Below are 70,355 nucleotides of genomic sequence, written 5' to 3' on the forward strand. Positions count from 1 at the left end.
TATGAGACTCGAGACGATGAGATGATAAGGTACCTGGAAAAGGGTAAAAGCTGACACCTCAAAATTGAAATCTTTCCAAATACAGTGCATTCCCAGGTCTGAGAATAACCGAGCCGACGCTCTCTCAAAACTTGCCAGTTCAAGCATCAAGAATGTCAGTCGAACCGTGCTGGTTGATATCAGGAATGCTAAAAGCATCACTAAGACCGTCGGCATGGTGGGCGACATCGAAGCCGAGACGACGTGGATGACTCCGATAACGAAATACAAACTGACAAAAGAGTTACCGGAGGACCGCAGTCTCTCGCAGAAGATAAGAAGGATCGCCGCAAGGTACTTGGTATTCGAAGGAGAATTATACAGAAGGTCTGTAATAAGACCACTCTTGAAATGTGTCGGCCCAGCTGACGCGGAGCTAATTCTGACAGAGATTCACGAAGGCATCTGTGGACACCACATGGGGGCGAGAACGTTAGCCCACAAAGCTCTCCGAGCCGGCTACTTCTGGCCTACCATGCTTGAAGATTCCAGAGCAAAAACCAAGAGGTGCAAGAATTGTCAGATGTATGCTCCGGTGATACATGCACCTTCCCGAGACCTGCAACCGGTGCTTAGTCCTCTTCCATTTGCACAGTGGGGGATGGATCTACTAGGACCATTTCCGACGGCCTCCGGAGGAAGAAAGTACCTGATTGTCGCCGTTGACTACTTCACCAAATGGGTCGAGAAATTTGTCATGAGCACTGCCAAGACCACGGCGGCCGTAAGAAAGGTGATTTGGGAGAACATCATAACTCGTTTTGGGCTACCCCAAGTCATTGTATTCGACCACGGCCGAGAGTTTTGGAGTGACATGGTGATGAATTGGTTGGAAGAGCTCGGTGTCAAATTCGCATACTCCTCTGTCTCCCACCCTCAGAGCAACGGGCAGGCGGAGGCCGCAAATAAAACAATACTGAACGGTTTGAAGAAAAAGGTTGAAGATCTAAAGGGAAGATGGGCTGATGAACTACCCGGCGTCCTGTGGTCCCTTCGAACCACGGAGAAAGAAGCATTGGGGTACAGTCCATTCCACCTTGTCTATGGATCTGAGGCCGTCCTGCCCATTGAAGCAGCAGTGCCGACATTCAGAACGCAAACCTTTGACCCAGCCGAAAATGAGGAAGGCCTGAGAGCCTCCCTAGATCTGGTCGAAGAAAGTCGAGACACGGCACGGCTCAACTTGACAGTTTATCAAAACCGAATGAGAAGAGCATACAACCGTAGGGTCCACAAAAGGGACTTAAGAGTGGGAGACCTAGTCCTAAGAAAGTCGGCCGCCACCAACAAAGGAAACATCCATGTAAAGATGACGGCCAACTGGGAAGGACCCTACAAGGTAGTTGAAGAAATGAGGCCGGGGACGTACCGGCTGACAGACATGGAGGGTGTTCCTCTAATGAGCCATTGGAACATGGACAGCCTTAGGAAATACTTTGTATAGCGGCAGAGGTGTCCGAGACCGTTGTGGGCACCCCAACGCATGATTATACCTTATGAAGAATGATCCAAATTTTCCATCAAGATGCTTGTCCCCTCCGTAGTCGTACCAAGGTAGACGCCACGGCCAAAGCCGGGCAGTCACCGCAATGGCAGTTGATACTCGCGAAAGCGACCAACATGCTTAGTAGACGCCACGGCAGTCACTACAAATGCAGTTGATACTCGCGAAAGCGACCAACATGTTTAGGAACGTATAAGTACAGTTGAGACGCAATTCTAGTCGCCTCGGCCAATCCGAGGGGGCAGAGGAAGCGATCAATATGTCTACAGATACGAACGCTGTCGAGCCGTAACCTCGATTACCTCGGCCAAAGCCGGGAGCGACGGGGACACAACGACCGATATGCTAACATGTTCATAACAGCAGTTGGGAAGCGCAAATCTGACCGCCTCGGCTAAGACCGGGAGTGGAGGAGGAAGCGACCGACATGCCAACATGTTAAAAAATGTTTAAGTACAATTGAGATGCGCCTTCTAACTGCCTCGGCCAAGCCGAAAGTAAAAACGAAAAAGCACTCAATATGTTGAAACGTAAGAAGACAACTGAATGGAGACAAAATAAACAAACTTTATTGAAAAATGTTTACAGGTGAGGCAAAACAAAGTCGACGGCCGCCCCCATAGGGATAGCCTAAACACAACCTACCAAAGTTTAACAAAAACAAAAGGTACAAAAAAAGGTTACAGACATAAGACTTGAAGCGCCAAAAGGATGGCAGGGAGGAAAGGCTCAATAGTTGGCCCCCGAACAACTGAAGCTGTCCGAAGGGCCAGGTGAATCCGGTGACGACCGCCCGTCTCCCTATGCCTGTTTCTGCTCGCCACCGGCAGCAATAGCAGCATCACCAGCAGTGGGCGGCCCAGAAGCCGACTTAGCAGCTTCACCTGCCTTTGCCCTCTCAGCTTCCTCCCTGGCCTCCTTCACTTTAGCATCCCGGGCCGCCTTGGCCTCAGCTTCCTGAGCAGCCTTCACCGCCTTTGCCTCATCTGCGGCCTTCGCCTCCGCAGCAGCCGCCTTCTCATCCAGACGCCTGTCAAAATCCTCCAACGAAAAGGTCCCCTCAGGAAGGAGCTCCTTGATCACATCCCTTGTGGCATCTTCGGCCTGGTCCCGGTACTGGGCACACATGTTAGGGATGATGACGGTCTTCAGCGTCTCAATGTCCTTCTCCCTCTGAGCAAGTACAGCCTTTGTGCTCTTGTGCTCCTTTGCCTCAGTCGAATGCAGGGACTTCCATCTATCCCTCTGCTTAGCCATGGTATTATAACCGCCCTGAAACCTGGTCTTCTCCTCCCGCTGCTTAGCGGCATCAGCCAACGCAGCCTCAACCTTGGCCCTCTCAGCCAGGACCAGCTTCTCAGCTTCCTCCTTAAGCTTTCGCTCAGCGAGGAAGTCTTTCATGGCGGCCTGGAAGTCCTTTTTTGTCTTCTCGGCCTCTTTCTTGGCAGCGGCAAGCTCAAGCCTAAGCCGTTCGAGTGTAAGAGCCGCTTGAGCCATGAGCTTTTCTTGCTCTATCATATGAGTGCCGGCTAGTTCAGCCCACTTCCCCAGCCTCTTGGACAACCTTATGCCTTCCGCCCTAAGCTCAGCGGGGGAAACCTTCTGGGATGAGGAGTCGACGGTAACATTTGGCTCGGCCATCTGCATAGGCCGCTTCTCCAATTGTCGTTCAGTTGAAACGACAGCCGGCGAAGGTTGATCTACAAAAAATCCAGACAAAGCATCCATGTCAACATTCATTGACATGTTAGAGAGCCTGTCATCAGGAATGCCTAAAGAACCTGCTAAATCCGAGCCATGGGTAAGATCCGTACCGGTCCTGGCCTTCTTAGACAGAGGGCCGACTGGCCCCTTTTCTTTCCCGAGCTCGGTAACAGCAGCAGCGGCAGGCGTTGCCTCTTTTCTCCTATTTGAAGGAGGAGGAGCCTCTGCAACGGTGACCTCCTCTTCAACATCGACGACCACCGTCTCCTTTTGGACTGCGGGATTGAAGATTGAGCAGGGGTTGACGTCGTAGTCGCCGAAGACATTGCTTTCGGTTTTCGGCGCGGCACGAAACCGCCAATCTCTGCCTGGGTCGCCGCCATATCCATTGCCTTTATCGCCTGCTCCATAAGCTCGTGCGGGGCCGGTCTGCGATCACGTGGCGTGGCCTTAGGGTGCAGCTCAATAACTCTCCCGTCCTGATCAAGTCCCAACTTGTTTAAAATGGAGACGGAGAGATCCCGGCCAAATCGATCTGCAAAAGAAACAAAGCAACAGTTAAGCAAAAGAAGCGAAACAAAGCTCAAATACAGAAGCATAAAAGCAAAGGTGGGCCTCATACCGACCCCACTCACCCTGGCCGAGGGCCGGTATGAGGCCGACATGGCAAAGCGGCTCGTCCTGAAAAACGATCTGCGTCGGGGGCATCCATCCCTTCGGCGTCCCATCCTTCTCAGCCAAACAGCCTCATTGCCCGCGTTTCGTCCTCTTTAAGATAGACCTTCTTGGCGTCCATCTTAAGTTTATTACGGGAGATATATCTATCATGCTCCCCCTGACTCTCACACCGCAAATTGACACGGCTCTGGAAGGACCGGGGCAGTGGATAATCCTCCGGAACCTCGACGTATACCCACCGCTCCTTCCAGTCCTTGCAAGATGTCAGCTTGGAAACGGTAACATAACCCGGCTCCGTCTGTATGCTGTACCACCCCGTGCCGCCTAGGGTGGTCTGCCGGAGATGGTGGAGCCGGCGAAAAAGGTTCACCGTTGGGGCCTCCCCTTTGAAGAGACATAGCCAGACGAAGCCAATGATCGTCCTGATGGCCAACGGATGCAGTTGTGCCACGGCGACGTTCATGGCTTTAATTATAGCAGCAATGTGTGCATTAAGAGGAAACCGGAGCCCATACTCCAGGTGTCTGATGTACACGCCGATATAGCCTTCGGGAGGGCAACACACTGCCTAATCACCCTTAGGGACAACAATTCTATACCCCTTGCCGAAGGCGTAATGGTCTTCAAAAAGATCAGGACCGGAACAACTAGCGAACTTGTTCGTCCAAACACGATCGGGATTGATCGAACAGGCTTCACCATGCCACAAGAGCTGCGGTCTCTCTACATCAGAATGGGTCGCCTCATCATCATCATCATCAAAACCCTCCAAAAATTGCTCATCAATTTCAGGAGAAGGTGACTTGGGACCCCCGAACCCCACCGGGGTGACAACCAGTGGCTCCTCTTCAACAGGATGCGACGGTTCGCCCCCCGGGTTAGAGGTACTAGGTTGAGCATCGGCAGAAGACATGGTGACAATAAATGCTTAACAAATAAAAGTTGAAAAAAATTTGTTTGTTTACCTTGGAAGAAAACGTTACGCCGAGTAACACTTCGAGAATTAGAGAGAAAACTCTTGAAAAAACTTGAGAGAAGAAATTTTTTGAGAAAATGAAGTTTGGTGGTCAAAATGAGGGGCAAACTGCTCTATTTATAGAGCAAAGCCCACTCAATTGACCAATCAGAGCAAAGCCCATGAAGCGTCAACCAATCAGCACCAGGCCACGTGTCAAGCATGCAGCCACGGAATGTCAATCGACACACAGTAACCACTCTTCTTTGACACGCTTCCTGGTATCTACTTGCCGACGGCCAGCTGATCAACCAAGCTTGTCAGCACCGGCCGGAGCAATCAAAAGCACACGGCACTCTCAACCTTGGTCTCGGCCAGCGCCATTTCCTTTTCCACATTTGATGTCCGTTACACAACCATGTGGAGGGGGGATATGGTACGGCCTGAACAGAACCAAGCCGAGGATGAAGAAGCCGGGGAAGAAGTTCAACATGTGCAGAATACGCTCGACACTCATCGAAGGTCCATACCACGACATAGACTACGCTGGGGCAAATTGATGGGGCATATTCTGCACCCGCTGACCGAGTCAACATATTGAGGAAGGTCAAAGCTAAAAGACAGCAAGTCAACATATTAACAGTCTAACCGACACAGCCTGTCGGCCTGTCACCTTGGGTCTCGGCACGACAACTAGCCGGCCGAGAGGCATATCCGCGTACTCACATCCAGTCCCCTCGGCATGAAGTCAACCAGGCCTGCCGGCCTGCCATGGGTCTCTCGGCCGAGGGTAGAACGGTCTTTCCACCTGCTCTGCCACTTGGCCACTTGGTCACTACGTGACAAAAGGTGAAAGTGTATAAATACTCCACTTCTCTCATTGAGAAAAGGATCGAAAATATCATCTAAACACCTCTAAATCTGGTATAAACTCCCTTATCTCTCTACAATACATTTTGCCAAGTTAACACACAACTTATCTCTTTAGGTTTACTGACTTGAGCGTCGGAGTGAGTTCGTTCGGCCCCAAGCCGAGCCCTCAGTTTGTTCGTCTTAAACAGGAAAGAGTGAAAGGAAGAGACGATCAACGACATCATTCTACAAGCTTACGTGGTCACAACACTGCTCCGAAATTACACTCGGAACAAAGCTAATTGCCAAACACTTGCAAAAAAATCAAGTAGCTGAAATTTTAGTCAAATAAGCTACTTTGGTCAAATAAGCTACCTGAAGTGTCGTGCCAAACGGAGCCTTAGTTTAGATTAAACGTAACTATGCCAAACTTTCTATCTTTTGACCAAGTAAAAGCATGTTGATACATTAGTCAACAAAAATTAGGATATTTTGTAAACTTTAAATTACTTTAATGTAGAAATGGAAATTTACCAAACCTCAATTCACAATAATAGAGCTACAATCATATACTCCATCTGTCCTGGTCAATTATTATCTTTTAGTTTTGGCACAAAACCAAGTAAAGTGAAGGACCCCAATTACTAAATAAGAAGTGGACTAAATTGAGTGTGAATGATGAGATTGCTCATTAAATTCATTCTTAAAATAAAAAAGATAACAATTAACTAAAACACCTCAAAATAAAATAGTACAACAAATGACCGTGACAAATAGAGTAATTTCTTGCCAACCTCCATTATAAATTCACTAAACACACACAACAAACAACCACCAAAATAACTCAAAATTCGGGATGACAATGAATCAGGTTAGACCGATTTTCAAAACATTACTCATAATACTCACATTCCTCACAACACAAGCCCTAGCAGAGCAATGTGGAAGGCAAGCAGGAGGAGCCCTATGCCCAGGCGGACTATGCTGCAGTCAATACGGCTATTGTGGCTCGACCGACCCGTACTGCGGTGAAGGTTGCCAAAGCCAATGCGGAGGATCATCACCTACACTCGGACCTCCAACATCCCTTTCACAAATAATTACGTCCGACTTGTTTAACCAATTTCTTAAGCATCGTAACGATAACGCTTGTCCTGCTAAAGGGTTTTATACTTATAACGCTTTTATTACTGCTGCTCGTAGTTTTCCTTCGTTTGGTAGTACGGGAGATAATACTGTTCGTAAGAGGGAAATTGCTGCTTTTTTTGGTCAAACTTCTCATGAAACCACAGGTTATACCTTCGTTGACTTTTTATGTGCTTATAAATCGTATAAATTCATTATGTATTTATTTATGTTATTATTTAATGATGACGGATTGAACAAAAATTGCACTCTAAATCGGATTTACTTCTTTTAATAAATAGGATAGGTAATTATTCGAATTTTTTTTATCGTTTTGCATTATTTAAAACTATTTCTCATCAGTGGGTCTACCGTTTATGTCTTCATTTTCAAGTAAAGTCGCGTCTGTTTAAAATTTTCTAGTGGAAATTTTGTCGTATACAATTGTTGATAAAGATCTTTCTAGTAGAGGTGTTCTCGGGTCGGGCTTTGGCCGTGGGAGATATAACCCGGGCTAGGCCCATGTTTTGTTTTAGACGGGCCAAGGGTGGGCCGGGCTGGCGGACTTTACCCTTCTTATATTTTTTGCTAAAATGACGGGGCGAACTGGAAATTTAGGACCCGGGCCAAGAGCGGGTCAGACCAGACCTGCAAAGTTGCCTAAAATAACGGACCAAGGGCCGGCCGGGTCAGCCCGTGCTGATGGCCTAACTCTATGTAGAAGTCTTTTAACATCATTCAACAATTTATGCACTTCATATAACATATCTTTGTTTAGTATACAGTATATAAAATGATGAAATGGTGAGAATTTTAGATTAGGAAGCAGTGACGGAACCAACAACCAAGTCTAGACGTCTAGCAAGGTTGATCACTCCCTAGACAATGAAACTTCTAAAGCTTAAATAAAATTTCGTTTTTTTAATTTATTTTTATCACCTGTGAACTATAAGAGGTGGACCTAGTCACCCCTCGACAGAACATTTTTAAACAATTGAATATATTTTCGAATTTTTTTCTAGTTTATCTTATCGACTTGCAAACTATATGAATTATATAGGAGGATGGGCAACTGCACCAGATGGACCGTATGCATGGGGATACTGCTTCAAGAAAGAGAAAACTGATGCATCATACTGTGATCCAAGTGCTCAATTTCCTTGTGCTCCTGGAAAGAAGTACTATGGGCGTGGACCCATTCAACTTTCACAGTCAAGTTTCCTAACTCTTCACCTTTTTTATTAAAAAATATTCTCATATTCGGAATAACTGTCCTATTTAGACAATGACACGAAAATTAAGGAATAGAATTAAAATAATGAAAAGTATTGTATAAGGGTAAGAATATAAGAGTTAAATAATGAAAAATATTGAATATGATTGTTTAGGGGTGGTTGGGATGATAAATAAAGAAAAGAGTCAAGGGTAGGAAAGTCAAAAAAATGTCCAAATATGGCAAATGGGACAGTTTTGTGAATAGACGGAAATGACAAATGGGACAATTATTCTGAATAGGAGGGAGTATTATGATATCTGTTTCAGTCAATACTTTATGTTTATCTTATTACTCCCTCCGTCCCGATCAATTGTTGTCCTTTTGGTTTTGGCACAAAGACCTAGGAAAGATAAATGAGCCAATTACTAAATGACAAGTGAAACAAATTGAGTGTGAGTGATCAAATTGCTTATTAAGTTCATCCTTAAAATAGAAAGGACAACAAATAATTGAGACACCCCAATATGAAAAAGGACAACAAATGACCGGGACAGAGGGAGTATTTGTTATTATTCCCTCCGTTCCAGTCATATGTTTACACTTCTTTTATTTCACCTTCACAAAATAAAAAAAGTGTAAACATATCAGTGGAACAGAGAGAGTACAAGAAAGAATAAACGTAAACTATTGACTTTCATAGAAAAAGACTATCTCCATTCTCCATTTAATCTGGTTTTATTTACACTTTCTATGAGTTCTTTCTTATTATTCGGAAGTTTATAAGATAGCATGATACGTAAAAGATGTGTGCAAATATCAGCTAGCTTAGATGGGAAATTGTTATGGGTGGTAGTAATAACCTGAGTTCAAACCACGTCATTATCATTATTTAGTCAACTGTGAGATTTCACAAAACTTATAACGCGTCACAATGGAAAATTTGGGATTTTATTAGTCAATATCCACGTACACTTGATTATCAAAGTCTTGCAAGCAACAAGGACACTTGGGGAAAACAATAAGAAAATTGAAAAAAATAATGTAAAAACAATAGGCAGGCCAATAGACTAGAATAGAATAATTAGTCAATACAAGCAACTAAGCATTAGTAAAAGGATAATGCCATTATTCGAAGTGGATAACCATTAAGGACTAATTATTTCCACATAAGTGGTTAACCTACCCCTAAAGACTAGTTTTTTGTTAGGTAAATTCTCGAAACTGAACTGAATTAAACCGAAATTATCAGAGAAATAGCATTAAAATAATATAAATTCTTGTGTGGCGGCCTTACACAAGAAATTTGGAGTACGGATCTTCTAATAATTACCTAAACACTTAAATGGTTGTGGTATTTGTATTAATAAATCCGTTTTAGATAACATCTGTATAAGACAGTCTTACAGAATATCCATTTAAAATCAAACTTGAGTTTTTAAATCTGCTGTAAATGTCGTACACTAATTCATACAAGAGACCGGTCTCACGATAAATTTATGCGAGACATCTCCTATAAATGCTATACTGGACCGTCTTTCTAGAATTGTATCTTCTTTTTTTAGCTTTTAGTTCAGTTTGGGACTAAGGCTCTGATGTTATTGCTGTATTCTGCTAACATGAGACGGATTTTTGTCACTGCAGTAATGTGAATTATGGGCAAGCAGGGAGAGCAATAGGAGTGGACCTACTAAAGAACCCAGATTTGGTAGAAACTGATCCTGTTATTTCATTCAAAACTGCAATCTGGTTCTGGATGACTAAACAACCACCAAAGCCATCATGCCACGACGTCATCACCGGCCGATGGACCCCATCTGGTGCAGATAAATCGGCTGGGCGGCTGCCTGGATACGGAGTGATTACCAACATTATTAATGGTGGTCTAGAATGTGGCCGAGGACAAGATGGAAGAGTTGCTGATCGTATTGGATTCTATAAGCGATACTGTGACATTCTCAGGGTTGGCTATGGAAACAACCTTGATTGCTACCGTCAAAGGCCCTTTGGCAATTCTCTTCTCATGAGCGTTATCTAATATCGTCAAGAGGGTACTCCAGCAGGCGTTTCAGACTGCTCGCCTGCCCCCGCTATCTAAGGAATAATACTGATCAAGTACTTGCCAATATATATAAGCTTATGTCTGCAACCTTATGTAAAAATTTCTCAGACTGCAATAAACAGTACTTTCAGCTTGTCTTCTTTTCGACATAAGATCGTTGACGAAGGAATTGAATTCGCATAAAATAACTGTGTGCCATTTCCGAATATCGAACAACCAAAGTAGCTGTTAATACAAATAACAGAAACTCTGTCTGTCTGTCTGAGACACCTTAAAATGAAATAATCTAACAAATGACTAGGACAGATAGAGTAATTTCTTGCCAACCTCCATTATAAATTCACTAAAAACCACACACAAGAAACAACAACCAAAATAACTCAAAATTCGGGATGACAATGAATCAGGTCAGACCAGTTTTTAAAACACTCCTCCTCATACTAACAATCCTCACAACACAAGCCATAGCAGAGCAATGTGGAAGGCAAGCAGGAGGAGCCCTATGCCCAGGCGGGTTATGCTGCAGTCAATTCGGGTTTTGTGGCTCTAACGACCCGGCGTACTGCGGTCAAGGTTGCCAAAGCCAATGCGGAGGATCATCACCTACACCCGGACCTCCAACACCCCTTTCACAATTAATTACGTCCGATTTGTTTAACCAATTTCTTAAGCATCGTAACGATAACGCTTGTCCAGCTAAAGGGTTTTATACTTATAACGCTTTTATTACTGCTGCTCGTAGTTTTCCTTCGTTTGGTAGTACGGGAGATAATACTGTTCGTAAGAGGGAAATTGCTGCTTTTTTTGGTCAAACTTCTCATGAAACCACAGGTTACCTTCGATCGTTGACTTTTTATGTGCTTATAAATCGTATAAATTCATTATGTATTTATGTTTATAATTTAATGATGACGGATTCAACAAAAAATGCACTCTAAATGGGATTTACTTCTTTTTATTGTCGATAGATAATTATTTGGATTTTTTTTGTCGTTTTGCATTATTTAAAACAATTTCTCATTAGTGGAAATTTTGGCGTATACAATTGTTGATACAATTGGTCTCCCTTGTGACGGGTTACCATTTGTGACGGATATTTTGTGAGATAAAATGGTAACAAAATGGGTTAGTGGAGAAAGGGGACCACGTGAATAGTGTTGCAGAAAGAGAAAAAGTGGGTACATTGTGAGGTAAAATGGTATCCGTCTTCAGCTTGTGACGGATATGTCATGTCTTCAATGAGAATTTGGGTTGTTGATAAAGATCTTTCTAGTAGAGGTGTTCTCGGGCCGGGCTCTACTGGTCAGGGCCTAAGACCCGTGAGTGAGGCGGGTCGGGCTGTGCCGTGGGAGATATAACTCGGGCTAGGCCCGTGTTCTGTTTTAGACGAGCCAAGGGCAAGCTTTACCAATTTTTTTTATTTTTTTGCTAAAATGGCGGGCTAGGCTGGAAATTTAGGATCCGGGCCAAGAGCGGGCCAAACCGGGCCTATCAAGTCGCCAAAAATAACGGAGCAAGGGCGGGCCGGTTCGGCCCGTGCTAATGGCCAACTCTTTGTAGAAGTCTTTTAACAACATTCAACAATTTATGTACTTCATGTAACATATCTTTGTTTTGTATATATAAAATGAAATGGTGAGAATTTTAAATTAGGAAGCCGTGACGACGGAACCAAATCTAGACGTCTAGCAAAGGTGATCACTCCCTAGACAACGAAACTTCTAAAACTTAAATAAATTTTTTTTTTTTAATTTATCTTGGCACCCGCGAACTATAAGGGGTGTACCTGGTCACCCCTCGACAGAACATTTTTAAACATTTGAATATATTTTTCGAATTTTTTTCTAGTTTATCTTATCGACTGCAAACTATATGAATTATATAGGAGGATGGGCAACTGCACCAGATGGACCATATGCATGGGGATACTGCTTCAAGAAAGAGAGCACTGATGCATCATACTGTGATCAAAGTGCTCAATTTCCTTGTGCACCTGGGAAGAAGTACTATGGCCGTGGACCTATTCAACTTTCACAGTCAAGTTTCCTAACTCTTCACCTTTTTCATAAAAAAATATTACGATATCTGTTTCAGTTAATATTTTACGTTTATCTTATTATTCCCTCCATCTTGGTCAATTATTGTCTTTTGGTTTTGGCACAAAGACCCAGGAAAGAGAAATGAGCCAATTACTAAATGACAAGTGAAACAAATTGAGTGAATTGCTTATTACGTTCATCCTTAAAATAGAAAGGACAGAAAATAATTGAGACACCCAATATGAAAAAGGACAACAAATGACCGGAACAGAGGGAGTATTTGTTATTATTCCCTCCGTTCCAGTCATATGTTTACACTTTCTTTATTTCCCTTACACAAAATAAAAGAAGGGGCCTCATAACTCCACGACTAAAGTCAAGTGCCACGAAAATCTGTAAGGCAGATTGTCACATCAGTGTATTCCCACTACACTGAATATTCGTGGGATTAGTAAAAGTTGGTGTGGCATTATCATTGTACAGAGAGAGTACAAGAAAGAATAAACGTAAACTATTGACTTTCATAGAAGAAGACTTTCTCCAATCTCCATTTAATCTGGTTTTATTTACGCTTTCTATGAGTTCTTTCGTATTATTCGAAAGTTTATTAAGATAGCGTGATACGTAAAAGATGTGTGCAGATGTCAGCTAGCTTAGATGTGAAATTGTGAGGGGTGGTAGTAATAACCTGAGTTTAAACTACGTCATTATCATTATCAACAAGTCTTGCTGAAGACGGGTCGGAACAAGTGACGGGTAATGTCACTCACAAAACGGATAGGGGGGACAAGGTGGGGGCACCCCCATGTGCTTCCCTCTCTCCTCTATTTGGGTCATTTGTGAGAGAAAATGGTATCCGTCACTCCAAAGTGACGGATACGTGTCGTCTTCAATGAGATTTTGTGTATCATTAATTAGTCGACTCTGAGATTTCCCAAAACTTATGACGCGTCACATTGAAAATTTGGGATTTTATTAGTCAATATCCACGTACACTCGATTATCAAAGTCTTGCAAGCAACAAGGACACTTGGGGAAAACAATAAGAAAAATGAAAAAAATAATGTAAAAACAATAGGCAGGCCAATAAACTAGAATAGAATAATTAGTCAATACAAGCAACTAAGCAATAGTAAAAGGATAATGCCATTATTCGAAGCACAAAATCTCATTGAAGACGGCACGTATTCGTCACTTTGGAGTGACGGATACCATTTCCTCTCACAAATGACCCAAATAGAGGAGAGAGGGAAGCACATGGGGGTGCCCCTACCTTGTCCCCTCTATCCGTTTTGTGAGTGGCATTACCCGTCATTTGCTCCAACCCATCTTCAGCAAGACTAATTGTATTCGAAGTGGATAACCATTAAGGACTAATTATTTCCACATAAGTGGTTAACCTACCCCTAAAGACTAATTTTTTGTTAGGGAAATTCTCAAAACTGAACTGAATTAAATCGAAATTATCAGTAAAATAGTGTTAAAATAATATAAATTCTTGTATGAAATGCCTTAAACAAGTAATTTGGAGTTCAGATCTTCTAATAATTACCTATTCACTTAAATGGCTGTGGTATTTGTATTAATAAATCCGCAACATCTGTATAAGACAATCTTACGGAATATCCATTTAGAATCAAACTTTAGTTTTTAAATCTACTATAATGGGCAGTCTTTCTAGAATTTTATCTTCTGAGACTAAGGCTCTGATGTTATTGTCGTATTCTGCTAACATTAGACGGTTTCTGAGTCGTAAATCTCACAACTTTATTGTTTTTGGATGTTGATCTTTCATCACTGCAGTAATGTGAATTATGGGCAAGCAGGGAAAGCAATAGGAGTGGACCTACTAAACAACCCAGATTTAGTAGAAACTGATCCTGTTATTTCATTCAAAACTGCAATCTGGTTCTGGATGACTAAACAACCACCAAAGCCATCATGCCACGACGTCATCACCGGCCGATGGACCCCATCTGGTGCAGATACATCGGCTGGGCGGCTGCCTGGATACGGAGTGATCACTAACATCATCAATGGTGGTCTAGAATGTGGCCGAGGACCAGATGGAAGAGTTGCTGATCGTATTGGATTCTATAAGCGATACTGTGATATTCTCAAGGTTGGCTATGGAAACAACCTTGATTGCTACAATCAAAGGTCCTTTGCCAATGCTCTTCTCATGAGCGTTATCTAAAATCGTCAAGAGGGTACTCCAGCAGGCGTTTCAGCCTGCTCGCCTATCCCCGCTATCTAAGGCATTATACTGATCAAGTACTTGCCAATATATATAAGCTTATGTCTGCAACCTTATGTAAAAATTTCTCAGACTGCAATAAACATTACTTTCAGCTTGTCTTCTTTTCAACAAAAGATCGTTGACAAAGGAATTGAATTCGCATATAAATAACTGTGCGCCATTTCTGAATGTCGAACAACCAGAGTAGCTGCTAATACAAATAACAGAAACTTTGTGAGAGCCATTTCTGTACATTCGATGTACTCTACGAATAGAGGAATACATAGATAATTACGTATTTACAAAATAGCATCTCAATTCATCCTGGATCTGGTGAAACATGATCTTGAACAAAAATTCATTTTTTTTACTTATTTAATCTATTCCAGGATCGAAACAGTGGGGGTTAGGGGATACACATTACACCACGATTTTGAATCTGAAGAGAGATTTCAAGAAATGGCAAGGGAAATATCGAACACAATTCAAAAAACCGACAAATTACACACACGAATCTACATTATATATACAAGTCAAAGCACCATAGCCAAAAATTGATGGTAGCTACACACACATTTACAATCTAGCAAAAGCCTACTGCATGTACATAGTATGTCGAACCTGGTCTAGTGAGTTAGTCGTCTGATGAACTAGTTCTTGATTAACCCTGACTAAAGTCTAATGCTGATGAGCTTCTAGGACTACCCGTTCCGCTACAAAATGTACAAAAGATCTATTTACATACAAGCAAGGTTAATTACAAATATAAAGGCTTCCCTTTTCGAGACATGAAGAATTCGTAGTCTGGTTGTCTATTTGTGACCATAACACGATCTTTGAAGACCGATCCTCGAGCGAAAAAGTTTGCATTCTCTTCAAGTGTCCTGAGTCTTTCTTTTAGGACTGCAGAACTCATTTGTCCTAAAGATGACTCGGTCTCCATATTAAGCGAAAACCATAGCTCGGCCTGCAAAATGTGATAATGTAATGAAAATAGCTGTACATCATTACTACAGCAAACAACATGAATCGTCCTCTTTTACATTCCTCTTGTGATATTAATCGTATAATAAGATCATTGAATTCATGAAACGGGGTTCGCCCTCAACAACAAAGTGAAGAGAGAGTTCACTTAGGAAGAACGACTTTTGACGCTTGATTTTAGATTAAAATATGAACAAAAAGTGTCGGAGACATAACCAAGTCCGACAGTTACAGCCAAGTCAAAGTGTGACATAAATCGACCGCAACCATATTAAAATTTTTGATCTGCCAGTAGTATTCATTCATATGGGAAACTTTTAGTTTGCTTCTGTCCATTAAGATATCATGACGTCTTTTAGAAACAAGTAAATCTGTGTTAAAATGCTTTACCTGTGCACTGTAGCTTTGGAGACCTATTACAGGTAGGGCTAAGGAAAACGGGCTCAAATTAGAAAAATCGTTTGTTGTGCATCTTTGAACAAAATACCCCAGTGAATGGTATGTCAGAAATGCTGCCCGCATCTTTCCTTCCGGAATCCGGTATATGGGATACCATGCAACTGAAAACCTGAAATTCAAGAAAAGTTTTGTTATAAAACAAAAAACGAATTTGAAAAATGTAAAACATGCAAAGAGATAAACAAGAGATAGCTTTCTAACCAGGATGCAGGATGCAGATCAACAAGACTTGTGCAGTCAAGTTTTGATGGGTCACCGTATACTTGATTGTTGGATGTTCCTTCACTGGCAAGTTCCACTATTCTGCATGTGTAAGAAACCCGCACTAGTCAGTACAATGAAATGTTGACAAGTCAAATGTGCTATCATCAATCATCATATATTAAAGAAAAGAGGGAGAATTGAAATTTTTCAGTTTTCCTATAATAGTATCAGGAAATGTAAGCATTTCAAAAGCTACACACCCAACATCAACTAATCTTATTCAGTTGTATATTTGAGAGTCATTACAGACGACGTCGAGTCTTGTTACGCATCCAGGTAGTTGAGGAGTACAAAGAAGAATTTAAACAAGTTAAATGGGAAAGCACAAATATCAGTAAGAATGCCACAACTATTGAGTATACGACCTCCACAAAAACATGGCAACAATCTTACATAGATTTTTTATTTTGTACCAGACACTTATTGGGCTGATTAACCTTTAAGGGTTTAACTACCGATTATGTATCTGTGTTTATGATATCAATAAAATCCCACACCAATACATGGTATGGCAGAAGAATCAATACACATCATATTGGCTTGATAAGTAGAGGTTTTTCATCCTACCATGCTAATATTTTTCAATACGTACCGGCCCTTTGAAAATATCCCATATATCATCATTACCACTGAAGTTCACCAATATGGCGGATACTTGCCATTATGGGACCGTTGAGGCCAACCCTAGTCCAATATATTACCAATACAAATGATACTAGACCGTAAGACTGGGATGGTTGACACGAACAGGTTGCTATAAACCACACCATGATCTAGGCAACCACATCATAGTTTGCCAATGGTATTTGCGACTAATTCCGTGATTTGATTACAGGCCATGATCAAGCACCTCAAATAACCATCAAATCGCAAAACCTTTAATAAGAGAAGTCTTACTTGTTATGGAGAGGTTTTCGCCGCTGTGGTTGCTCTGATTCAAAAAATTCAAAAAGTAGCTCTGCATTGCTGAGAACCGATGGTCCAGAAGCATTGAAGGGTTTAGTTATATCATGTACATCAATGGCAGGGTTTCCACACAGAGGAGTATGTAAACTAGCTTCTACGCCATGAGCTTCCAGGCTCTGATCCTGCCTCTTCCCAAAAGAAGATGATGGATAATTGTGACCAAATAGCTGAATCGCAGAAAGAAGAGGAACAAAATGTGCATGAAATGATTCAGTATCAGCAACACATCCTTCTTGAATGTGAGACCGGTTAACATCGACTTTCAACCCATAGTTTCCTGGCTCCTCATACCAATCTAAAACAGAGTGAAGAGATATGTTCGGTGTCTGCTCTCTACAGAGAATAAGGTTACTCAGCACATCACTGAAACTACCATCACATGGTTTCGATAGAACTGAAGAATCAATAGTTGGGGTGGCAGAAAACAGTAATCTTTCAAACTCTGCAAGTGGATATCCTGTTGTCCGATGAACGCCTTCAGATGCTAACTGCATTCTATATGAGGAAATAAAAGCTTGTTCCACAAACTGGGAATCATCAGGATGATGTAGGAAACCGTCAGACACATGGATTGACTGAGTATAGTTCTTAACACTTTGAACGCCGTGGCATTCAACCTTGTCCGAGGCTTGTTCCATTACTGAGGGTATATCATTATCGGATAATAAATTTGCACTGATGTGCTCAATAGGTGCCTCTGGAATAGAGATAGAAATGACATCACCTTCTAGTTCAATATCTTCTTTCTTCTCCATTGGTGAATTATCAGTGATGTTTTCATTAGTTCCTGCAGAGGTCTCTGGTATACTGGTATTCTTTTTGCAAACAGGAATCCACTTCCTTGCACTTTGATGTTGAGTAGTATCTTGGCCACGCCTAATCCCAGGGGACATATTGGACTTAAAGCATGTGGCGTCACTCCACCCGTTCATAACGTTTTGAATATGCTTCTCTTCAACAGGCTTCACTGCTGGCAACTTCATCCCCGGGTGAAGCGGGTCAAAAGTGCTGGTATCTTTTGAATAGACCTTTTCTTTGGACTGAACATGCTGCTTCAAAACAGAAACAAATAGCTTAGTACTACCTCCATCCTGTTACTATTGTCGTAATTTGACTTCAGGTGTCTACCAATAACTATTTTGACAATTGCTTTCCCTAAATATGCCGCAGTTGATGTATATCGGAACAGCTACTCCCATATCATCAAATGTTTTTAAGTATTTTATAGTGACAGAAAATATCAGTCAAAAATTTAAGTCATTTGACCACTATGTTACTCCGACTCTTCTTATTCCCTAGCGTATCCGTGTCCGACACTTGGACACCTCATTTTAAGCCAAAATATGCAAATTTTTCATCAAAATAGCCTAGACCGACACTTGGACACGCACCCGTGTCGGATACTTCTAAAAGTGACTGAGCAACATAATTGACCACAAAAGTCAATGTCAATTAGTGACGATATAATGTTACGGAGGGAGATAATGTTGAGTAGAGGCAAATTATAAATCATAATATTAGTCAGCAGATCTCTTGTCAAGTTACGCTAATACGTACCTGTGGCTGAAAGGGGAAAGGTTGTCGGTGATGCCTATATGATTTTGACAAGGGAGCTCGAGATGCCTTCCAACCATTGTTTTTTCTTTTCCCAAATTTATTCCGATGTCCATTTGATTCATCCAGTTTTACTACATGGATCATTTCAATTGGCTTTGTACTAAAAAGCGAGTCCTGGTATTCACTGCTTACCCCCTCAGCAACTCGTTGGCAAGAATCAATGCCAATATCTACACAAATTCCTCTGTTGAGCATATCATCAGCATCCAGTGACTTGGTTGCAGATGAGGCTTTCTTTTGCTTAGCTGGAAAATTAGACGTGACTGCCAACTCATCACACGACAATGCTGCTTGTTGGCTTGGAACACTGCTAGTTTGTGAGATGGAATCAAAGTTGGCATGATCTGGAAGAGACATGGTTTCTCTCCTGCTTTCGTTGCTCCTGTCACTCTGGCACCTTTTCCAAGTCAAGCGGCTCTGGTCCTTCTTCCGCATGTTGTTGATATTACTTCTCTTCTTCTTTGCAATACTAACGCTGGTTGCTCTACTCTTTGGCACATGTGAGTGACCACTGTTTGAACTTACACTTCGGCACATATCTTGGCTAGTTCCGCTGAAGCTTTGTGGATTATGAAGTTTACGTTTCGGAAGTGGACCCGCTTTACAATTAGATATTTCACTGAGAGAACATTCATGAACTTCTTCCCTGTTGTGGCCCTTGGCATCGGACAAATTCTTCAATTCAACACAGCTATGTGATAGCCTTAGTGTTGGAGATAAATCTTCCTTAACTAAATCACTAGTACTCGAAGTTTTGTTATGCTTATGACTCGTAGGAGATTTGGAAGACGATAAATGATGTTCTTTACCAGTATCACTGAAGAATTCTTCCGGAAATACTTTATCAGCCTTCTTCTTTCCTAGCTTAGCCTTACTCCTGCTTTTCTTCCGGTATAATTTTTTTCCGTTACTTTTAGAATAAAAACAATTAGCATCGTAACTGAAACTGCTGAGGGCAACAGACACTTCAGCAGGAACCTGAACTTGAGATTGATCACCGACAACGCGATCCAGAAATCTAGTCTGATGCTCTGAGATAAATGCTGTTTTCAAAGCCATTTCCTCAGTTATTACCGAAAGCTAGATTGCATCACCTACGAACATATGCAGGAACTTGACCCTTCTCCTGATAAGAACTGAAAACATCGTAGAATAAGACATCTTAAGTTTCACATGTGATATATTATTGGTCACACAGTCACACTTATCATCATTTAAGCAAATAGGGACAAAATAGATGGGATGACGAGTTCTTTACAACAAAGGATACGGCCCTAACAAAAAATCTTCATCAAAAATATGCAATTAGAATGTATGTAGCTCGTTAAAAATATATAATCATCATACACAAATCTCCTAATCAAGCTTCCTTCTGCCGCCATCGACTTAATTATTACATGTATACTTTGGGGTAGTCTGGAGAAGGGATAATTGTTAGGGGTAATAGATGAAAGACGTAAAGGAACTAGGAGGTAGCCGTAGTGGCGGCGGAGGGGGAAAGGAAGGATAGACTTATATCGACCTCCTCCTTCTCCTTAAGGACGGAATAATTAACCACCTCCCTTTGTGGAGGTATATTACCCTTGATATCGAAAACAACAATTCCCCCACCACCTCCTAACTCCTAAGCCCTTGATCCTCTCTCGACCTTCCTTATCATCCATTCACCACCCTCGTTTTTCACCTCTTTTCCGATGTTTTACCCTCCATTACCTAGCAAGAATTACCCATAATCAAAGCGACCCCTTAATTAAACAATTTGTCAGGGAATAGAATACCATATGGAGTCGTATGGTATGCTATTATTATAAACTCTATGATATCGATTCTTAAGTCGTCATTATTCTTATTAATCAATCCCTACATCTATACTAATACAATATCTTCTCTTGTCTTGTATTGTAATCCTTAACACAATTCAAGAAGCAACAGTCATTACCCAATGCAACACATGAAATAAAAAAACTGCGAAAAACGAGGAACAACAAACAAAGTGAATGAAACGATCAAAAACCCTACTACAGCAGCAACATTACCCCAGTGCCTCAATGGCTCCCGCAAATTGCAGGGTAAAGGGGTTGGATGTACGCAACCTTACCCTAGTGTTAGCAACACAGAGAGACGAAACCATCAAAAACATAACCCCAGTGCCTCAATGGCTCCCGCAAGCTGCAGGGTAAGGGGGTCGGATGTACGCAACCTTACCCTAGTGTTAGCAACACAGAGAGACTAAACCATCAAAAACATAACCCCAGTGCCTCAGTGGCTCCTGCAAATTGCAGGGTAAGGGGGTCGGATGTACGCAATCTTACCCTAGTGTTAGCAACACAGAGAGACGAAACCATCAAAACCATAACCCCAGGCGCAAATTGCAGGGTAAGGGGGTCGGATGTACGCAATCTTACCCTAGTGTTAGCAACACGGAGAGACGAAACAATCAAAAACCCTAATCAATAAAAACTAAAAGACCAAATTTCGCATTTCATAAATAACTAATAACCCAATTTTGAAACAATCAAAACCCCTAAAATACCCAACTTTGCATATTATCATACATAATTAATAACCTAATTTTTAAACAATCAAAACCCTTGATTAACAACCCAGAACAATTCAATCAACAAAAGATGAAGAAATGCATACAATAAACAAGAAAAAATATCACATATGAAACTTAAGATTCTAATTAAAAATACCAAATTGTGAAAATGTGGCGCAAATCAAACCTGTGATTAAGATAAGTTGGAGATGTTCAACAATAGATGATGGAAATGTTGATCAATTAAAAAATTGAAGGAAAAAAAAAATTGGGAAATTGGGAATTTTGATTTTATTTAGTTGGGTAATGTTGGTGAGACGGATTTGGTGCAGATTGATCGAAAATTTAGGAGGTGGAGAAAAATCCTTGGTTTTTACGAGATATCCTCACTATTTTTTCACATTCCCGGATTTTGTGATTTTTTTTTTTTTGAGATAACGTGGACTACTTGTCACAACTCACAACGGAGTCAGTTTGGGTGGGTTTGGGTACGGTGAATTTGTGTCGAGTCATTTTAAATTTTATTTTGGGTATGGTTAGATCATATTCGATTTATTTCGAAAGTTAAGTTGATAGGTGATTTTAGACGGGTTAATTCAGATTTCGGATCATATTCATGTTAAGCATTTTAAGGGTTCGGGTCAGCCTTATCGAGTCGGATCAGTTTTAAACTACTCGGTTTCATAAATGTACTTCTACTTCTACCGTTTCTGAAATATATCTTCAAACAGCTAGTCTTGCTTGTGACGGGCTAATCCCGTCACAAGCTTGTGACCTCTGAGAGGGGACAAGGTGGGGCACCCCCCATATGTTTTAACTATTATTGCTTTGATGGTTTATATGTCCGATATTAAACAATGTTCCGGTACAAACGTTGCATTTGGCCAAATTATACAAAGTATGTATTTTTTTTGTGAATTTTGTTGATAAATAAGATATTACGATACAATCGATGTTAGAACAGGTGATCGTAGGCACGCAACGTAAGGCATACCATGTCTCGCCTGGTTTATGAAGAGTTGAAGCACAATAGGATAACGCTGAAGACAAAAAGAATCGAAAGAGAGTAGAAAGTTATAAGGGGTGGTGAATTTCGAAGACTCAAACTTAAAACTTAAACAAACACTCCTTTTACATTATCACAAGTTTGATGCTCAGATTTAACTTAGATCTTACGATAAAATCCGCCTTGGTAACCGGATGAATTATATATAGTTGATGATGCAACGGTCGATAAAAATTACGTATTACTCGTAAATAAGCGGGAAACAAGGAATAAAAATGAAGGATGCGAATCAGACAGGTTATCGTCTTTGCATGTTGGCTAGGCGACATGATCCTAACTTATCATATGCTTGCTTTGTTCCATACTTATGGATGGATGTGCATTATTGAGGTAGGCATCCTCTTCTTTAATCAAAATCAATTTTTAATGTGCCTAACTCCTCATATTACTAATTAATTAATTATCAAAATCATCAATTTTCATGATATGTACATGGTTCATTTAATGAACTGAATTTGTAAAACATTATTGTAATAACTACTATAATTTATGAACTAATTTTTTATAAAACATTATTGTAACGACTAGTATAATTTAAGGCTACATCTTCGTATAAATTAAGTTTGATTAAGTTTATTCAAGAATTTATATCCAAAATAACGGGGTCAAAGGTTTTTACTACACTTAACATCTTACATCCATAGAAGGTATACACCAAAGTGACCAAACTCACAAAAAGTGGGTATGATCCAGACTTGTCAAAACTGATTTTGTCCGAATGTCGACCCGCATCAACACATGAATTTTGGACCTCGAGATTAAGCCATTATTTGAATTACAGCACCTCATCTGACCAGTCTTGAATTACTAGCACACTAACCATGCATTATTTCTGAATCAGATCTGATCCAAATTAACCTGAACACTTGCAAACCTAAAATTACCCTACCTGATCAACACCCAACCTGATTTACTCATTTATCAAGTCTACTAGGAACTAATCCATGCATATATTCAGAGTAATCCATGCATATATTCAGAGTATTACTAAACTCAAGTCGCTAAGAACTCAAGAGGTTGGAAGTTCGATTCTTACATGCGATACAGTGCGCTCAAAAAAAAAAAAAAAAAAAAAAAAGTGGCTAACACGTCTCAAACGCCTAAATAACATTACAAAATAATCTAGAATGACGAAAATACCCCCAAAGCCCCCGACACCCATTGTGTGAAGCATCGAGGAAAATGCGGTGGAAGTAGCAGCAACCAAAGCAAACAAACCAGCTAGAACACTTGTGTTCATGAGTTGTCACCTCTCCTTCCAAGAACTCTCTTCTATCCCACACTTCCATGAGTTCCACTACCTATATTAACCCCCACAAATCTCTCACAACCTTCCCAAACTCCTCAAAATCCCATCTCATATCAAAAACCGTCTCAAGTTATAAAACCGTCTTATTTTCACATTTTCAGCCTCATCAAAATCCTATCAAATTCCACCACTATTCCCAACTACCATTTAAACCGTCTCACATTATAAAACAGTCTTATTCTCACAAGTCACAACCTCCTAAGACTCACCAAATCCTATCAAATTCCGTAACTAGTAAAAAAAAAACCCGTCTCACCCTGTATAACGATCTTATCCCACAGTCTCCCCAAAACTCACCATATTCTAAAGAATAAAAAACTATCTCACACTATAAAACAGTCTTATTCTTACACGCTCTCCAAAACTTGTCAAATCCTATCAAATTTCCGCGATTATTCCTAGCCAGTACAAAACCCGTCTCACACTGTAAAACGGTCTTACTATCACAACCTTCCCAAAGTCCTTAAATCCTAACCAATAAAAAAACCGTCCCACACCGTAAAACGATCTTGTTCTCACCATCTCCCCAAAACTCGTAAAATCGTAACAAATTCCCCATTATTCCAACTCTACCCCTACAATGGCAGCTCCCAATTTCGAAGACCACCTTCCAATAATGGCAAACAAGCTAGGAGGAGAAGGGCTAATTCAGGAATTATGTAAAGGGTTCGAGCTTTTGATGGATAAAGATAAAGGAGTTATAACATTGGAAAGTTTACGTCGAAATTCGGGTTTAATTGGATGTGATCAAATGACAGATGAAGAACTATTAAGTATGATTAAAGAAGGTGATTTAGATGGTGATTGTGCTCTTAATCAGTTGGAATTTTGTGTTTTAATGTTTAGATTAAGTCCTGATTTAATGGCGGATTCAGAGTTCTTGCTTGAGCAAGCTTTGGTAGATGATCTCTAGACTATAGCTTAATAAAAATAATTGTGTAAGACGGTTTTATATAAGAAGTTTCTAAAACGGATACATTTGATTACAAAGTTCTTGCTTGAGCAAGCTTTGGTGGATGATCTATAAACTGTAACTCAGTAGAAATAATTGTGTAAGACGGTTTTATATATAAGAAGTTTCTATTAATTGTAGCTCAGCAGAAATATTTGTCTAAGAAGGTTTTATATATAAGAAGTTTCTAAAACGGATATACTCCGTATTTGATAACAGAGTTATTGCTTGAGCAAGCTTTGGTGGATGATCTATAGACTTTAGCCGAGTAGAAATAATTGTGTAAGACGGTTTTATATAAGAAGTTTCTAAAACGAATACATTTGATAACAGAGTTCTTGGTTGAGCAAGCTTTGGTGGATGATCTATAAACGGTAGCTCACTAGAAATAATTGTGTAAGACGGTTTTATATATAAGAAGTTTCTAAAACGGAACAGAGTTATTGCTTGCAGCAAGTTTTGGTGGATGATCTATAGACTTTAGCTCATAGAAAAAATTGTGTAAGACGGTTTTATATAAGAAGTTTCTAAAATGGATACATTTGATAACAGAGTTCTTGCTTGAGCAAGCTTTGGTGGATGATCTATAAACTCTAGCTCAGCAAAAATAAATGTCTAAGACGGTTTTATATATAAGAAGTTTCTAAAACGGATATACTCCGTATTTGATAACAGAGTTGTTGCTTGAGCAAGCTTTGGTGGATGATCTATAGACTTTAGCTCGTAGAAAAAATGGTGTAAGATGGTTTTATATAAGAAGTTTCTAAAACGGATACATTTGATAACAGAGTTCTTGGTTGAGCAAGCTTTGGTGGATGATCTATAAACTGTAGCTCAGCAGAAATGATTGTGTAAGACGGTTTTATATATAAGAAGTTTCTAAAACGGATATACTCCGTATTTGATAACAGAGTTATTGCTTAAGCAAGCTTTGGTGGATGATCTATAGACTTTAGCCGAGTATAAATAATTGTGTAAAATGGTTTTATATGGTAAGGGGTTTCTAAAATGGATTTATTTAATAACGAGGTTTAATTACATGGGTTACGATATCTGTATATGTAAATCCGTTTTGCATAATGTTCGTGTACAACCTTACACCCAAATAATTGATAGAGTAGCTTAGAGCTTAGGCATTGTTAAGTTTTTTTTTTTTTTTTCAACCGTAAATAAAGAGTTATTATACAAATGATATTTGACTCATTTGGTCAAATGAGATGTTATGGCTTAGATAATTGTTGATTGATTAACCAACAAGGATATCGTCAATCAAATCACGATTCTTCTTTTCGATATAATTAATCATCTTGTTATTACGCAATCATCATTCGGTGTGGTTTAACCGAGTCATGAGGTCCCTTCTTGGGTATGTTATCGATTACTTCTCGTGTCAAATCGAGTTCGTGTTGGTTCACCAATTATTCATAATCTATCGAGACGATTTCAGACGTATTAGTTGAGTTAGGTAGAGGATATAACACTTTACAACCATAATAATCATGATATCAATGAAAAACATGTCATTGTCCAATTCTCAATTACATCATATCATAAAACCTAAAAATAATATTCTTATAAAAGATCGCACACTTTGCAAACATATTAAATATGAAGACCAATACAAATCGCAATTACTTGACTAACCACTTATGTAGATCTGCATAATTTCAAATTACAATTGTCAACGATGACGTTATCTCATTTTCCAATATTATTTAGAAGATCCGCATAAGTCCTTCTGAACACTAAGCGAGAATGGCTCCTCGTCGATGGCAAGTCATTGATTAATTTCAAACTTAGTATCTTCGAAAGCTAATATATCGCGCGAATATTTAGTTTGAACTTTCAAATAGTTAAAATACCAGTTGGGATTTTTGCTTGTATCATCATGACTTGACTCTAGTTTGCAAAGTTTATAATATGATATTTATCCAATGATATTGAAAGAGCGTAGGTGATTCTCTTAAATTAGTCGTATGATTCCCAATAATGAATTCTTTGAGAACTTATGCTACCGACTTTCTCCACGCCCCTCATTCGTCCATTCAATCGTAAATCAATCGATTCGATTATGTGGCCTTGAGCATATAACATGAATGTCCTCATTGTTAACATTGAAGAAACTAAAGTCTTTACTTCTTTTTATATTCTTTTTCACCCCTTCAATTGTAAAACAGTTTTAATAATATAGGCTATCTTATAAACTCTAAATTTTCAACTAGCTTTTTAACTAATTTTGCTAAACATTACTTAATTTCATATTCATAAGTTCGTTTAGTGTAGTTCAATCGGATTTATATAAACGCAAAAAAAAAGCAATCATATTTATATAAACCTGTCGAATTTTGCTTAGTTGAATTTATTTTGAATTTTCACTTCATATCCTATTACTTCATTTCAATTTAGAGTGTAATGACGGATCTTGGAGTAAACAATAAGAGGGTAGAAAATTAAATTATTGATTTTGTGGTAAATATTTAAGACTCAATCATTAAATTAGGGGGCCAATGACTCAATAAAATAAAATAAAATTAGGGGCGTCGACTCATCATTTCACAATTATAAAAATTAGCGAGAACCAAACCCCTACTGACATAACTAAATGCTCCACTAATTCAGACTATTCCAATCCAAAAGAACGGACCAAAATCCCCTAATTCCTACCACAAAAATACAACAATCCCAAACGAAGAACCCGATCCCGACATAATTAAGATCGTCCATTAATTCAGACGGTTTCAGTCCAAAAGAACGGACCAAAATCCCCCAATTCCAGTCCACAACAATCGCAAACTAAGAATCCGATCCCTCACTTTCCAACTCCACTCACAGTCACTCCATCATCCCTTGCGTTTACCCTCCGCATTCAACAATTCCGCCATTTTCACACACCTTACAGCATAATCTCCGTACAACAATGGCGGCAACACCAACAGCGATAGTAATACGGGTAGCATTAGACGGAAGCGGCGATTTCTGTAGTGTTCAAGACGCCATTGATGCAATTCCACTCGCTAACACGCGTCGTACTATCATTCGTCTGTCACCTGGGGTTTATAGACAGCCTGTTTATGTACCAAAGACTAAGAATTTCATCACTTTTGCTGGATTATCTCCTGAAGATACTGTTATTACTTGGAATAATACTGCTACTAGAATTGAGCATCATCAGGTTAATTCAATTATTCTTCTTCTTATTATTATTGTTGCGTAATTACGGGTTTTGGCGTATTTTGAATTATTACTCTCTCTGTCCCGGTCATTTGTTGTCCTATTCCATTTTTGGTATCAGTTAATTGTTGTCCTTTCTATTTTAAGAATGAACTTGATGAGTAATTTGATCATTCACACTCAATTTGTTCCACTTGTCATTTAGTAACTGCCCCCCCTCCCCTTTCCTTGATCTTTGTGCCAAAACTAAAGGACAACAATTGACTGAGACGGAGGGAGTAGTTGTAACTTGTAAGTGATTAATTTGATTGAATTCGAGCAGTTGTGGAATTAAGGGGGTTAGCAAGGTGATCGCGCTCTAGGCAATGAAGAATTCAATATTTTTAGTTAATAATACTGCCAACAGAATTGAGCATTATCAGGTTAATTCAATTGTTGTTGCTGTGTAATTCCGGGTTTTGAGGTAGTTGTAATTATAGGTTGTGAGTGAATTATTTGGTTGAATTTGAAGTGGGTTATTTGTACTTTGTAGTGGTAGAACCAAGGGGGTTAGTAGGGGCGATCACCCTTTGGGCTACTGAAATTAAAACTTCTACTTAAAATTTTTGATTTTTATAGTCAAGAAACCATCTCAACCAACAGCTTAAGCTCATGGTTGGAGTCCCTGGATGATTTTATACTCTAACATGTTAATGTTATTGCAGAATTTCGGGTTTTTAGGTAGTAGTAATTATGGGTTGTAAGTGAATTATTTGGTTGAAGTTTGAATGAGTTATTTGCAGTGGCGGAACCAAGGGTGTTAGCAGGGTGATCACACTTGGGCAATGGAAAATTTGGAAATTTCAGTCAAAATTTTCGCTTTTTATGAATATTATTATTGTTGTTGTTGCCATTCTGGGTTTTGAGGTTGTTTTAATTATGGGCTTTGAGTGAACTATTTGGTTGAAAACTTGAAATTGAATTGGGTTATATGCAGTGGTGGAACTAAGGGGGGCTAGCTAGCACTCTAGCAGGGGTGATCGCTCTCTGGTCCATGAAAAATTTAGAACTTTTAGTTCAATTTTTTTTTTTCCCTGATATGATCGAATTCTTCTTATAGTTACAGAATTCTGGGTTTTGAGGTAGTTTTAGTTATGATGGATGTAAGTGAGTTATTTGGTTGGAGTTTGAATTGGGTAATTTAGAGTGGCGGAACTGAGGGGGCTAGCAGGGGCGATCACGGCATCACGCCCTAGGCAATGAAAACTTTGAAATTTGGTTGTAATTATGGGTTTTAAGTAAATAATTTGGTTAAAATTGAATTGGGTTACTTGTAATTAGTGGTGTAACAGGATTTGTAGTTATCGACGAGAAGTCTTCAAGGGGGACGGACTAGTTATGTTACTCTCTGCGTCCTAGTCAGTAGTTATCGATTGTCCTTTTTTTTTTTCTTTGTGAGGGGAAATTCAGACATAGATCACTGTTGATTGGGTTGGCAGAAGTATGAGGTAAACTACACTTAGTTCTGCTATTGTTTGAAGTTAAGTGATTAAAATTTGTTGCAGACATCAAGGTTTATAGATTGGAGTTATGGTTGTAACTTGTAAGTGAATAATTTTGGCTGAGTTGTAATTAAGGGTTGTAAGCTGAGTTACAGGATTCCCTCAAATCACAGCGAATTGCTAACTGATTCTCACATATTTGGTATCCGTATCACGATGTATTCTGATTTTTTGTTTGAAATATCTGTATTACAGTGTAAAAAGTGCGGATCGCCTATGTGAATTATGTATTCGTCTCAGAGCGTACTAGAATTAGGCAATTATGGTCTATGGTTGTGAGACATGTAATTTGTAAGTGAATTAGTTTCGTTGGAATTGAATTGTGTTATAAGGAGTTAGGTGATTACATTTGTTGCAGGCAGCAAGGTTAATTGGAACTGGTACATTTGGATGTGGGAGTTTTATTATAGAAGGGGAAGATTTCATTGCAGAAAATGTGACTTTCGAGAACTCAGCTCCTCAGGTATATATATTCTTGTTTTTTTGTTTTTTTTTGTTTTTATGTTTCATTTTCTTGGGTTAGTTCAATTTTGTTGGTTTTTGAGGTAAGGATTGAACGGTTTATGCAATTGTAAAGTTAGGTTTGTAATTTTGAAGCTAATTTCAGCATTTTTGGGGGTTTACATGAATGATATGTGCAGGGATCAGGGCAGGCGGTGGCAGTTCGAGTTACGGCAGATCGTTCTGCTTTTTACAACTGCAGGTTCCTTGGATGGCAGGTACTATTCTACTGTCTTCCTTTCAAGCCATATAATTGTTATGATATTGACATTGGAAGCTTTGATGGTGGTAAGCAAAATTGTGGTCACTTCATCCCTTGGTTAGCGTGTTCTAGAGTGAATCTCAGAAAAGAAGGAAAACTATTTTTATAAATGGTGCTCATCGTTTAAGCTAGTTTGTTTGTAGGTAAATCAGATAAGTTTGTAAGTTGATGCTGTATTATCGAGCGTTCATTGAAATAATCTTTCGAATACCGCAACTGTTGATTTCTGAAATGAGTGACCACTTTTCGCCCATTTTATTGTCTTAATTCATAAAGAAGTAGCCAGCTGATGCTACAGTTGTAATTTTCCACTGTCTAGGATGAGCACCTCTGACACAGAGGTACATGCCATTATGCCATAGACGGTAGATCTTAATTCATGAACATTTTATTGGCTAAGCGGTGAATATTCTATCAGTGTTTCATTTCACCTTGTGCGCCTCTTGGATAAAGTCAGTTTTAAATGGCAGATGATACATAAAATAATTGTAATTTATGCATTCAGTTTTTGAAGGGTTTATGACTATTCCTTTTTCCATTGCATGGATCAATGGATGTACTTATTGTTCGCTGTGTGTTTCTACATCAGGATACTCTGTATCTGCATTATGGAAAACAGTATTTACGAGATTGCTATATCGAAGGCAGTGTAGACTTTATCTTTGGAAATAGTACCGCATTGCTGGAGCATTGTCATATTCATTGCAAGTCAGAGGGGTTTATCACAGCACAAAGTAGGAAGTCTTCTCAAGAGCATACGGGTTATGTGTTCCTAAGGTAACTGGGAAAATTCTTCTTGAATGCTTTTCTCTGATGTTTAATGTGTCTGATACGATTACATAAACCGTGGTTTAAAACTTTTCTGCGTTGCTTTCTGAGTTCTCTTGGTATTTTTTGTGCTTCAGACGTCTGCATTATACTATTATATGTTAACTAGGAGCATTTGGGTCAAGTGTTCACTAAAGTTTAGCCATTCAATATAAGGATAGTATAGATACGGACTTTTAAGTTATCGCATGACATACAATAGTGAGTAGCAGCTACCCCAAGAAAGTTCCTGCAATGTCTCTTTTATGACGTAGTAAAATATTCGGAATTATAAACTTACCTTGCTAATATGAAAATTTTCAATGTTCTAATATTTTCCATATGAAGTTTTTCTTTTATCATATTCTTTTTCTTCGGGGTTAATGAAATTTGTATCCAGCCGAAAAAGTTGAACTTTGAATCTTCGGTAGACATCAATCATATCATGTTCACTTAATGCCTTAATGTCTTCTTTAAGTCCATGAACTGAGTGCAGACTGCAGACTTGAGTTTTTGGCTTCCTATTTAGATAAAGAAATAAATTCGGTCAACAACTAGTCATTAAGTGTTACGGAGTACTATTCTAAACTCTTAATCAATAAATAGTAACCAATAAACTAATTTTGACTGCGGAGTCATACAAGAGAGGGAAAAACTGAATTGAGTTGTTCATATTTCAGGCAGAAAAGCCTCTCTTACTAATTGCATTCCATTTTTCTTATGCATCTTTGTAAAGTAGAATTTGTGACATTTGTTTCAGATGTGTGATCACGGGGAACGGAAAGGCATCATATGCCTATCTTGGACGTCCATGGGGTCCTTTTGGAAGAGTGGTCTTTGCACATACATACATGGATCAGTGCGTCAGACACGAGGGTTGGCACAACTGGGGCAAATGTGAGAATGAAAGGAGTGCTTGCTTTTACGAATACAGGTATCTAAATCTTCTGGACGTAATTGTATAACTGTACATGTAGTATTCGTATAATTTTGCGCAGACAATTTTTGAACTGAAATATTTAGTATTTTCAGAGACTATTTATTCCACGGACGCTGGTTTAAGCTTTACATTATTTGAGCGTACATTTTGGAAGTGGTCATTGGCATAGCCTTGACTGCTTCACAATGTAATTCAGCTTTCTGGAGTTACGTATGTTGTCAATTTTAATCTCGCAATGTCTAACAACATATGCTTAATGGCTTGTCACATGCTTAAAAGGTGTTCTGGACCCGGGAGTTGTTCATCAAAACGTGTTGGATGGGCAAGAGAGCTAATTGATGAAGAAGCCGATCAATTCCTTGTGCATTCATTTGTAGACCCTGATCCACAAAGGCCATGGTTAGCCGCAAGAATGGCTGTACGAATACCTTATTCCGCTTGAACGGTCAGTCGGTCACTGTATGTGCGACATATGTGTGTATAGTTCAAATATTGATGTAGTTACAAATAAATGAGTCCAATTAATCAACTACGTGAAGAAACGGAACATGCTCGGGCTATGCTACAATTTTCCGTCCTCGGATTTTTGTTATATGTAATATCCACGCTTCCTTTTGTAAGGTTTTGTATTTTATGTTTGATGTATGTACATTGTTTAAACGAAATAGATGTGTTTTTCAGCAGCTTGGGTAAAAGCTGTTTGTCATGTGAGCTTGTAAAATCATGAATAACGTATACACTTTCCCGCCAAGTCACACAGCAATGAAAATTTCAAAAGTTAGTGTTGAATTTCAATTTTTTTCCACTTTACCACTCCGCCCGTCCCAGTTTACCTATTTCATTTCAGAGTATCCGAGTAATTTATTTACCTTTTTTTTTTTTTTTTTTTTTTTTTTTTTTTTTTTTTTTTTTTTTCGAGACAGTTTACAATGTGTTATTTCCAACCAAAAACTAAACGTACTGAATATATCACATTACCAATATACTATACAAATACTATCCTATAACTAGTTGTATATTAGTATTGTACAACTGTATTAAAGTTAATCTGAGTTATTTTACAAAGTTATTGAGCTTAAAAATTATTCTGTTAAGCTCAATAACTTTGTATCATAACTCGATAATTTTGTTAGTAGAACTCAATAACTTTATAACAAAACTCGACTACATTGAATAAGTTGTATAGCACCACTTATATAATACATTCCCATAAAACTCCGGTAAATATAAGTGACTACAGTCCGTTTTGCTTCAGACCGCAAGTTCCGTCTGAAACAATAAGACCTCTCACAAGTGTGAAGCACATGGGTGGTGGGACACCCCCACTAGGTAGCACCAAAACGGACACGGACACGGACACGGACACGACACGGACACGTGATACGGCATCCTATGAAATTTAGGACACGGGACACGCTATTTAAATTTAATAAAAAAAGGTATTTTATGGTTATAAATAACGTATGATTTTATTATTGTAATGCATTTGATTCTAAATTTAGTGTATTTGATACTAAATTTAGGTAACTGAAGGTAAAATTCGATCTTAACTATAACTAATTCTAATTTCGCACCCAAACAAATCTTTTAATCAATTTTTTTTGAGAATTTATTCCTCGTGTAAACTATAACATGTTTAGGCGTGTGTCTAACGAGTGTCGGGTGTCCGAGTGTCCGACACGGTGTCGGACACGGGACGGCTAGTTAGGAGGAGTGTCCGTGCTACCTAGCACCCCCATGTGCTTTTCCACTCACTCCCTAAATGGGTTTTTTGTGAGAGAAAACGGTATCCGTCTTACATTTCAGACGGATCTTGCGGTCTAAAATAAGAATTTGTGAACTGACTAATTGTAAATCCCCACGACAAGAAGTCAGTACTTGGGACGCAAGTATCCGATACCTAAGTTGTCATCCAACAAGCATGCAATTCCCACCGTTGAAATCACATCACCATTCACCAAAGCACAAGCATCACAACACAACAAACATAACAACAAACTCAACAAAATCTCTTTTCAACGCCACACAATTAGGAATCTCATCCCCTTAACCTTTATTTTTTTTATTTATTCCAACCACTCATTTATTTACAACCTCGCTTAATTTCATCAAATTCAAATTTAATTAATTAAATTAATTATTACGCATCGCTATTCAAAACCCTAAATAAAAACAAACAAATAAAAATAAATAAATAAAGAAAAACAAGAAGAAGAATAAAATATCCGAAGAGAGAACGAACGCCGTTTCTCTCTTTCCTTCTTCGTGGATTTCTGCGAATCACAATCTGGCTGTTCTAAGGTTTTGATTTCATCTTTTTTTTTTTTCTTAATTAATGTTATGTTTTTTTTTGTTAGATTTAATTATTATTATATGATTGAATTATTTGTTGTTTTGACTTTTAATTGAAAGAGATTTCGTCATTTTTTTCGAATTAATATGATGTTATTTATTAGGTTTGAGGATTATATGATTTATATTTGTATTAAATTGATTGAATGAATTGTTTGTTGTTTAGGCTTCTAATTGAAAGCGATTTTATCATTTTTGTACGAATCAATATGATTGTATTTGTTACAGTTGAGGATATTATGATTTATATTTGTATGATTGATTGAATTAGTTCTTGCTCAAGGACTTTTAATTTGATTTCTTGTTGATCCTACCCACGACCAACACCACATAATTTACATACTTGGCAAAAAAACCCAATGAGTAGATTATACGACTTGTTGTATGCAGTTGTATGATGTAGAATCCGAGCTGTGTACTAAAGTTTTTGAGTTTTGTTTAAAAGAATTTGAGCTATGCTGTAAAGTTTTTGAACTAACACACTTAAACATAAAAAAATAAACTCTTACAAAACTCGGAAAAATTACACATAAGCTCGGATTAATGTATAGGGTGGTACAATGCTTATTATACAACTGGTTGTATAGTAGTATTTGTGAAAAAAACCCTAATTGCAAAAGAACTTGATTAATTCAATAGAAAAAATAATTCATGTTGTTTGTTAACAAAATCGAATATTAACTTCTTTGGTGAAACGATTATGCACTATTCGTAATTAGAAAATAGAGAGAATTGTTGGTTTTCTTTTTTATGAGAAGGGTAACTAATGGAAAGAAAGTGGAAAAATGTCCGTGATTGAGTAAAATTCGTACATGAAAGAGCAACTACGTAATTTTTTTGCTTAATTTAGTCCGATTTTTGTGTTTTTAATTCGATTGTGTTATAAGATTGTTATGTTATTTTTATTGTGTTAATTTTTGTTATTTATTGTATTTGACGAGCTGAGAAATTTGTTGCCTTCTGATGATTACCATGAATTGTTGATGGAAAAAGATTGCAGTCAGAAATTTGATTGATTATAGTTGTATTGTTAGATATGGTGATTATCAATATAGGTATTTTAAATATCCGTTATGAAATAAATCCACAATTTGGGGGAGTTGTAGAAGTCGAAAAAGTCGGTGTCACAATTTATCGATGTTGTTATGTTAAATGTGTTTGGGACTCTAATCTGCGTTTGCCGAATTTGATGGGAGTCATGGGACTATTATGTTAAATGAGTTTGGGACTCTTATCTCCATTTGTCGAATTTGATGGGACTATTATATTAATGTGTTGGGTACTCTTAAGTCTTATCTGCGTTTGTCGAAATTGATGGGACTATGATCTATAAGTTGAGTCTGGAGACTGGAATCTCTAGTTTAGAAATTGTTCTGGTAACTCACAAGTCACAACCAATCATGTTTCTTTGCATAAACTGGGTTTTATTACGAAATCCTTTATTTAGCTTTTCCCTTTCTGTTTAAGTATCATGGAGGACGTAGATATAGCCATAGTTGACTCCCGCAGCATTCTAGTATTTAAATTTATGTCATGGGTTTTTATAGCCAAAATACAAGCCTACTGTGTCCAGGTATCAGTTCGAGTGAAGTGTTCTTTTTACTCAGCTACTTGTTTCAAAATTATAATTCTCCCCTTGCTTCATACTTATGGAAGTTTTGAATGAGCTTGCTTTACTGCTTAACTTCCGCTTAATTCTGTCATCAATCAGATAGTGCTGCCTGCTTAACTGTGGTGACTTCTTCATTTGTAGCTTCTGTGTTGAGTGTGGTCTATTTCTTGCCTGCCTTGGCCGATATTATTCAATGACGACTATTGTAATAGGTTGTATCAAGAAATCAAGAATCGCTCTAAAATTCTGCCCTGATTAGATTATATAACTCATCTTTATTATGACATAGTTTTCAGAAATTATCATCTCTTGTTTTCAGGAATTAGCTTAAGTTTATTCTTTTAATAATTTCATTCATTCTTTTTGATGTTTGTTAGCTTGGCATCACCTAATACCTGCTCAAGAATCATTTATGAGCTGGATTTTTTTTTTCCGGTTTGCGTGGTTCAACCCCCTTTCGGGATTTTATTAGTGGCAACCCGGCTTGGCAAATAATAAAAGTTTGCAGTAAAGCATTGATTATTAGAATAAGCTATCAATATTTTTATCTGGTGAACATAAGATGACAGAAAAGTGTGTGTGTTGACCGACGCATGCCCGTTCCTTTTTCTGTTGTAGTTTTACGCTTTCACTGTCATAGCGTTCTAATTTATAATCTCTCTTGGATCAGGTCTCTGTCTCATAAACCTGCTTGGTATCTAGCTTTCCTGCGAGGGAGCGAATTTCGATCACTCTGGCAGCTGCAACCCAGTCAAAGCTTTCTCGCACCTCCAAACAGGTGTGGGGTACGAATGACCGGGTGATTTTACTCTGTGTTTTGAGAAGATCAAGATCATCACATGTTTGGAGATTGTGCCGTATTTCTGAGGGTTTATCTGTGGACTACGGCTAACGTAACCTCTGTCAACATTTCTGAAGTGTGGTAGTTTGGTTCGTATTCAGCTTTAGTTTGTGTTAAGTTAGATGTTGTGTGCTAGCTCTCTATGTCAAAACTTGATATATTGTTGATTGAAGTTCTGAAAACTGCTGGTATTATTCATTAATGGGTCGTTTCTCTTGCCTCTACGGTCATCTTCAAAATCACAAGCACAAGGTAAAGGCGGAGTCAATTTTGGTCCAATGGAAGTTTTTACATAAGCTTAATTACCAATTTACCATTTTCTTGAATCGTTATAGATGTATTTTATTGAATATGATGATATAACGTTTTCTATATGTTTCTTCAGAAATCAACGCAACCTTCATTTGAAACAATGATCAAGATGCTTCAAGTTAGTTCTCCAGATCATACATCAGCGAGTTCTAGGTTAGCTGAAACTTCTGGGGGGAAAAATGATAATAATTACTTAGGCAATGGTACAGAACTAGTTTCACCATGCTCACATGGCTGGAGATCTAGAGAATTTGAATGTGAAAATGATGCTGATAGCAACATGGACTCTGTGCACTTTGAGACGGGGAATATGAGAAGAAGCCTCTCTTTAGGCTGTGATCTAGATCAGAAGAGAAGGATATCTGATGACGACAAAACCGATGATTGCGTTGACCAGGTGCTATCTTTTGATGGCTCTCATGATTGCAATGACACGGTGGACCTGTCCCCACCAAATGCCGCTAAGAGTGCAGAGACCAACTCGCCTGATCATGATCAAGAAGCTCTTGAGTCTCTTTCTCCTAATTGTAGTTCTGATTTGGTCAACCGTGAATCTATCTTCTCTTTCCCCAATGCAAAATATTTGGAAGAGGAAGGACATGATGACTGTCATGATTCATTTATTGCTGAGCACGTTGATGGTTGTGAAAGGGAGACTGCTGAAGCATCAAGAATGTCAAAGTCGTACTCCATGCCAAACTTTGATTGTACATCGCCCACTTCCCCATTTGTCTCGAAGAATGCCTTGCCTCCTCACAATAGGTCATTCGAGGATCTGAATATACTTTGCGTTGAGAAGGAAGATATTCCAGCCCATGATGCCTGTGCCGTAGACATAGGTGAAATTAACAAGGATGATAGCTTTTCCTTGTTTGAGAAATTCGATGGAGAAAATGCTGCTTTCGATAATTATAATTCTTTTGAATACGGTTGCACAAGCAAGGACTGGATAGTTCCAGTGCCAGATGATATGGGTATAATCGAACATAATAGGGTAGAGGATTCATCGTCAAACCATTGGGGTCACTTCCCCGGTCAAGATTTTAAGATCAAACGAATTGAGGATTGGGTTATTGATCTTCAGCATTGCAGCCCTGTGGAAGAGACAAATGAAACAGCCATTTCTAACAGCCCGGTTAAGAGAGCTTCTTCATTTTTGGATGGTCTGGATAAAATGGAGATGAAAACGAACCCTGGTATGGAGGTAGCAAAAAGATACATTTCTTCGCTGAATGCCTCAGCTACCACTGTGCAACTGGCCAATCACGGTTTAGTTGCAATCCCCCTTCTAGTTGCTTTTGCTAGCTTGAAGGTTCTCAATCTGTCTGGAAATTCCATAGGTTCGTGGAAAACTACAACTTCTATTGTTTCCTTTCCTAATTCGTGTCCCTTGTTTCTTTATTGTTGATCTATTGTTAATTTTCACTTTATTTTTATTGCAGTGAGAATAACGGCTGGTTCTCTTCCTCGAGGACTGCATATGTTGAATCTGTCCAAAAACAAGTTATCTACCATTGAGGGCTTAAGAGAACTTACAAGACTTCGTGTTTTAGACCTGAGCTACAACAAAATCTCCAGAATAGGGCACGGTAAGCTTCAAAAATATAAACATGTTTATACATTGTTTCGCTGAATCAATCTTGTTCTGTCTTTAGAGATTCCTTACTATTTTACTGGAACCATGTTTGGATTGGGTCCTTTAAAAGTTATGGGAGGGATAGCTTGTTCTCCCTTTTTTTACGGCTGCAGTATTCTGATTTCTGCCATCATAACGTTGTTTATCATCTGTAGCTTTGATTGACCTTGATGCAGTATTCTGCCTTTTGGCCATCGTAATTCACACGTGACTCTGCACTCTTGCAAATGTTTATCAATGACAAGTTTGAAAAATAAACTTAAAAAAAAGATTTCAACAAGTGAAGAGAGAACACATTTGGTAGCATTTTTTTGTTAGTAGGGCTGCATCTTTGTACAAGTAACCTATAAAAATAAAGTATGGTCTTACACTAAATTCTCCCTGCTAAATTACATCAAGGCGTAATCCTCTACCTTACTTTATTTGCAAGCTGTGAGGTTATATGATGATTAACTAGTTTAGACTCCGTGCAGTGCAATACATGCACGGTATAGAGTTTTCCACATTTATAAAATCATATATAAAATAGGTAGCTCATAATTGTTCACATTTTTTTGGTTTGACAAAAAAAAAAAAAAAACTTGGAACTGAAAATTAATCAGGAAAATTGAGTAATGAGAGGAAACATATTTTAACAAAAATATTTTTTATACAACAAAACTAATGATTTCAATTTATAAATTTTTCTCAATTTTTTTTTATCATGAAACTAATAACAATGATTTACAGTTTTGTTTTTATACAGGATATGGGTCAAGTCATTATTTAATAGTACCATCAATAAAAGGTTTAATAATTTATAGTTTTATATCAATTTTATTTTTTTTAATTAAAATACTAAAGTTTAGAATTTAATGAAAATAATATAATTTGATGAAAAGATTAATTTTGATGAAATGATAGTAATTAAATGCAATAAACTGTAATCATTAGTTTCCTTATTTTGGAAATGCACTTAATTATCATTAGTTTCCTTATTTGAGAAATATACATCTTCGCGGGAAAACTTGATCACCCATTCTTTTAGTAGATAGGGGATTGGAGGGAGGTTAATTGATTCTTCTTGACTTCTTGTAATGTTTTTGAAGGTCTTGCATCATGTTCCTCGGTGAAAGAGTTATACCTTGCTGGAAACAAAATAAGTGAAGTAGAAGGTCTTCACCGATTACTGAAGCTAGCCGTTCTTGATTTGCGGTTCAACAAAATCGCAACCTCAAAGAGTCTTGGCCAACTTGCTGCCAACTACAATTCCTTGCAAGCCATCAGTTTGGAAGGAAATCCTGCCCAAAAGAATGTCGGCGATGAACAGTTGAAGAAATTTGTACAGGGTTTACTTCCACAGTTGGCTTATTACAACCGCCAGCATATCAAAAGCAGCACTCTGAAGGATTCCTCGGATAGAGCAGTTCGACTAGGCATTTCAGCTCATCAATTTGACCGTGGGGTAAAATCTGATCACAAGTCTTCTTCACGTCGAAGTGTTAGCAAACGAGCATCCCATGCGAATTCTCCACATCGGCAAAAATCTCAAGCATCGGACTCCCTAAAGCAATCTAAGGGTAAACATGCTGTTGCTCCACCTAGTAGCTCGCGAGCATCCAATCACCATAATCTCTTGGACATTAGCAGCAAGCTACGGGGGTTGAAATTGGGCGCTTCACTCCACAAAAGTCGAAGCGAGGGAGCTCTTGCTGCTGAGGTCTAATAATATAAAATTCAAAGTGAGCAAGCTTCACGTCCAGCCCTTCTAAAATTCCCCAACGTCTTCTGAGGTACTTGCTGAAAAACCAGAGACGTTCTTTATATTCTTGTCGGGTTTTACCGTTTGGCATATGAATTTGTGATGAGCGATTTTATATTTTGCTGGAATTGACTTCTGAACCCCCTAAATTCTGCAGTTTATGTTTCTCTCTCTGTGTGTAATAAGTACTTATTCTCGAATTGGAGGTTGAACGTTTGTGCGTCTCGTTTATTGAACACGTTCCTTATTCTTGTTCTCGAATTGTAGGTTGAACGTTTGTGTGTCTCGTTATTGAACGAGTTCCTGATTAATGCACTGAGATTTATTTTGGTGGTTGGTAAATCACGGAGTATTGTTTAAGACCGATTTGCAGCCTGACGGTCCTTTTACTTTTGCCAGGTCTATTTTATATGCGCCCTCGATTCTTAATCTTTACAAGACCGTCTTAACCAAGAATTTTACATTCCCCATATATTTGTAGGTGATTGTGATACATTTTTGAAATATAAATGAAAATTATCACTATGTAGTTGTAGACTTGTAGGTGATAGTGGTACCTTTTTGAAATACAATCGCTCTCCATTTCAATCATTTGTCTACCTTGTAATCAAAGATTAAACATTTGATTGAGACGGAGACAGTAACTGGAAATTATCACAGAAGCCATAATTGTCAACATCGAATGGCTCATTCCAAAAGTTTTCATGGATGAGTTGTTCTAGATCATCCCATGACCATGAAGTCATTGAGCTTGTTGTAGATACTGTTTCGGAATTTTGACCGTTGGAGGAGCTTTGTATTCCAGACAAGGATGAACTTTCTAATATGAGTACTGATGATTCATCTACTATGTTTGGCTCAACACTTGGTTGTTCTTGTAACTCTTGCTTTTTGATTGATTTTTGCTTGCAGTCTCTCTGGCTCACATTTCCATGACGAAAACGTTTCCTTAACTGGGCGTGCCAGTAATTCTTTATCTCATTATCCGTTCTTCCAGGCAAGTGTTTTGCTATCGTAGACCATCTGCACTTGAACGTACAAGTCATAAATACTCCGTACTTGCTATCGATCAGAAAGACAATAGTCCGGTCATATATATTGCGTGTAGACATAGAAAATGGGTCATTCGGATGATGTATTTCAAATATCGCAAGTTTAAATAATACGTAAGATAATGGTTATTTTTTATTATTATTATTATTATTATTATTATTATTATTATTATTATTATTATTATTATTATTATTATTATTATTATTATTATTATTATCATCGAATGATGCGTACTGATTTTTTCATCGAATAAAATATAATATTGACTTTAAATTAAAAAATACCTATTTCCAAGTTTATTGTGGAGTTGGATGATGAGTTCCTCTTCATGTTTGGTGTAATTACCGTGTCTGACGTCCGGTCTTAAGTAATTTATCCATCTTAGTCTACAACTTTTTCCACATCTTGCTAGACCTGAAAGTCAAGAATATTATAAAAGATTTAAGTCAATGTGCCACTAACAAAATATATGATATTATGATGCAACAAAAAAGAATTGATTTAGTCGCATCATATTAAAAGTATAGCAAGTCTCTTGTAAAACCACTTGTAGTGAACTAGTAGCGGTTTCAGAAAAATTTCACTGCGGATCCCATAGAAAATATATACTTATTTCTACATGAAAATATTAATTTATACTATTTTTATCTAAAAATTGGACTAAAATACATTAAAAAATTCCATTTGCGGCTTCTCGAGACCCCGGAAAAAGATACCCTCTTGAACTTTGTCATTTTGCATGTGATACCCAACTTTTTAAGTTTGTGTACATAATACCCTCCATGTTTAATTTTCATGCAGAACATCCTCTTTTTGTCGCTATAAAAAATACAATTGCGCATAACTCCTAGACCGGAATTCAGAATAGGCCAATTTTTTTTCCTAAAATGATTATTTCTTCATAATCTACGACTTGAAAAAAAAATTGTCGACTGATATTTTATAGGGTTTTTTTTAACGAAAATCTTAAATCAACCATATCTTCGACCTTAAATGTCCAAATGATCATTTTCATTTTATCAATTTATAGATCTCAAAAAGGTAATCAATCTAGTAAAAAAAATAGTCAATTCCGATTTCTGGTATATGATTTATGCTCATTTAAAAAATTTTAGAACGATAAAAAATGTACGTTGTGCTTGAAAATCAAATCTCAAGGATATCATGTGCACACACTTAAAAAGTTGGATACCATGTTCAAAATGTCAAATTTCGAGGGTACCACATGAATTTTCCGTAATTTTTGTAAGATTATTTAAGTAATTGTCACTTGATTTTACAATAATACTGGTACAAAATCGTGTTACTCAAGAATTATCGCTGAGTACCTTGTGAGGCTATTTTATTGTATCGTACATTTTATAAACCCGCGGTAAATGATACTCAATACTCCCTCGGTTCATGTCATTTCCATGCATTTGTTCAATATGTATGAATATTATTTTATTTAAACGTATGCAAATGATATGAATAGAGGGAGTACGTCGTATGCATGCAAACAAGGACTAACGACATCAAAATAAAAATGGAGACGATGAAAAATATACGTAAATTCGAGAATACGAATGAACGAAACTAAGTACATGCGTACCAGCGTACTTAGGAAGCTCTCTCCAATTCCAATGGCCATATCTTTGAATATAAGATTTTAGTTTATCGTCCTCTTCTTGACTCCATGCACCTTTCTTTAGCCCTTTCTCGTCGAAGTATGGTGTTCTCCCCATCTCTAGTAGAGGCGGCGGAGATAGAAATAAAATTTTGAATAACAAACTTTTTCTTCTTGTAGTTTAATATCTTTATTTTATCTTTATAAAGGTCGGTCTGATCTTATGTAGTTATATTTAAAGATTTTCAAATAACAGAAATCAATGGTTTTAACTATTTTATTTTTTTTGGGATCTGGGGTAGCGAGTGCTACCACTCGGACACTCGGTACTATATAGCTCCCCTTTAATTCTACTACAAATATAAAATGGTATCTATATTTTTGTAGTAAATATAATGCTTAAGAAAAAGCTTTCAATTTTCCTATATATAGAGACTAGAGAGTATAAGAAGAGGACGTATGTTACAGAAAAGTCATAGTTATATAAGTGCATGGAAAAAGGTATTTCTGTCATGAAAAATGAGTCTATTTGGAGTCAGTCCAACTATTGACTAAATAATGATAGTGACTTTAATTTGATTTGTAGTATGGAGTAGTAATTTAAGAAGACTTCTACTAACATAATTAATTATAGTACTATGGAAACATCCATTTGTTTACGATGAAATCATTAGGTAAATTAACAAATGTAACAATTTGTTAATTTATGTTCAAGTGTTGTGGTGGAGCTACGCAGGGGTTAGTAGAGGCGTTTGCCTTATTGACGGATAAAAATTTCAAAGTTTTTAATCAAAATTTCCATTTTTTTTCCGGATTTTCATTATACAATTATCCATTCGACCTTGTTGATATATTTTATAATCAATATTTTCGAATACTTATGACTAGTAAGATTTTAAGATCGTACTACAAATATAATTTTTAAGATATGTTAGTCTATTTATACATTAAAAAAAAAATTCATTTTATTTTTACCTATAAATTGGACAAAATACACAAAAATATTTTGTTTCCGGTGTCTCGGACAACGGAAAAGTGGTCGTGTCTCCGCCGCCACTGATTGTACACATATTACATTGATCCTATTTTCTTGCACTTAATTTCAGCTCATTTTAGTTCAGTTAAGCTTTATTTAGTTCAGCTCATCTCTTCACAAATTAATCTTTAGCTAGTTCAGTTCTATTCAGTTCCGTTTAGTTCCGTTTAGTTCACCTCCTATTAGACGAAAAGAACATGCCATTGCTACAAAAATCAATCAAAGTGGCCAAATAAATTAAGTTATTTATGAAGAAATAACACTAAATAAAAAAAACGATTCAATAATAAAATAATCACTAATAAATTGACAAAATTTTATACAAATGTCTTGTCCAAGACTTTGTGTTAAATTTTGGCCATAAAAAATTTTGACAAAAGAAAAATAAAAAAGTTAGTCACAATAAAAAAATATTTGTACTATGAGCAATAATTATTGGAGGACAATGAAACCAAGAAGGAATTGAAGACTTTGATTTGTAGTGTGTTTGAATGATTAAATGTAGAAGAAAGGATATTTCGTGGAATTCACCCGGGGACTTCAATTTTCTATAGTATGGACACTCTCGAGTCTCGAGTCTTTTGAGTGTACACATTATGACCATTCTCATCACCACTACTTTTGTTTTGTTTTGTACTCCTTCTGTCCCGGTCAATTGTTGTTCTTTAGTTTTGGCACAAAGATTAAGAAAAGAAAAGTGGACCAATTATTAAATGATAAGAGGACTAAATTGAGTGCGAATGATCAAATTGCTCATCAAATTTATTATTAAAATAAAAAGGATAACAATTGACTGAGACACCCCAAAATGAAATAGGAAAACAAATAACCGAGGCAAAGAGAGTATATTTTTGTCTTGTTTTGAAGTGTGTTGCACGAGTAAAATGGACAATAGGTAGACTAACTTAGGACTAGGTTGACCAAAGATATAAGTAAGTAGACTTACGTCTAATGTAATAGTTTCTGAGCATTGAGATAAAGTTTTTGGGTTTTGTTTCAAAAATTAGAAGTTTTATTATAAAGTTTTTGAATCTATTCACTTAAAAATTGAGTTAAAAAAATTACAATATAATTCAAAAACATTACATATAAGCTCAGAAAAATTTAAGTTTTGACTTCAAAAACTAATATGTACGAGTAACTTATTAACTTTATAAAACTTAGAAAAAATACACATAAACTCTGTAATACCCGTCCTTTTAGGGACCCGTTGACTGACGTTGGCCGACCTTAGTGACATGTTTTGGCTCTTGGGAAACCTTACGGGAGATATCTTGTGTCATGGTAAGCGTTGGGTGTGTGGTACTCGATCTAGTCGAGGCCACTCGATCGAGTAAAGGGGAGGCTCGATCGAGTAGAGGCCACTCGATCGAGTAAGTTAGTTACTCAATCGAGTAGCGTCTTTACAGCGGAGATTTATAATCGTGTTTTGGTAGAATCGTAAATCATTTCCGCCTCTTCCCAAAAACCTAAAAGTCGTCTCTCCTTCTCCTTTTCACCCTAGTTCCTTCATGGAGGCCTTTGAGGATGCTTGTGTCGTAGGGAAGGGTTGCTTGAGCCGGGTAGCGGTCTTGACGCCGATATGCTGTGCGTAGGTATGTCATCATCGTCATCATTGTCGTTGTTGTTTCTTTTAGGGTTGTAGTGATAGTAATAGGTGTTTGTACTGCTTGTATAGGTGTGTTGATTGGTTGGTTGATATCTTGTGATCGGACTCGGGGTTGCTGCGGTTGGCTAGAGGTAGGTTCGCCTACTCAGTACTGTTGGGTGTCTAGTGTGTCTTTTGATATGAGTTGGTTAATGTCGTGTCGGTGTGGTTGATAGATGGTGATATGCGGTGGGTGTTGTGTTGTCTCAATTGATGTGATTGTGATTGTGATTGTGATTGTTGTATAGCTGTCTGTGATCTTCGGGGCGCGTCCCTGGCTGAGTGGAGTCACTTGAGGGAGTGGCTTCACGCCCTTGATTCGCCCTCTGTGGAACCCTCCACAGGAGGGGATGTGCACATTGATGGACATGGGTTTACGCTCGTTATGATGAGCGGGGATTTGGTGGGTACGGCTGCGGTCCCCCACTAGCAGGGTTGATCCAGTGGACAGTCGGCGACGGTGATTGATTGGAGTAGTTGTGGTTTGTATGAGTGTTTTGTTGTGTCTGTAATAAGTTGGCTGTTGTTGATATGTTGTCCGCAGTTACTGACCTTGTGTGGTTGTTTCTTGTTTGCTTCTGTTGTGTCTGCCGTGATCCCTTATGGTGAGCAGTCAGTCTTAGTAGGTGCTGTCTTGGTTGAGAGCTGGGTGTTGGGCCGGATGAGTCTTTCACGAGTCACGACAGAAGTATAGTTCATATAGTTGACAATAGTTGGAGTTGTATCTTTATATAGCTTTAGTTTTGTTTATTCATTTGTAATAAACTACTCCCTCCGTCTGAGTCAATTGTTATCTATTACTTTTGGCACAAAGATTAAGAAAAGAAGTATGAATGAATTTGGACCACACAAATCACATAGACCCACATGCAATTAAATGTGATCCACAAAAGGTTGCCAAAAATAGAAATAGATAACAATTCAATGATACACCCGAAATTGGAAATAGATAACTATTGATCGGGACGGAGGGAGTATAATTGTTCTTTTATCGACTTTTGATGATTGCTATCCTCGGGCAACCGAGACGGTAACACCTTTATATGTTAGGGAAGGTCTTGTTAAGGCTCCTTGGTATATGGGGGTGTTACAATTATATATTAAGTCTGAGGCAGTACATCTGATGTATAATAATTTTTTTCTCAAAGATATGACTATGCAATTTAAATTGAAGATGTCAATTAATTTAGTTGTTAACAGAATATCTTATGTACGATATATAAATCACTAAAACTTCGGAGAGACGGTCTCTCAATAAGTTATTGAGAGACCAGTCTTTTGTACCCTTTTATTTGTATTTTGTGACCCTTTTGTTGTTGATCGTGACATAGTAATTTCGTACCTATTTAGGTAATAAATGTACCTATTTTATCTTTAATCATGATTTGTACCTATGTTATTACATTTAGTACAACTTTTTCTTAAAATTGTAAAATAGTCTCTCAAAAAACTTATTGAGCGACCGTCTCTCAGAAGACCTACTCTATATAAATATACAAAGTGAAAAGTTCAACATCAAATCACCTGGTTCTTAGGACACACTATGTTAGGTTATTCGAAGGGGGTACGTAGTTACCATTTTTACTATTAGTTTAACCCGAGAAATCATCCGTGTGATTTAGGAACATTTTTGTTCCGGTACCTTAAAATCTAAAAAAACGTATATTATCGCTTCAATTTGAGCCGTTCGGGAGGCTGTACGGGGTTGTGTTTCTTCTTCTCCCGGTTTTTCTACGATGTGTCAAAGATTGCTTCAGGAGTTACCCTATTCGATTGCAACCCCAAATAAAGCGGCCACGCAAAGTTTGAGCACCAACGGAAGACATTTGAGGGTGCCGGTGTGCCACAAACCAGCATTCGCCGAAACTCGGATTATCGTGAAAAATGTGTTAAAGCTCGTTATTTGAGGCTGAAATCGAACAGGTTGATTCCTGAAATCGAACAGGTTGATTCTTGAAATGAGATCGGACGCGTGATTGAAAAATAGAGAGAAAAAGAAACAGGGCCCGGTACGACCTTCCGAACGGGTGAAATTGAAGTGTATAATACACGGTTTTTTGGGAAAATTCTCCGGAAATCACATAGAAAGATCCTCGGGTCAGATAAAGCGGCCACGCAAAGTTTGAGCACCAACGGAAGACATTTGCGGGTGCCGGTATGCCACAAACCAGCATTCGCCGAAACTCGGATTATCGTGAAAAATGTGTTAAAGCTCGTTATTTGAGGCTGAAATCGAACAGGTTGATTCCTGAAATGAGCTTGGACGCGTGATTGAAAAACAGGGAGAAAAAGAAACAGGGTCCGGTACGATCTTCCGAACGGATGAAATTGAAGTGTATAATACACGGTTTTTCGGGATTCCGGGGTCCCGGAACAAAATTCTCCGGAAATCACATAGAAAGTTCCTTGGGTCAGATAAAGCGGCCACGCAATGTTTGAGCACCAACGGAAGACATTTGGGGGTGCCGGTGTGCCACAAACCAGCATTCGCCGAAACTCGGATTATCGTGAAAAATGTGTTAAAGCTCGTTATTTGAGGCTGAAATTGAACAGGTTGATTCCTGAAATGAGCTCGGACGCGCGATTGAAAAACAGGGAGAAAAAGAAACAGTGTCCGGTACGACCTTCCGAACGGCTGAAATTGAAGTGTATAATACACGGTTTTTCAGGATTCCGGGGTCCCGGAACAAAATTCTCCGGAAATCACATAGAAAGTTCATCGGGTCAGATAAAGCGGCCACGCAAAGTTTGAGCACCAAGAGAAGACATTTGGGGGTGCCGGTGTGCCACAAACCAACATTCGCCGAAACTCGGATTATCGTGAAAAATGTGTTAAAGCTCGTTATTTGAGGCTAAAATCGAACAGGTTGATTCCTGAAATCGAAGAGGTTTATTCTTGAAATGAGCTCGGACTCGTGATTGAAAAACAGGGAGAAAAAGAAACAGGGTCCGGTACAACCTTCCGAACGGGTGAAATTGAAGTGTATAATACACGGTTTTTCGAGATTCCGGGGTCCCGGAACAAAATTCTCCGGAAATTACATAGAAAGATCCTCGGGTCACACAAAGTTTGAGCAACAACGGAAGACATTTGGGGGTGCCAGTGTGCCACAAACCAGCATTCGCCGAAACTCGGATTATCGTGAAAAATGTGTTACAGCTCGTTATTTGAGGCTGAAATCGAACAGGTTGATTCCTGAAATCGAACAGGTTGATTTCTGAAATGAGCTCGGATGCGTGATTGAAAAACAGGGAGAAAAACAAACAGGGACCGGTACGACCTTCCGAACGGCTGAAATTGAAGTGTATAATACACGGTTTTCAGATTCGGGGTCCGGAATAAAATTCTCCGGAAATCACATAGAAAGTTCCCGGGTCAGATAAAGCGGCCACGCAAAGTTTGAGCACCAACGGAAGATATTTGGAGGTCTTAGGTTTGCCACAAACCAAAGATTCGCGAAACTCGGATTATCGTGAAAAATGTGTTAAAGCTCATTATTTGAGGCTGAAATCGAACAGGTTGATTCCTGAAATGAGCTCGGACGCGTGATTGAAAAACAAGAAGAAAAAAAAACTGGGTCCGGTACGACCTTCCGAACGGCTGAAATTGAAGTGTATAATACACGGTTTTTCTGGATTCCGGGGTCCCGGAACAAAATTCTCCGGAAATCACATAGAAAGTTCCTCGGGTCAGATAAAGCGGGCACGCAAAGTTTGAGCACCAACGGAAGACATTTCGGGGTGCCGGTGTGCCAAAAACCAGCATTCGCCGAAACTCGGATTATCGTGAAAAATGTGTTAAAACTCGTTATTTGAGGCTCAAATCGAACAGGTTGATTCCTGAAATCGAACAGGTTGATTTCTAAAATGAGCTCGGACGCATGATTGAAAAACAGGGAGAAAAACAAAAAGGGTCCGGTACTACCTTCCGAACGGCTGAAATTGAAGTTTATAATACACGGTTTTTTCGGGAGACCCCAGAACAAAATTTTCCGGAAATCACATAGAAAGTTCATCGGGTCAGATAAAGCGGCCACGGAAACTTTGAGCACCAACGGAAGACATTTGGGGTGCCGGTGTGCCACAAACCAGCATTCGCCGTAACTCGGATTATCGTGGAAAAATGTGTTAAAGCTCGTTATTTGAGGCTGAAATCGAACAGGTTGATTTCTGAAATCGAACAGGTTGATTCCTGAAATGAGCTTGGATGCGTGATTAAAAAACAGGAAGAAAAAGAAACAGGGCCCGGCACGACCTTCCGAACGACTGAAATTGAAGTGTATAATACACGGTTTTTCGGGATTTCGGAGTCCCGGAACAAAATTCTCCGGAAATCACATAGAAAGTTCCTCGGGTCAGATAAAGCGGCCACGCAAAATTTGAGCACCAACGGAAGTTATTTGGGGGTGCCGGTGTGCCACAAACCAGCATTCACCGAAACTCGTATTATTGTGAAAAATGTGTTAAAGCTCGTTATTTGAGGTTGAAATCGAACAGGTTGATTCCTGAAATCGAACAGGTTGATTCCTGAAATGAGCTCGGACGCTTGATGGAAAAACAGGGAGAAAAAGAAACAGGGTCCCGTACGACCTTCAAACGGCTCAAAATTGAGGTGTATAAATACACGGTTTTTCGGGATTCCGGGGTCCCGGAACAAAATTCTACGGAAATCACATTGAAAGTTCCTCGGGTCAGATAAAGCGACCTCGCAAAGTTTGAGCACCAACGGAAGACATTTGCGGGTGCCGGTATGCCACAAACCAGCATTCGCCGAAACTCGGATTATCGTGAAAAATGTGTTAAAGCTCGTTATTTGAGGCTGAAATCGAACAGGTTGATTTCTGAAATGAGCTCGGACGCGTGATTGAAAAACAGGGAGAAAAAGAAACAGGGTCCGGTACGATCTTCCGAACGGATGAAATTGAAGTGTATAATACACGGTTTTTCGGGATTCCGGGGTCCCGGAACAAAATTCTCCGGAAATCACATAGAAAGTTCCTCGGGTCAGATAAAGCGGCCACGCAATGTTTGAGCACCAACGGAAGACATTTGGGGGTGCCGGTGTGCCACAAACCAACATTCGCCGAAACTCGGATTATCGTGAAAAATGTGTTAAAACCCGTTATTTGAGGCTGAAATCGAATAGGTTGATTCCTGAAATGAGCTCGGACGCGTGATTGAAAAACAGGGAGAAAAAGAAACAGGGTCCGGTACGGCCATCCGAACGGCTGAAATTGAAGTGTATAATACACGGTTTTTCAGGATTCCGGGGTCCCGGAACAAAATTCTTCGGAAATCACATAGAAAGTTCATCGGGTCAGATAAAGCGGCCACGCAAAGTTTGAGCACCAAGGGAAGACATTTGGGGTGCCGGTGTGCCACAAACCAGCATTCGTCGAAACTCGGATTATCGTGAAAAATGTGTTAAAGCTCGTTATTTGAGGCTGAAATCGAACAGGTTGATTCCTGAAATCGAACAGGTTGATTCTTGAAATGAGCTCGGACGCGTGATTGAAAAACAGGGAGAAAAAGAAACAGGGTCCGGTACGACCTTCCGAACAGGTGAAATTGAAGTGTAATGCACGGTTTTTCGGGATTCCGGGGTCACGGAACAAAATTCTCCGGAAATCACATAGAAAGATCTTCGGGTCAGATAAAGCGGCCACGCAAAGTTTGAGCACCAACGGAAGACATTTGGGGGTGCCGGTGTGCCACAAACCAGCATTCGCCGAAACTCGGATTATCGTGAAAAATGTGTTAAAGCTCGTTATTTGAGGCTGAAATCGAACAGGTTGATTCCTGAAATCGAACAGGTTGATTCCTGAAATGAGCTCGGACGCGTGATTGAAAAACAGGGAGAAAAAGAAACAGGGTCCGGTACGACCTTCCGAACAGGTGAAATTGAAGTGTATAATGCACGGTTTTTCGGGATTCCGGGGTCACGGAACAAAATTCTCCGGAAATCACATAGAAATATCCTCGGGTCAGATAAAGTGGCCACGCAAAGTTTGAGCACCAACGGAAGACATTTGGGGGTGCCGGTGTGCCACAAACCAGCATTCGCCGAAACTCGGATTATCGTGAAAAATGTGTTAAAGCTCGTTATTTGAGGCTGAAATCGAACAGGTTGATTCCTGAAATCGAACAGGTTGATTTCTGAAATGAGCTCGGACGCCTAATTGAAAAACAGGGAGAAAAACAAAAAGGGTCCTGTACTACCTTCCGAACGGCTGAAATTGAAGTGTATAATATACGGTTTTTTCGGGATTACAAGGTCCCGGAACAAAATTCTCCGGAAATCACATAGAAAGTTCCTCGGGTCAGATAAAGCGGCCACGAAAACTTTGAGCACCAACGGAAGACATTTGGGGGTGCCGGTGTGCCAAACCAAAGATTCGTAACTCGGATTATCGTGGAAAAATGTGTTAAAGCTCGTTATTTGAGGATGAAATCGAACAGGTTGATTTCTGAAATCGAACAGGTTGATTCCTGAAATGAGCTTGGATGCGTGATTAAAAAACAGGAAGAAAAAGAAACAGGGCCCGGCACGACCTTCCGAACGACTGAAATTGAAGTGTATAATACACGGTTTTTCGGGATTTCGGAGTCCCGGAACAAAATTCTCCGGAAATCACATAGAAAGTTCCTCGGGTCAGATAAATCGGCCACGCAAAATTTGAGCACCAACGGAAGATATTTGGGGGTGCCGGTGTGCCACAAACCAGCATTCACCGAAACTCGTATTATTGTGAAAAATGTGTTAAAGCTCGTTATTTGAGGTTGAAATCGAACAGGTTGATTCCTGAAATCGAACAGGTTGATTCCTGAAATGAGCTCGGACGCTTGATTGAAAAACAGGGAGAAAAAGAAACAGGGTCCCGTACGACCTTCAAACGGCTCAAAATTGAGGTGTATAAATACACGGTTTTTCGGGATTCCGGGGTCCCGGAACAAAATTCTCCGCAAAATCACATCGAAAGTTCCTCGGGTCAGATAAAGCGACCACGCAAAGTTTGAGCACCAACGGAAGACATTTGGGAGTGCCGGTGTGCCACAAACCAGCATTCGCCGAAACTCGGATTATCGTGAAAAATGTGTTAAAGCTCGTTATTTGAGGCTGAAATCGAACAGGTTGATTCCTGAAATGAGCTCGGACGCGTGATTGAAAAACAGGGAGAAAAAGAAACAGGGTCCGGTACGATCTTCCGAACGGATGAAATTGAAGTGTATAATACACGGTTTTTCGGGATTCCGGGGTCCCGGAACAAAATTCTCCGGAAATCACATAGAAAGTTCCTCGGGTCAGATAAAGCGGCCACGCAATGTTTGAGCACCAACGGAAGACATTTGGGGGTGCCGGTGTGCCACAAACCAGCATTCGCCGAAACTCGGATTATCGTGAAAAATGTGTTAAAGCTCGTTATTTGAGGCTGAAATCGAACAGGTTGATTCCTGAAATGAGCTCGGACGCTTGATTGAAAAACAGGGAGAAAAAGAAACAGGGTCCGGTACGGCCATCCGAACGGCTGAAATTGAAGTGTATAATACACGGTTTTTCAGGATTCCGGGGTCCCGGAACAAAATTCTCCAGAAATCACATAGAAAGTTCATCGGGTCAGATAAAGCGGCCACGGAAAGTTTGAGCACCAAGGGAAGACATTTGGGGTGCCGGTGTGCCACAAATCAGCATTCGTCGAAACTCGGATTATCGTGAAAAATGTGTTAAAGCTCGTTATTTGAGGCTGAAATCGAACAGGTTGATTCCTGAAATCGAACAGGTTGATTTTTGAAATGAGCTCGGACGCGTGATTGAAAAACAGGGAGAAAAAGAAACGGGGTCCGTACGGCCTTCCGAGCAGTGAAATTGAAGTGTATAATGCACGGTTTTCGGGATTCGGGTCACGGAACAAAATTCTCCGGAAATCACATAGAAAGATCTTCGGGTCAGATAAAGCGGCCACGCAAAGTTTGAGCACCAACGGAAGACATTTGGGGGTGCGGTGTGCCCAAACCAAAGATTCGCCGAAACTCGGATTATCGTGAAAAATGTGTTAAAGCTCGTTATTTGAGGCTGAAATCGAATAGGTTGATTCCTGAAATCGAACAGGTTGATTCTTGAAATGAGCTCGGACGCGTGATTGAAAAACAGGGAGAAAAAGAAACAGGGTCCGGTACGACCTTCCGAACAGGTGAAATTGAAGTGTATAATGCACGGTTTTTCGGGATTCCGGGGTCACGGAACAAAATTCTCCGGAAATCACATAGAAAGATTCTCGGGTCAGATAAAGGGGCCACGCAAAGTTTGAGCACCAACGGAAGACATTTGGGGGTGCCGGTGTGCCACAAACCAGCATTCGCCGAAACTCGGATTATCGTGAAAAATGTGTTAAAGCTCGTTATTTGAGGCTGAAATCGAACAGGTTGATTTCTGAAATCGAACAGGTTGATTCTTGAAATGAGCTCGGACGCGTGATTGAAAAACAGGGAGAAAAAGAAACAGGGTCCGGTACGACTTTCCGAACAGGTGAAATTGAAGTGTATAATGCACGGTTTTTCGGGATTCCGGGGTCACGGAACAAAATTCTCCGGAAATCACATAGAAAGATCCTCGGGTCAGATAAAGCGGCCACGCAAAGTTTGAGCAGCAACGGAAGACATTTGGGGGTGCCGGTGTGACACTAACCAGCATTCGCCGAAACTCGGATTATCGTGAAAAATGTGTTAAAGCTTGTTATTTGAGGCTGAAATCGAACAGGTTGATTCCTGAAATCGAACAGGTTGATTTCTGAAATGAGCTCGGACGCCTGAATGAAAAACAGGGAGAAAAACAAAAAGGGTCCTGTACTACCTTCCGAACGGCTGAAATTGAAGTGTATAAGACACGGTTTTTTCGGGATTCCGGGGTCCCGGAACAAAATTCTCCGGAAATCACATAGAAAGTTTCTCGGGTCAGATAAAGCGGCCACGAAAACTTTGAGCACCAACGGAAGACATTTGGGGGTGCCGGTGTGCCACAAACCAGCATTCGCCGTAACTCGGATTATCGTGGAAAAATGTGTTAAAGCTCGTTATTTGAGGATGAAATCGAACAGGTTGATTCCTGAAATGAGCTTGGATGCGTGATTAAAAAACAGGAAGAAAAAGAAACAGGGCCCGGCACGACCTTCCGAACGACTGAAATTGAAGTGTATAATACACGGTTTTTCGGGATTCCGGGGTCCCGGAACAAAATTCTCCGGAAATCACATAGAAAGTCCTCGGGTCAGATAAAGCGGCCACGAAAACTTTGTGCACCAACGGAAGACATTTGGGGGTGCCGGTGTGCCACAAACCAGCATTCGCCGTAACTCGGATTATCGTGGAAAAATGTGTTAAAGCTCGTTATTTGAGGCTGAAATCGAACAGATTGATTCCTGAAATCGAACAGGTTGATTTCTGAAATCGAACAGGTTGATTCCTGAAATGAGCTCGGACGCGTGATTAAAAAACAAGAAGAAAAAGAAACAGGGCCCGGTACGACCTTCCGAACGGCTGAAATTGAAGTGTATAAATACACGGTTTTTCGGGATTCCGGGGTCACGGAACAAAATTCTCCGGAAATCACATTGAAAGTTCCTCGGGTCATATAAAGCGACCACGCAAAGTTTGAGTACCAACGGAAGACATTTGGGAGTGCCACAAACCAGCATTCGCCGAAACTCGGATTATCGTGAAAAATGTGTTAAATCACGTTATTTGAGGCTGAAATCGAACAAGTTGATTGCTGAAATGAGCTCGGACGTGTGATTCAAAAAAAGGGAGAAAAAGAAACAGGGTCCGGTCCGATCTTCCGAACGGCTGATATTGAAGTGTATAATACACGGTTTTTCGGGATTCCAGGTTCCCGGAACAAAATTCTCCGGAAATCAAATAGAAAGTTCATCGGGTCAGTTAAAGCCGCCACGCAAAGTTTGGGCACCAACGGAAGACATTTGGGGGTGCCGGTGTGCCACAAACCTGCATTCGCCGTAACTCGGATTATCCTGAAAAATGTGTTAAAGCTCGTTATTTGAGGCTGAAATCGAACAGGTTGATTCCTGAAATGAGCTCGGACGCGTGATTGAAAAACAGGGAGGAAAAGAAACAAGGTCCGGTACGACCTTCCGAACGGCTGAAATTAAAGTGTATAATACACGGTTTTTCAGGATTCCGGGGTCCCGGAACAAAATTCTCAAGAAATCACATAGAAAGTTTATCGGGTCAGATAAAGCGGCCACGCAAAGTTTGAGCACTAAGGGAAGACATTTGGGGGTGTCGGTGTGCCACAAACCAGCATTCGTCGAAACTCGGATTATCGTGAAAAATGTGTTAAAGCTCGTTATTTGAGGCTGAAATCGAACAGGTTGATTCTTGAAATGAGATCGGACGCGTGATTGAAAAACAGGGGAAAAAAAACGGGTCGCATGCGACCTTCCGAAGCAGTGAAATTGAAGTGTATAATACACGGTTTTTCGGGATTCTGGGGTCCCGGAAAAAAATTCTCCGGAAATCACATAGAAAGATCCTCGGGTCAGATAAAGAGGCCACACAAGGTTTGAGCACCAACGGAAGACATTTGGGGGTGCCAATGTGCCCCAAACCAGCATTCGCCGAAACTCGGATTATCGTGAAAAATGTGTTAAAGCTCGTTATTTGAGGCTGAAATCGAACAGGTTGATTCCTGAAATCGAACAGGTTGATTTCCGAAATGAGCTCGGATGTGTGATTGAAAAACAGGGAGAAAAACAAAAAGGGTCCTGTACGACCTTCCGAACTGCTGAAATTGAAGTGTATAATACACGGTTTTTCAGGATTCCGGGGTCCCGGAATAAAATTCTCCGAAAATCACATAGAAAGTTCCTCGGGTCAGATAAAGCGGCCACGCAAAGTTTGAGCAACAATGGAAGACATTTGGAGGTGCCGGTGTGCCACAAAACCCAAAGATTCGCCGAAACTCGGATTATCGTGAAAAATGTGTTAAAGCTCGTTATTTGAAGTGAAATCTAACAGGTTGATTCCTGAAATGAGCTCGGACGCGTGATTGAAAAACAAGGAGAAAAAGAAACGGGTCCAGTACGACCTTCCGAACGGCTGAAATTGAAGTGTATAATAACACACGGTTTTTTGGGATTACAAGGTTCCGGAACAAAATTCTCCGGAAATCACATAGAAAGTTCCTCGGGTCAGATAAAGCGGCCACGCAAAGTTTGAGCACCAACGGAAGACATTTGGGGGTGCCGGTGTGCCAAAAACTAGCATTCGCCGAAACTCGAATTATCGTGAAAAATGTGTTAAACCTTGTTATTTGAGGCTGAAATCGAACAGGTTGATTACTGAAATCGAACAGGTTGATTCCTGAAATCGAACAGGTTGATTCCTGAAATGAGCTCGGACGCATGATTGAAAAATAGGGAGAAAAAAAAAAAACAGGTCCCAGACGACCTTACGAACATTTGAAATTGAAGTGTATAATACACGGTTTTCAGATTCGGGGTCCGGAATAAAATTCTCCGAAAATCACATAGAAAGTTCCTCGGGTCAGATAAAGCGGCCACGCAAAGTTTGAGCAACAATGGAAGACATTTGGAGGTGCCGGTGTGCCACAAACCAGCATTCGCCGAAACTCGGATTATCGTGAAAAATGTGTTAAAGCTCGTTATTTGAAGCTGAAATCGAACAGGTTGATTCCTGAAATGAGCTCGGACGCGTGATTGAAAAACAAGGAGAAAAAGAAAGCGGGTCCGACGACCTTCCGAACGGCGAGAAATTGAAGTGTATAATAACACGGTTTTTGGGATTACAAGGTTCGGAACAAAATTCTCCGGAAATCACATAGAAAGTTTCTCGGGTCGGATAAAGCGGCCACGCAAAGTTTGAGCACCAACGGAAGACATTTGGGGTGCCTTATTTGTGCCAAAAACCAGATACGCCGAAACTCGAATTATCGTGAAAAATGTGTTAAACCTCGTTATTTGAGGCTGAAATCAAACAGGTTGATTCCTGAAATCGAACAGGTTGATTCCTGAAATGAGCTCGGACGCATTATTGAACAATAGGGAGAAAAAAAACAGGGTCCGGTACGACCTTCTGAACGGCTGAAATTGAAGTGTATAATACACGGTTTTTCGGGATTCCGGGGTCCCGGAAGAAAATTCTCCGGAAATCACATAGAAAGATCATCGGGTAAGATAAAGCGGCCACGCAAAGTTTGAGCACCAACGGAAGACATTACGGGGTGCCGGTGTGCCACAAACCAGCATTCGCCGAAACTCGGATTATCGTGAAAAATGTGTTAAAGCTCGTTATTTGAGGCTCAAATCGAACAGGTTGATTCCTGAAATCGAACAGGTTGATTCCTAAAATGAGCTCGGACACGTGATTGAAAAAAAAGGGAGAAAAAGAAAAAGGGTCCGGTACGACCTTCCGAACGGTTGAAATTGAAGTGTATAATACATGGTTTTTCGGATTTTGGTCCGGAACAAAATTCTCCGGAAATCACATTGAAAGTTCCTCGGGTCAGATAAAGCGGCCACGGAAAGTTTGAGCACCAAGGGAAGACATTTGGGGGTGCCGGTGTGCCACAAACCAGCATTCGTCGAAACTCGGATTATCGTGAAAAATGTGTTAAAGCTCGTTATTTGAGGTGAAATCGAACAAAGGTTGATTCCGAAATCGAACAGGTTCATTCTTGAAATGAGCTCGGACGCGTGATTGAAAAACAGGGAGAAAAAGAAACAGGGTCCGTACGACCTTCCGAACGGCTGAAATTGAAGTGTATAATACACGTTTTTCGGGATTACGGGGTCCGGAACAAAATTCTCCGGAAATCACATAGAAAGATCCTCGGGTCGGATAAAGCGGCCACACAAGGTTTGAGCACCAACGGAAGACATTTGGGGGTGCCAATGTGCCACAAACCAAGATTCGCCGAAACTCGGATTATCGTGAAAAATGTGTTAAAGCTCGTTATTTGAGGTCGAAATCGAACGGGTTGATTCTGAAATCGAACAGGTTGATTTACGAAATGAGCTCGGATGCATGATTGAAAAACGGGAGAAAAACAAACGGGGTCCGTACGACCTTCCGAACGGTGAAATTGAAGTGTATAATACACGGTTTTTCGGGATTTCGGGGTCCCGGAACAAAATTCTTCGGAAATCACATAGAAAGTTCCTCGGGTCAGATAAAGCGGCCACGCAAAATTTGAGCACCAACGGAAGACATTTGGGGGTGCCGGTGTGCCACAAACCAGCATTCACCGAAACTCGTATTATTGTGAAAAATGTGTTAAAGCTCGTTATTTGAGGTTGAAATCGAACAGGTTGAATCCTGAAATCGAACAGGTTGATTCCTTAAATGAGCTCGGACGCTTGATTGAAAAACAATGAGAAAAAGAAACAGGGTCCCGTACGACCTTCCGAACGGCTCAAAATTGAAGTGTATAAATACACGGTTTTTCGGGATTCCGGGGTCCCCGAACAAAATTCTCCGGAAATCACATTGAAAGTTCCTCGGGTCAGATAAAGCGACCACGCAAAGTTTGAGTACCAACGGAAGACATTTGGGAGTGCCGGTGTGCCACAAACCTGCATTCGCCGAAACTCGGATTATCGTGAAAAATGTGTTAAAGCACGTTATTTGAGGCTGAAATCGAACTAGTTGATTTCTGAAATGAGCTCGGACGTGTGATTCAAAAACATGGAGAAAAAGAAACAGGGTCCGGTCCGACCTTCCGAACGGCTGAAATTGAAGTGTATAATACACGGTTTTTCGGGATTCCAGGTTCCCGGAACAAAATTCTCCGGAAATCAAATAGAAAGTTCATCGGGTCAGTTAAACCCGCCACGCAAAGTTTGGGCACCAACGGAAGACATTTGGGGGTGCCGGTGTGCCACAAACCTGCATTCGCCGTAACTCGGATTATCCTGAAAAATGTGTTAAAGCTCGTTATTTGAGGCTGAAATCGAACAGGTTGATTCCTGAAATGAGCTCGGACGCGTGATTGAAAAACAGGGAGGAAAAGAAACAAGGTCCGGTACGACCTTCTGAACGGCTAAAATTAAAGTGTATAATACACGGTTTTTCATGATTCCGGGGTCCCGGAAGAAAATTCTCCGGAAATCACATAGAAAGTTCATCGGGTCAGATAAAGCGGCCACGCAAAGTTTGAGCACCAAGGGAAGACATTTGGGGGTGCCGGTGTGCCACAAACCAGCATTCGTCGAAACTCGGATTATCGTTAAAAATGTGTTAAAGCTCGTTATTTGAGGCTGAAATCGAACAGGTTGAATCCTGAAATCGAACAGGTTGATTCTTGAATTGAGATCGGACGCGTGATTGAAAAACAGGGAGAAAAAGAAACAGGGTCCGGTACGACCTTCCGAACAGGTGAAATTGAAGTGTATAATACACGGTTTTTCGGGATTCCGGGGTCCCGGAACAAAATTCTCCGGAAATCACATAGAAAGATCCTCGGGTCAGATAAAGCGGCCACGCAAGGTTTGAGCACCAACGGAAGACATTTGGGGGTGCCAATGTGCCACAAACCAGCATTCGCTAAAAACTCGGATTATCGTGAAAAATGTGTTAAAGCTCGTTATTTGAGGCTGAAATCGAACAGGTTGATTCCTGAAATCGAACAGGTTGATTTCCGAAATGAACTCGGATGCGTGATTGAAAAATAGGGAGAAAAACAAACAGGGTCCGGTACGACCTTCCGAACGGCTGAAATTGAAGTGTATAATACACGGTTTTTGAGATTCGGGGTCCGGAATAAAATTCTCCGAAAATCACATAGAAAGTTCCTCGGGTCAGATAAAGCGGCCACGCAAAGTTTGAGCAACAATGGAAGACATTTGGAGGTGCCGGTGTGCCACAAACCAGCATTCGCCGAAACTCGGATTATCGTGAAAAATGTGTTAAAGCTCGTTATTTGAAGCTGAAATCGAACAGGTTGATTCCTGAAATGAGCTCGAACGCGTGATTGAAAAACAAGGAGAAAAAGAAACTAGGTCCGTTACGACCTTCCGAACGGCTGAAATTGAAGTGTATAACACACGGTTTTTTGGGATTAAAAGGTTCCGGAACAAAATTCTCCGGAAATCACATAGAAAGTTCCTCGGGTCAGATAAAGCGGCCACGCAAAGTTTGAGCACCAACGGAAGACATTTGGGGGTGCGGTGTGCCACAAACCAAAGATTCGCGAAACTCGGATTATCGTGAAAAATGTGTTAAAGCTCGTTATTTGAGGCTGAAATCGAACAGGTTGATTCCTGAAATGAGCTCGGACGCGTGATTGAAAAACAAGGAGAAAAAGAAACTAGGTCTAGTACGACCTTCCGAACGGCTGAAATTGAAGTGTATAACACACGGTTTTTTGGGATTAAAAGGTTCCGGAACAAAATTCTCCGGAAATCACATAGAAAGTTCCTCGGGTCAGATAAAGCGGCCACGCAAAGTTTGAGCACCAACGGAAGACATTTGGGGGTGCCGGTGTGCCAAAAACCAGCATTCGCCGAAACTCGAATTATCGTGAAAAATGTGTTAAACCTCGTTATTTGAGGCTGAAATCAAACAGGTTGATTCCTGAAATCGAACAGGTTGATTCCTGAAATGAGCTCGTACGCATGATTGAAAAATAGGGAGGAAAAAAAACAGGGTCCGGTACGTCCTTCTGAACGGCTGAAATTGAATTGTATAATACACGGTTTTTCGGGATTCCGGGGTCCCGGAACAAAATTCTCCGGAAATCACATAGAAAGATCCTCGGGTAAGATAAAGCGGCCACGCAAAGTTTGAGCACCAACGGAAGACATTTCGGGGTGCCGGTGTGCCACAAACCAAAGATTCGCGAAACTCGGATTATCGTGAAAAATGTGTTAAAGCTCGTTATTTGAGGCTGAAATCGAACAGGTTGATTCCTGAAATCGAACAGGTTGATTTCTGAAATGAGCTCGGACGCCTGATTGAAAAACAGGGAGAAAAACAAAAAGGGTCCTGTACTACCTTCCGAACGGCTGAAATTGAAGTGTATAATACACGGTTTTTTCGGGATTCCGGGGTCCCGGAACAAAATTCTCCGGAAATCACATAGAAAGTTCCTCGGGTCAGATAAAGCGGCCACGAAAACTTTGTGCACCAACGGAAGACATTTGGGGGTGCCGGTTTGCCACAAACCAGCATTCGCCGTAACTCGGATTATCGTGGAAAAATGTGTTAAAGCTCGTTATTTGAGGCTGAAATCGAACAGATTGATTCCTGAAATCGAACAGGTTGATTTCTGAAATCGAACAGGTTGATTCCTGAAATGAGCTCGGACGCGTGATTAAAAAACAAGAAGAAAAAGAAACAGGGCCCGGTACGACCTTCCGAACGGCTGAAATTGAAGTGTATAAATACACGGTTTTTCGGGATTCCGGGGTCACGGAACAAAATTCTCCGGAAATCACATTGAAAGTTCCTTGGGTCAGATAAAGCGACCACGCAAAGTTTGAGTACCAACGGAAGACATTTGGGAGTGCCACAAACCAGCATTCGCCGAAACTCGGATTATCGTGAAAAATGTGTTAAAGCACGTTATTTGAGGCTGAAATCGAACAAGTTGATTCTTTGAAATGAGCTCGGACGTGTGATTCAAAAAAAGGGAGAAAAAGAAACAGTGGTCGGTCCGACCTTCCGAGAACGGTGAAATTGAAGTGTATAATACACGGTTTTTCGGGATTCCAGGTTCCCGGAACAAAATTCTCCGGAAATCAAATAGAAAGTTCATCGGGTCAGTTAAACCCGCCACGCAAAGTTTGGGCACCAACGGAAGACATTTGGGGGTGCCGGTGTGCCACAAACCTGCATTCGCCGTAACTCGGATTATCCTGAAAAATGTGTTAAAGCTCGTTATTTGAGGCTGAAATCGAACAGGTTGATTCCTGAAATGAGCTTGGACGCGTGATTGAAAAACAGGGAGGAAAGGAAACAAGGTCCGGTACGACCTTCCGAGCGGCTGAAATTAAAGTGTATAATACACGGTTTTTCAGGATTCCGGGGTCCCGGAACAAAATTCTCAAGAAATCACATAAAAAGTTTATCGGGTCAGATAAAGCGGCCACGCAAAGATTGAGCACTAAGGGAAGACATTTGGGGGTGCCGGTGTGCCACAAACCAGCATTCGTCGAAACTCGGATTATCGTGAAAAATGTGTTAAAGCTCGTTATTTGAGGCTGAAATCGAACAGGTTGATTCTTGAAATGAGATCGGACGCGTGATTGAAAAACAGGGAGAAAAAGAAACAGGGTCCGGTACGACCTTCCGAACAGGTGAAATTGAAGAGTATAATACACGGTTTTTCGGGATTCTGGGGTCCCGGAATAAAATTCTCCGAAAATCACATAGAAAGTTCCTCGGGTCAGATAAAGCGGCCACGCAAAGTTTGAGCAACAATGGAAGACATTTGGAGGTGCCGGTGTGCCACAAACCAGCATTCGCCGAAACTCGGATTATCGTGAAAAATGTGTTAAAGCTCGTTATTTGAAGCTGAAATCGAACAGGTTGATTCCTGAAATGCGCTCGGACGCGTGATTGAAAAACAAGGAGAAAAAGAAACTGGGTCCGGTACGACCTTCCGAACGGCTGAAATTGAAGTGTATAATAACACACGGTTTTTTGGGATTACAAGGTTCCGGAACAAAATTCTCCGGAAATCACATAGAAATTTCCTCGGGTCAGATAAAGCGGCCACGCAAAGTTTGAGCACCAACGGAAGACATTTGGGGGTGCCGGTGTGCCAAAAACTAGCATTCGCCGAAACTCGAATTATCGTGAAAAATGTGTTAAACCTTGTTATTTGAGGCTGAAATCGAACAGGTTGATTCCTGAAATCGAACAGGTTGATTCCTGAAATGAGCTCGGACGCATGATTGAAAAATAGGGAGAAAAAAAAACAGGGTCCGTTACGACCTTCTGAACGGCTGAAATTGAAGTGTATAATACACGGTTTTTCAGGATTCCGGGGTCCCGGAATAAAATTCTCCGAAAATCACATAGAAAGTTCCTCGGGTCAGATAAAGCGGCCACGCAAAGTTTGAGCAACAATGGAAGACATTTGGAGGTGCCGGTGTGCCAAAAACCAGCATTCGCCGAAACTCGGATTATCGTGAAAAATGTGTTAAAGCTCGTTATTTGAAGCTGAAATCGAACAGGTTGATTCCTGAAATGAGCTCGGACGCGTGATTGAAAAACAAGGAGAAAAAGAAACTGGGTCCGGTACGACCTTCCGAACGGCAGAAATTGAAGTGTATAATAACACGGTTTTTTGGGATTACAAGGTTCCGGAACAAAATTCTCCGGAAATCACATAGAAAGTTTCTCGGGTCAGATAAAGCGGCCACGCAAAGTTTGAGCACCAACGGAAGATATTTGGGGGTGCCGCTGTGCCAAAAACCAGCATACGCCGAAACTCGAATTATCGTGAAAAATGTGTTAAACCTCGTTATTTGAGGCTGAAATCAAACAGGTTGATTCCTGAAATCGAACAAGTTGATTCATGAAATGAGCTCGGACGCATGATTGAACAATAGGGAGAAAAAAAACAGGGTCCGGTACGACCTTCTGAACGGCTGAAATTGAAGTGTATAATACACGGTTTTTCGGGATTCCGGGGTCCCGGAAGAAAATTCTCCGGAAATCACATAGAAAGATCCTCGGGTAAGATAAAGCGGCCACGCAAAGTTTGAGCACCAACGGAAGACATTACGGGGTGCCGGTGTGCCACAAACCAGCATTCGCCGAAACTCGGATTATCGTGAAAAATGTGTTAAAGCTCGTTATTTGAGGCTCAAATCGAACAGGTTGATTCCTGAAATCGAACAGGTTGATTCCTAAAATGAGCTCGGACACGTGATTGAAAAAAAAGGGAGAAAAAGAAAAAGGGTCCGGTACGACCTTCCGAACGGTTGAAATTGAAGTGTATAATACATGGTTTTTCTGGATTTCAGGGTCCCGGAACAAAATTCTCCGGAAATCACATTGAAAGTTCCTCGGGTCAGATAAAGCGGCCACGGAAAGTTTGAGCACCAAGGGAAGACATTTGGGGGTGCCGGTGTGCCACAAACCAGCATTCGTCGAAACTCGGATTATCGTGAAAAATGTGTTAAAGCTCGTTATTTGAGGCTGAAATCGGACATGTTGATTCCTGAAATCGAACAGGTTGATTCTTGAAATGAGATCAGACGCGTGATTGAAAAACAGGGAGAAAAAGAAACAGGGTCCGGTACGACCTTCCGAACAGGTGAAATTGAAGTGTATAATACACGGTTTTTCGGGATTCCGGGGTCCCGGAACAAAATTCTCCGGAAATCACATAGAAAGATCCTCGGGTCAGATAAAGCGGCCACGCAAGGTTTGAGCACCAATGGAAGACATTTGGGGGTGCCAATGTGCCACAAACCAGCATTCGCCGAAACTCGGATTATCGTGAAAAATGTGTTAAAGCTCGTTATTTGAGGCTGAAATCGAACAGGTTGATTCCTGAAATCGAACAGGTTGATTTCTGAAATGAGCTCGGATGCATGATTGAAAAACAGGGAGAAAAACAAACAGGGTCCGGTACGACCTTCCGAACGGCTGAAATTGAAGTGTATAATACACGGTTTTTCGGGATTTCGGGGTCCCGGAACAAAATTCTTCGGAAATCACATAGAAAGTTCCTCGGGTCAGATAAAGCGGCCACGCAAAATTTGAGCACCAACGGAAGACATTTGGGGGTGCCGGTGTGCCACAAACCAGCATTCACCGAAACTCGTATTATTGTGAAAAATGTGTTAAAGCTCATTATTTGAGGTTGAAATCGAACAGGTTGAATCCTGAAATCGAACAGGTTGATTCCTTAAATGAGCTCGGACGCTTGATTGAAAAACAATGAGAAAAAGAAACAGGGTCCCGTACGACCTTCCGAACGGCTCAAAATTGAAGTGTATAAATACACGGTTTTTCGGGATTCCGGGGTCCCCGAACAAAATTCTCCGGAAATCACATTGAAAGTTCCTCGGGTCAGATAAAGCGACCACGCAAAGTTTGAGTACCAACGGAAGACATTTGGGAGTGCCGGTGTGCCACAAACCTGCATTCGCCGAAACTCGGATTATCGTGAAAAATGTGTTAAAACACGTTATTTGAGGCTGAAATCGAACTAGTTGATTTCTGAAATGAGCTCGGACGTGTGATTCAAAAACATGGAGAAAAAGAAACAGGGTCCGGTCCGACCTTCCGAACGGCTGAAATTGAAGTGTATAATACACGGTTTTTCGGGATTCCGGAACAAAATTCTCCGGAAATCAAATAGAAAGTTCATCGGGTCAGTTAAAGCCGCCACGCAAAGTTTGAGCACCAACGGAAGACATTTGGCGGTGCCGGTGTGCCACAAACCTGCATTCGCCGTAACTCGGATTATCGTGAAAAATGTGTTAAAGCTCGTTATTTGAGGCTGAAATCGAACAGGTTGATTCCTGAAATGAGCTCGGACGCGTGATTGAAAAACAGGGAGGAAAAGAAACAAGGTCCGGTACGACCTTCCGAACGGCTAAAATTAAAATGTATAATACACGGTTTTTCATGATTCCGGGGTCCCGGAACAAAATTCTCCGAAAATCACATAGAAAGTTCATCGGGTCAGATAAAGCGGCCACGCAAAGTTTGAGCACCAAGGGAAGACATTTGGGGGTGCCGGTGTGCCACAAACCAGCATTCGTCGAAACTCGGATTATCGTTAAAAATGTGTTAAAGCTCGTTATTTGAGGCTGAAATCGAACAGGTTGAATCCTGAAATCGAACAGGTTGATTCTTGAAATAAGATCGGACGCGTGATTGAAAAACAGGGAGAAAAAGAAACAGGGTCCGGTACGACCTTCCGAACAGGTGAAATTGAAGTGTATAATACACGGTTTTTCGGGATTCCGGGGTCCCGGAACAAAATTCTCCGGAAATCACATAGAAAGATCCTCGGGTCAGATAAAGCGGCCACGCAAGGTTTGAGCACCAACGGAAGACATTTGGGGGTGCCAATGTGCCACAAACCAGCATTCGCTAAAAACTCGGATTATCGTGAAAAATGTGTTAAAGCTCGTTATTTGAGGCTGAAATCGAACAGGTTGATTCCTGAAATCGAACAGGTTGATTTCCGAAATGAACTCGGATGCTTGATTGAAAAACAGGGAGAAAAACAAACAGGGTCCGGTACGACCTTCCGAACGGCTGAAATTGAAGTGTATAATACACGGTTTTCAGATTCCGGGTCCCGGAATAAAATTCTCGAAAATCACATAGAAAGTTCCTCGGGTCAGATAAAGCGGCCACGCAAAGTTTGAGCAACAATGGAAGACATTTGGAGGTGCCGGTGTGCCACAAACCAGCATTCGCCGAAACTCGGATTATCGTGAAAAATGTGTTAAAGCTCGTTATTTGAAGCTGAAATCGAACAGGTTGATTCCTGAAATGAGCTCGAACGCGTGATTGAAAAACAAGGAGAAAAAGAAACTAGGTCCGTTACGACCTTCCGAACGGCTGAAATTGAAGTGTATAACACACGGTTTTTGGGATTAAAGGTTAGGAACAAAATTCTCGGAAATCACATAGAAAGTTCTCGGGTCGGATAAAGCGGCCACTCAAAGTTTGAGCACCAACGGAAGACATTTGGGGGTGCCGGTGTGCCAAAAACCAGCATTCGCCGAAACTCGAATTATCGTGAAAAATGTGTTAAACCTCGTTATTTGAGGTGAAATCAAACGAGTTGATTCTGAAATCGAACAGTTGATTCTGAAATGAGCTCGGACGCATGATTGAAAAATAGGAGAAAAAAAACAGGGTCCGTACGTCCTTACGAACGGCTGAAATTGAAGTGTATAATACACGGTTTTTCGGGATTCCGGGAACAAAATTCTCCGGAAATCACATAGAAAGATCCTCGGGTAAGATAAAGCGGCCACGCAAAGTTTGAGCACCAACGGAAGACATTTCGGGGTGCCGGCGTGCCACAAACCAAAGATTCGCGAAACTCGGATTATCGTGAAAAATGTGTTAAAGCTCGTTATTTGAGGCTCAAATCGAACAAAGTTGATTCCGAAATCGAACAGGTTGATTCCTGAAATCGAACAGGTTGATTTGAAATGAGCTCGGACGCATGATTGAAAAACAGGAGAAAAACAAAAAGGGTCCGGTACTACCTTCCGAACTATTTGAAATTGAAGTGTATAATACACGGTTTCGGGATTCGGGGTCCCGGAACAAAATTCTTCGGAAATCACATTGAAAGTTCCTCGGGTCAGATAAAGCGACCACACAAAGTTTGAGCACCAAGGGAAGACATTTGGGGGTGCCGGTGTGCCACAAACCAAAGATTCGTCGAAACTCGGATTATCGTGAAAAATGTGTTAAAACTCGTTATTTGAGGTGAAATCGAACAAAGGTTGAATCCCGAAATCGAACAGAGTTGATTCTTGAAATGAGATCGGACGCGTGATTGAAAAACAGGGAGAAAAAAAACGGTCGAGACGACCTTCCGAACAGGTGAAATTGAAGTGTATAACACACGGTTTTTCGGGATTTCGGGGTCCCGGAACAAAATTCTCCGGAAATCACATAGAAAGATCCTCGGGTCAGATAAAGTGGCCACGCAAGGTTTGAGCACCAACGGAAGACATTTGGGGGTGCCAATGTGCCACAAACCAGCATTCGCCGAAACTCGGATTATCGTGAAAAATGTGTTAAAGCTCGTTATTTGAAGCTGAAATCGAACAGGTTGATTCCTGAAATGAGCTCGAACGCGTGATTGAAAAACAAGGAGAAAAAGAAACTAGGTCCGGTACGACCTTCCGAACGGCTGAAATTGAAGTGTATAACACACGGTTTTTTGGGATTAAAAGGTTCCGGAACAAAATTCTCCGGAAATCACATAGAAAGTTCCTCGGGTCAGATAAAGCGGCCACGCAAAGTTTGAGCACCAACGGAAGACATTTGGGGGTGCCGGTGTGCCAAAAACCAGCATTCGCCGAAACTCGAATTATCGTGAAAAATGTGTTAAACCTCGTTATTTGAGGCTGAAATCAAACAGGTTGATTCCTGAAATCGAACAGGTTGATTCCTGAAATGAGCTCGGACGCATGATTGAAAAATAGGGAGAAAAAAAAACAGGGTCCGGTACGTCCTTCTGAACGGCTGAAATTGAAGTGTATAATACACGGTTTTTCGGGATTCCGGGGTCCCGGAACAAAATTCTCCGGAAATCACATAGAAAGATCCTCGGGTAAGATAAAGCGGCCACGCAAAGTTTGAGCACCAACGGAAGACATTTCGGGGTGCCGGCGTGCCACAAACCAGCATTCGCCGAAACTCGGATTATCGTGAAAAATGTGTTAAAGCTCGTTATTTGAGGCTCAAATCGAACAGGTTGATTCCTGAAATCGAACAGGTTGATTCCTGAAATCGAACAGGTTGATTTCTGAAATGAGCTCGGACGCATGATTGAAAAACAGGGAGAAAAACAAAAAGGGTCCGGTACTACCTTCCGAACGGCTGAAATTGAAGTGTATAATACACGGTTTTTCGGGATTCCGGGGTCCCGGAACAAAATTCTTCGGAAATCACATTGAAAGTTCCTCGGGTCAGATAAAGCGACCACGCAAAGTTTGAGCACCAAGGGAAGACATTTGGGGGTGCCGGTGTGCCACAAACCAGCATTCGTCGAAACTCGGATTATCGTGAAAAATGTGTTAAAACTCGTTATTTGAGGCTGAAATCGAACAGGTTGAATCCTGAAATCGAACAGGTTGATTCTTGAAATGAGATCGGACGCGTGATTGAAAAACAGGGAGAAAAAGAAACAGGGTCCGGTACGACCTTCCGAACAGGTGAAATTGAAGTGTATAACACACGGTTTTTCGGGATTTCGGGGTCCCGGAACAAAATTCTCCGGAAATCACATAGAAAGATCCTCGGGTCAGATAAAGTGGCCACGCAAGGTTTGAGCACCAACGGAAGACATTTGGGGGTGCCAATGTGCCACAAACCAGCATTCGCCGAAACTCGGATTATCGTGAAAAATGTGTTAAAGCTCGTTATTTGAGGCTGAAATCGAACAGGTTGATTCCTGAAATCGAACAGGTTGATTTCTGAAATGAGCTCGGATGCGTGATTGAAAAACAGGGAGAAAAACAAACAGGGTCCGGTACGACCGTCCGAACGGCTCAAATTGAAGTGTATAATACACGGTTTTTCAGGATTCCGGGGTCCCGGAATAAAATTCTCCGAAAATCACATAGAAAGTTCCTACGGTCAGATAAAGCGGCCACGCAAAGTTTGAGCAACAATGGAAGACATTTGGAGGTGCGGTGTGCACAAACCAAAGATTCGCCGAAACTCGGATTATCGTGAAAAATGTTTTAAAGCTCGTTATTTGAAGCTGAAATCGAACATGTTGATTCCTGAAATGAGCTCGGACGCGTGATTGAAAAACAAGGAGAAAAAGAATCTGGGTCCGGTACGACCTTCCGAACGGTTGAAATTGAAGTGTATAACACACGGTTATTTGGGATTACGGGGTCCCGGAACAAAATTCTCCGGAAATCACATAGAAAGTTCCTCGGGTCAGATAAAGCGGCCACGCAAAGTTTGAGCACCAACGGAAGACATTTGGGGGTGCCGGTGTGCCAAAAAAAAAGCATTCGTCGAA

At 40.3% G+C, this 70,355-nt stretch overlaps 7 protein-coding genes across 9 annotated transcripts; 5 read left to right on the top strand and 2 right to left on the bottom strand.

Moving 5' to 3' along the window:
- Positions 1-6,563: 6,563 nt before the first annotated feature.
- On the top strand, positions 6,564-10,313 carry LOC141610645 (endochitinase-like). The gene is made up of 3 exons (XM_074428841.1): positions 6,564-7,024; positions 7,918-8,068; positions 9,715-10,313. Exons 1-3 carry the CDS (start codon positions 6,589-6,591, stop codon positions 10,106-10,108), a joined length of 981 nt encoding a protein of 326 aa, XP_074284942.1. The 5' UTR covers positions 6,564-6,588; the 3' UTR covers positions 10,109-10,313.
- Positions 10,314-10,393: 80 nt separating this feature from the next.
- On the top strand, positions 10,394-14,524 carry LOC141610646 (putative inactive chitinase-like protein LaCIC). Its single transcript, XM_074428842.1, has 3 exons — positions 10,394-10,963; positions 12,018-12,168; positions 13,975-14,524. Exons 1-3 carry the CDS (start codon positions 10,525-10,527, stop codon positions 14,366-14,368), a joined length of 984 nt encoding a protein of 327 aa, XP_074284943.1. The 5' UTR covers positions 10,394-10,524; the 3' UTR covers positions 14,369-14,524.
- Positions 14,525-14,901: 377 nt separating this feature from the next.
- Positions 14,902-21,689, bottom strand: LOC141610647 (uncharacterized). Of its 2 annotated transcripts, none has more exons than XM_074428844.1 (6): positions 21,427-21,689; positions 18,641-19,836; positions 17,015-18,132; positions 16,055-16,156; positions 15,785-15,962; positions 14,902-15,377 (listed from the first exon to the last, which is right to left on the bottom strand). In XM_074428844.1, the coding sequence occupies exons 2-6, from the start codon at positions 19,757-19,759 to the stop codon at positions 15,168-15,170; spliced, it is 2,727 nt and encodes a 908-aa protein (XP_074284945.1). In that variant the 5' UTR covers positions 19,760-19,836; positions 21,427-21,689; the 3' UTR covers positions 14,902-15,167. The 2 variants fall into 2 exon arrangements, with proteins under 2 accessions (XP_074284945.1, XP_074284944.1); XM_074428843.1 differs by having other exon boundaries at positions 17,015-18,135; positions 21,427-21,685.
- A 1,815-nt stretch (positions 21,690-23,504) lies between these two features.
- Positions 23,505-24,592, top strand: LOC141610648 (calcium-binding protein KRP1-like). The gene has a single exon (XM_074428845.1). The coding sequence runs from the start codon at positions 24,195-24,197 to the stop codon at positions 24,525-24,527; it is 333 nt and encodes a 110-aa protein (XP_074284946.1). The 5' UTR covers positions 23,505-24,194; the 3' UTR covers positions 24,528-24,592.
- A 2,708-nt stretch (positions 24,593-27,300) lies between these two features.
- Positions 27,301-32,493, top strand: LOC141610649 (pectinesterase 31). The gene is made up of 6 exons (XM_074428846.1): positions 27,301-27,738; positions 29,637-29,741; positions 29,920-29,997; positions 30,631-30,818; positions 31,609-31,782; positions 32,068-32,493. The coding sequence occupies exons 1-6, from the start codon at positions 27,484-27,486 to the stop codon at positions 32,228-32,230; spliced, it is 963 nt and encodes a 320-aa protein (XP_074284947.1). The 5' UTR covers positions 27,301-27,483; the 3' UTR covers positions 32,231-32,493.
- A 1,205-nt stretch (positions 32,494-33,698) lies between these two features.
- On the top strand, positions 33,699-40,624 carry LOC141610651 (uncharacterized). 2 transcript variants are annotated; one of them, XR_012528368.1, is made up of 6 exons: positions 33,724-34,089; positions 36,423-36,845; positions 36,979-38,245; positions 38,348-38,494; positions 39,630-40,488; positions 40,550-40,624. XR_012528368.1 is itself a non-coding variant. In XM_074428847.1 (5 exons), exons 2-5 carry the CDS (start codon positions 36,795-36,797, stop codon positions 40,244-40,246), a joined length of 2,082 nt encoding a protein of 693 aa, XP_074284948.1. In that variant the 5' UTR covers positions 33,699-34,089; positions 36,423-36,794; the 3' UTR covers positions 40,247-40,624. The 2 variants fall into 2 exon arrangements, 1 of the variants encoding a protein (XP_074284948.1); XM_074428847.1 differs by having other exon boundaries at positions 33,699-34,089; positions 39,630-40,624.
- A 196-nt stretch (positions 40,625-40,820) lies between these two features.
- On the bottom strand, positions 40,821-43,338 carry LOC141610652 (transcription factor MYB14-like). Its single transcript, XM_074428848.1, has 3 exons — positions 42,927-43,338; positions 41,620-41,749; positions 40,821-41,305 (listed from the first exon to the last, which is right to left on the bottom strand). The coding sequence occupies exons 1-3, from the start codon at positions 43,057-43,059 to the stop codon at positions 40,897-40,899; spliced, it is 672 nt and encodes a 223-aa protein (XP_074284949.1). The 5' UTR covers positions 43,060-43,338; the 3' UTR covers positions 40,821-40,896.
- Positions 43,339-70,355: the final 27,017 nt, after the last annotated feature.

The sequence above is a fragment of the Silene latifolia genome, chromosome 11 (genome assembly GCF_048544455.1).
Source record: "Silene latifolia isolate original U9 population chromosome 11, ASM4854445v1, whole genome shotgun sequence".
Taxonomy (NCBI): Eukaryota; Viridiplantae; Streptophyta; class Magnoliopsida; order Caryophyllales; family Caryophyllaceae; genus Silene; species Silene latifolia.

Bases quoted from the DNA above. Each gene is read 5' to 3' on its own strand.
- LOC141610648 (XM_074428845.1), top strand. From the start codon at position 24,195: ATGGCAGCTCCCAATTTCGAAGACCACCTTCCAATAATGGCAAACAAG.
- LOC141610652 (XM_074428848.1), bottom strand. From the start codon at position 43,059: ATGGGGAGAACACCATACTTCGACGAGAAAGGGCTAAAGAAAGGTGCA. The intron at 41,750-42,926 runs GTACGCATGTAC...CTTGACTTTCAG, and splicing joins AGAGCTTCCTAAGTACGCTG to GTCTAGCAAGATGTGGAAAA. The intron at 41,306-41,619 runs GTATTTTTTAAT...GTTCAAGTGCAG, and splicing joins CACAATAAACTTGGAAATAG to ATGGTCTACGATAGCAAAAC.
- LOC141610645 (XM_074428841.1), top strand. From the start codon at position 6,589: ATGACAATGAATCAGGTTAGACCGATTTTCAAAACATTACTCATAATA. The intron at 7,025-7,917 runs GTTATACCTTCG...TGAATTATATAG, and splicing joins AACTTCTCATGAAACCACAG to GAGGATGGGCAACTGCACCA. The intron at 8,069-9,714 runs GTCAAGTTTCCT...TTGTCACTGCAG, and splicing joins GGACCCATTCAACTTTCACA to TAATGTGAATTATGGGCAAG.
- LOC141610646 (XM_074428842.1), top strand. From the start codon at position 10,525: ATGACAATGAATCAGGTCAGACCAGTTTTTAAAACACTCCTCCTCATA. The intron at 10,964-12,017 runs GTTACCTTCGAT...TGAATTATATAG, and splicing joins AACTTCTCATGAAACCACAG to GAGGATGGGCAACTGCACCA. The intron at 12,169-13,974 runs GTCAAGTTTCCT...TCATCACTGCAG, and splicing joins GGACCTATTCAACTTTCACA to TAATGTGAATTATGGGCAAG.
- LOC141610647 (XM_074428843.1), bottom strand. From the start codon at position 19,759: ATGGCTTTGAAAACAGCATTTATCTCAGAGCATCAGACTAGATTTCTG. The intron at 16,157-17,014 runs GTAAGACTTCTC...TTACACATGCAG, and splicing joins CGAAAACCTCTCCATAACAA to AATAGTGGAACTTGCCAGTG. The intron at 15,378-15,784 runs GTAAAGCATTTT...CACATTTTGCAG, and splicing joins TCCAAAGCTACAGTGCACAG to GCCGAGCTATGGTTTTCGCT.
- LOC141610651 (XM_074428847.1), top strand. From the start codon at position 36,795: ATGGGTCGTTTCTCTTGCCTCTACGGTCATCTTCAAAATCACAAGCAC. The intron at 36,846-36,978 runs GTAAAGGCGGAG...ATGTTTCTTCAG, and splicing joins TTCAAAATCACAAGCACAAG to AAATCAACGCAACCTTCATT. The intron at 38,246-38,347 runs GTTCGTGGAAAA...TTTTTATTGCAG, and splicing joins TCTGTCTGGAAATTCCATAG to TGAGAATAACGGCTGGTTCT.
- LOC141610649 (XM_074428846.1), top strand. From the start codon at position 27,484: ATGGCGGCAACACCAACAGCGATAGTAATACGGGTAGCATTAGACGGA. The intron at 29,742-29,919 runs GTATATATATTC...TGATATGTGCAG, and splicing joins TCGAGAACTCAGCTCCTCAG to GGATCAGGGCAGGCGGTGGC. The intron at 29,998-30,630 runs GTACTATTCTAC...TTTCTACATCAG, and splicing joins GCAGGTTCCTTGGATGGCAG to GATACTCTGTATCTGCATTA.